Consider the following 60,948-nt stretch of genomic DNA (forward strand, 5'->3'; position numbering starts at 1 on the left):
GAAGGGGGGTAATGCCACGTATCATTGCAGTGTTTGTTCGTTCACGCTCAAGGCTGAAGGAAAGGGCTGTTATCATTTTTGTTCGTGGCGCGAGAAGCGACCAGACTAATCTCGATTGTTCGCAGCCATGAAAGGCTGCATCTAGGTTTTTCCAGATTACCCTAGATGAACTCGACCTGTTATCTCGAAGTTTCCTTGCCGGCTTTAAATTGAGCGATGCCGCGAGCGGCGGTCATTCGTAGTTCGACGACCGACGAGCACGTTTGTTGCTTACGCCGCCGCCGAGTGATTCAGTTATTTTGCGGGCGCAAGTCAGCCCAAATAAAGAGCTTCGTTTCCAAGACTGGCTGGTGTCTTCCTGACCACTGGACTGCCGTCACTACAACGTGACAATATTTATGTCGTACAAGTGTCCAGTAAAGATAGTTGAAGTCTAGCGGGTGTCGTGTGTGTGTGTGTCTTGGTGTTGTCTGTTTCTTACCGCTAAGAATATGATTCGTTCAAGCCCTTACCAACTAGCCCAACTTAATGTTTTAACGAAGTTTCTGTCTAGGTCCATGGGCCCTGTCCTGTCGCCGTTGTTGTATTCTCAGCCTCAGGTTATGTATATCAACCTCATCGCTGTTACCACCTGCAGTGCAAGGTTTATGTCGTCCGCCCTGAAGAATGGATTGGTGGCCCAGGAGGTTCAGCGGTGGTTCCTGCTCTGCCAACCTTCGGTAGGCCATGATAGAAGAATGGTCAAGATACTTCGGGCAGATTTGTGGAGACAGATTCGGTTCAACCAAGTATGCCTGCGTGTTTACGCGGCGACCCGGTCAAGCTGCCACTACACCAATGGAACCATACAGCGATCCTAGTTCCAGGAGGCAGCTGTGGGTACTGAATTCCTTTGGAAACAGTGTCTCTCGAGCCTTCTGTCCTGGAAGAAACGAGAGGGGTGTGCTGAAGAGAAGAATAAGAATGCAACCATGCTGACAAATGAAAACTTGCCAGAGGATGTTGAAAAGGTGTTGCACTGTGGTCCGAAGTTCTGTGTGGGGCCCAAAGAAAAGTCTGTAAGTCTTGTGTCTATGGTTAGGAGAAACAGCGGTGTATTTCAGAGGGCATGGACTGTGCACTAGCTAGAAAGAAGCCTGCTAAGAGCACTGTACAATTGCTTCGAAGTACAACTGAATATCTAAAGAACCAAGAGCTTGCTTTCCTAACACCTGATAAAGAAGGGGGATTTGTAGTACTTTCAAATGATAGGTTTCTGAGAAAAGCGAAAGAAGCTATATGTAAGAACTTCGATCCGTTCGAAAAGAGAATTGCGAAATTAATGAAAGAAGGCTTGGTTTTATGTGAGGAGCTAAACTTGGTTGCGCTGAAAAAACAGGTGGACAGGGCTGAGGAGAATAGTTTAAGAATCTTTTTTTTCAGTTAAAACACATAAGCAAGGACTGCCCTTTCGAGCCATTGTTTCAGAGCAGGGATCCTGGCAAGGGGTGCTGTCAGGGTTTATGCAAAAACAACTGAAGCTTCTAACAGTAGTTGATCCCTTTAGGGTCAGGAATGCGATGGAATTGGTTGATTACCTGAAAGAGCAGCACGAAACACCATGTGGTAACTTTGCATTTTCTATTGACGTAGTAGATTTGTTTGACAGCATTCTGCACACACAACTAATCGATGCTGTCCGTGACCTCATAAAAAACGGGGGCGGGGTAGACTTCAAGAACGCTTGTGGTTTGGCAGTAAACAGTTTGTTGGAATTGCTATCCTTTTATTTGGAAGCAACTGTGGTGTGTTTCAGAGATGATTATTTTATTGAGAATGATGGAATATGTATAGGGTCTTGTTTAGCTCCTATGCTTAGTGATATATTTTTAGCCCATTGTGACAAGCGCATTGCTAAGGGTTTAGATAAAAGTGTTCCGAAATGTATCACATATGTAGATGATTACCTGGTGATTGTAAAGTTGAATAGCCTCTAGGAAAGTGCCTCTTCTGTATGGTATTTTAGATGTTTTCACAGATGTGCAGATGGGCTTCGGTTCACTCATGAACTTCCAGCGAATGGCACTATCCAGTTTTCAGAAGTGTCCCTCTGCATCACGGGTGAGCGTACGTGCTGGGCATATAAGCCGAGATCCAAAAAACAGGTTTTAAATTACGCTTCGGCTCATTCGAAGGTAGTGAAGCGCGGCATTATGATGAACAGCCTGCGTGCGGCTCTGCAGACGTCGTGCCCGCATAACATGGAAGCCACTCTGCAAGAGCAGGGTGACCGTTTGGACAAGACGGACTACCCTCTAGAATCGGTGAATGCGGTGGTTGAAGCTTTACGTTCGGGCTGGACGGCCGCACTCTTGCGGTCGAGTTCACACTAAACCCGCGGCGGGTACGTGCGTTACTTGCATACACGCCAGCACGGCAGACTAGTAGTTCCGATTTTTTTGAGCGCCCCGACTCATTCCTCCTTGATCCCTACCCCACTTTTATAGTCGGTGACTTCAATTGTGTTCTTAACATCGACCGTGACGTCCGCGGACAGGGCCACGCTCGCCGTTATTCCGGTGCCCCTGCGCTCCGCGATCTCGTAACTCAGTTCCGCTTGTCTGACGCGTGGGTACAGCTTCACGGGGACGCCTTTGGAGCCACGTGGGAGAGAGCACAGTCAGCCAGCGGGATAGACAAATTCTATTTTCCACCAGAGCTCGCTTCTTTTGTCGTCAGCTGCGAGGTTCTCGTGTTCCCTGCAGGCACGCCGCTGATTTCCGGTCACTAGCATTCGTCAGTCAGGCTCGACTTTGGTGACGACACCCCACGTACTGTTACGTGGCATATGGACACGAGCCTACTGGCAGACCCAGACAGCGTGGCGTCGCTGCGTACGGCGTTGGCCGCATCGTGCAAGAGCTTCGTTGCAACTGATTCATGGGACACACTCAAGACTCGTTGGCAGGCAACTCTGGTGGCGGCCGGTCAAGACCGCAGACGCCGGGTAACTCATGCACTGAATGACACCCTCAAGCGCATCCGTATAGTGCAGAGGGTAGCCCCCTTAACCTTTACTATGAGCGATTACCTGTGCCTACTTAAAGCACGTTACCACGTGTGCTCTGGCAGTCTTCACGGGCAGCTAGTCGCGCACACCAGATCGGGCGGCCTATATCAGACCCGGCTGTGCTACGACACGTACGCGCAGGCACGGCAGAGGAGTTCGCTCCCGCTACTGTGCCTTTCGTCACACTCCCAGACGGCACACAAAGCAAAAACACGCCCGATATCTGCACCATCGTCGCAAGCCACTTCTCGGACCTGTTCTCTACCGGCAGTTGGCTACTCAACAAAAAATTAGGCAGTGGCTTAGGTCTGGTTAAGCATGGATATACAAGCGAAAAGCTGCAGTTATGCTTGGTTTGACGTCATGGCTGTTGCAGCTGTCGCACAATGCACTGGGAGTACCACGATAACGATGGAGGTTCGGCCGTCCACACACTGCCTGTGCGGAGGCGGAAGAGGAGACGGTAATCGGCGCGCTTAAAATTCAAGGGGCACTTCGGCTCTCTAAAGTGCTGCAAGGCGAAAGCGTTTCCTGGCGCACTGTTTGCTTTTAATTTTTCGTATTTCATTTTTTAAACCTTTTGTTTCTTATTACTTTTATTGGTTTTCATTGTTTTATTTCACATATTTTCTTTCTTTCTTTGATTTTTATTTTCGTTTCTTTCCTTTTTATTTTTCATATTTTATTTCTTCTATTTGTTTCTTTTCTTATTGTTATTGTTTTTTAATCTTCCTTTGATCACTTTTATTGTTTTTTCTTATTTTTGCTTTTCCATTCCTTTTGTTTTATTTATGAAACCCATGCATTCACTACATGCGCCTTTATTCATGTTCAAACCTTTGAAGTCCCTGGTTCGATTCCCAGCCTCGACGCAGTTTCTCTTTAGTGACGAGTCAGCGGCGACGGCTGCGGCCACCTGCGCCCTGCGTGGTGTCACTCGGTTTCGCCCATGCGCAGAAGTGGCAAATCTGAACTCCGGCTCACGCGAAGGGCGGTGTTCACTAGCCTAGTGAAGCTTTCGCTTCAATAGGTGATGACGGGCTTCTACGAAGGCTTTTTGGAAACTTGCCACGTGTAGCAGAAGAGCTGCATGAAAGAAGTACTCAAGAAATACTTTGATTTGGGCTAGTTGGTTCATATCTTGAAAGTAGTTCGGACGGCACGAAAACAAAGACAAAGGAGACACAAACACAACAGGACGGGCGCCAACTTGCAACTTAAGTTTATTGCACCAGACCCCTACATTTTATGCATCACCCCAGCCATATCTCGCAAGCCTATCACACAACAAAACGAAATTGTCATCAAAAGTCCGAACACCGGAAGTAGGCGCAACTATTACAGACAGATATGCGTTCTGCACTATACACATGATAACATTTTACTTATTTTATAAGTCTCAAGATTAGAAGAGCGCGCAACCCACATGAAAGCAATTCATTCTCAAAAGAAATACACACGCTTGAACAAGGCAACCAGAGCGCAAACTCCACAATCCTGATTTAACACAAATTGTGATAATGAAAGAAAGACCAACAACAAACGCGGAAAATTTTTTTCGTGGACATGAAAACTTTAACCTTCGGGGAAACCCCCCAGCGTCAAAGAACTATTTCTAGCGTCAAAAATTTAAAACCATTGAAAAAACCTCCCAGCGTCAAAGATAAAATTTGTAAACGTTAAAATCTAAAGACAGCCTTCTAGAAAAGCCACCTCAGCGTCACTAATTTAAATTGAAGGCCTACTCACGCATGCGCTTCCCGCTTTTTAATAAAAAATGCCTCCACTACTTCCCGCTCAAATCTGTCTACCGCTCTTCAAAAAAACTGTTTTGCTCAATTCCGGACTACACCCTTTCCAAGTCTTGCAGTGGTCTGCAAGGAAACTTCCATGTTGTTGGCGCACATTCTGCATGAAAGCCTTTGCGCACCCGCCACAAGCCAAGAGCTGCACGTCATCCTTCAAAGCATGAATGCAGCCTCCGCCCCCGGTCCAGACGGCATTCCAAGTTTTTACTGAACATTCCTTTACGCGATCCAAGGAGCACTGCTCATGATGGTCAACGGCTTCCTCGCGGATGGATTACGGCCAAATTCTTTCCGCGAATGCCGCATTATACTGATTCCAAAAGCGGGCGTTGACCCCTCCGACCCCCAAGCATGGCGGCCCATAAGCCTCTCAAACGCAGACTACAAAATCGTTGCATCTTTAGTCAACAGAAGAATGGGGACGGTTCTGCCTTACCCACACCAGCCTCAAACCAGCAGCATGCCTGACCGCTCTGTGTTTGCTGCGCTGGCGCTCTCAAGAGACCTGTTCACATTTGCCAGCAGGACGGGCTTCACCGGGTGTTTTGTTTCACTCGATCAGGCGAAAGCATTCGATCGGCTGGAACACTCGTATCTGTTCGCAGTCCTCAAAGCCTTCTGATTCCCACCGCAAATCGTCAACAGGCTGCGCTCACTTTACGCAGACCTGAACGCTCGTCTATCCGTAAACGCCCACCAGAGCGCTCCCGTCTCAGTCACCCGGGTCATAAGGCAACGATGCCCTCTCTCCCCAACGCTCTTCGTGTTATGTCTGGATCCACTCATCCAGTGTATTACCGATCGCACTTCCATACGCGGCTTCCCTCTGCCTGGCCAGGGCCAAATCAGTTTCGGCCTACGTCGACGACATGCCGCTTTTTCTCAAACACGAAAATAGCTACGCCTCTTTTTCGCGGCTGTTTCACGAGTACAGCGAGATATCCAGGGCCCTACTGAACAGGGGAAAAAGCAAGGCGCTAAGGTTTGGCACCTTCACACCGAACCTTGCGGGTGAGGTGGAGTGGGTGCAGGGAGTGAAAGTCCTGGGAGTAGTATTCCTCGCCACCGGAGAAGTAGCCTGCGAATCCTGGACTAACCCCCCCCCCCCCCCCCCCCACGAATGCTGAGAGTCAACTTTCCGCCTTTCAATGGCAGAGCGCAGCTATATAGTGACATCCACAGTACTAGCCGCATGTTTTTTTTGTCGCCCGCATCGCAAACCCACCGCTCACGTTTGCAAGCAGGATAACCACGGCCTGTGGCTCTTTCGTTTGGGCGGGCAAAACCGAAATCGTGTCATGGTTCTTCACTGCCCTTCCGTCGTACATGGTTGGGTTCAGTATACCTTCCATCCGCACAGTGTGTAATCTGCTCGCCTTGCGAGGAGTACGCGTGCGCAATCCAGACTATACAGGGAGAACACTCCTTGCATACTTCCTGGGCACAGCGCGTAACGTATTTTTTATTGCGAAAGCAAAACTGCACTAGGTTTTGAGCCTTCAGCGTCGCGCCGGCGGATCCACGTTTGACCTTTAGCTTGACCTCTGTTGTGACGTCATGCCAGACGGAGACAAAACTGGGACCCAACTCAGCTTGTCGCTGCTGTCCCAGCGGATCCAAGCTGCGCCGCGCACCAGCTGCGCGCCGCTGCCGCGAATAAAGAAAAAGAAATAAAAAATAGAATTACAAAGTAAACAAAAAATAGAAATTGAAAAGGGAAAAATAAAAGAAATAAAAAATAAAAAATGAAGAAAAATGCTGAGCATGGTGGCAATTGCCACCCCCCGTCTCAAAGCGGGCGCTCATATCCGTCCGTCCGTCCGTCCGTCCGTCCGTCCGTCCGTCCGTCCGTCCGTCCGTCCGTCCGTCCGTCCGTCCGTCCGTCCGTCCGTCCGTCCGTCCGTCCGTCCGTCCGTCCGTCCGTCCGTCCGTCCGTCCGTCCGTCCGTCCGTCCGTCCGTCCGTCCGTCCGTCCGTCCGTCCGTCCGTCCGTCCGTCCGTCCGTCCGTCCGTCCGTCCGTCCGTCCGTCCGTCCGTCCGTCCGTCCGTCCGTCCGTCCGTCCGTCCGTCCGTCCGTCCGTCCGTCCGTCCGTCCGTCCGTCCGTCCGTCCGTCCGTCCGTCCGTCCGTCCGTCCGTCCGTCCGTCCGTCCGTCCGTCCGTCCGTCCGTCCGTCCGTCCGTCCGTCCGTCCGTCCGTCCGTCCGTCCGTCCGTCCGTCCGTCCGTCCGTCCGTCCGTCCGTCCGTCCGTCCGTCCGTCCGTCCGTCCGTCCGTCCGTCCGTCCGTCCGTCCGTCCGTCCGTCCGTCCGTCCGTCCGTCCGTCCGTCCGTCCGTCCGTCCGTCCGTCCGTCCGTCCGTCCGTCCGTCCGTCCGTCCGTCCGTCCGTCCGTCCGTCCGTCCGTCCGTCCGTCCGTCCGTCCGTCCGTCCGTCCGTCCGTCCGTCCGTCCGTCCATCCATCCATCCATCCATCCATCCATCCATCCATCCATCCATCCATCCATCCATCCATCCATCCATCCATCCATCCATCCATCCATCCATCCATCCATCCATCCATCCATCCATCCATCCATCCATCCATCCATCCATCCATCCATCCATCCATCCATCCATCCATCCATCCATCCATCCATCCATCCATCCATCCATCCATCCATCCATCCATCCATCCATCCATCCATCCATCCATCCATCCATCCATCCATCCATCCATCCATCCATCCATCCATCCATCCATCCATCCATCCATCCATCCATCCATCCATCCATCCATCCATCCATCCATCCATCCATCCATCCATCCATCCATCCATCCATCCATCCATCCATCCATCCATCCATCCATCCATCCATCCATCCATCCATCCATCCATCCATCCATCCATCCATCCATCCATCCATCCATCCATCCATCCATCCATCCATCCATCCATCCATCCATCCATCCATCCATCCATCCATCCATCCATCCATCCATCCATCCATCCATCCATCCATCCATCCATCCATCCATCCATCCATCCATCCATCCATCCATCCATCCATCCATCCATCCATCCATCCATCCATCCATCCATCCATCCATCCATCCATCCATCCATCCATCCATCCATCCATCCATCCATCCATCCATCCATCCATCCATCCATCCATCCATCCATCCATCCATCCATCCATCCATCCATCCATCCATCCATCCATCCATCCATCCATCCATCCATCCATCCATCCATCCATCCATCCATCCATCCATCCATCCATCCATCCATCCATCCATCCATCCATCCATCCATCCATCCATCCATCCATCCATCCATCCATCCATCCATCCATCCATCCATCCATCCATCCATCCATCCATCCATCCATCCATCCATCCATCCATCCATCCATCCATCCATCCATCCATCCATCCATCCATCCATCCATCCATCCATCCATCCATCCATCCATCCATCCATCCATCCATCCAGCGGTTATCCGCAACCTGAGCTGCTGGCTTTGACCGCGTAGCTCGGAGCTTCTACACAATCATCCGTTAGCGTCAGCCGCTCGTTTTGGCGACCGAGGCACGCATAAATCTCCCAGCACGTGGGGGGTGGTGAGTGTAATGCCATGTAAAACAAATGGGCAAAATTTTGATAAACATAAGCTTTACTAAGAGCACTACCAAGACACACCACCAGCCAATTTAGGCGCAGCCAGGGCTATTGCTTTCGCAACTTAGGGCTTAACCAAGCTAAGCCTCTGCCAGTTTTTTTTTCACAACACGTGGTTGGCCCTACAGCCGAGCAGCCGCCAGAATGTGTGTTGGATGTGTAAGCGGTTTAGCAGGCGGCGACCAGGAGCCGTCTGCGAGAGCCGCGTGTATTGGTTCACGAGGTGGGCCTCCCGCAACTCCTGATAGGCGTTTACCACTCCCAACGCCTTCAGTTTGGCGTTGGAGGTAGCCACCGGGAGGTCCAGTGCTCGCTTTGTTGCCTTCCTGATGACGGCGTCAATGCGCTGGTCGTCTTTTTTAGTGGTGCGTAGGTACGGCACGGCGTAGAGTATCCGGCTGGTCACGAAGGCATGGGCCAGCCGTAGCGCGTCCGTGCCCCGCCGACCACCCCGCATGTTGGAAACGCGGTGAATCATGCGCCCTACCTGTTCAACTATGCGCTTGAGTTTCGCTATCGTAGAGTCTGGCCTAAGCCTGTTGATGATGAACAGACCGAGGATCTGAAGCTCTTCCACTTTTCTGATCGGAACGCCCGACAGAGAAATGTGTAGAGACGTGTTTTCCTTGGGATTTGTCTTGAATGTGGAAGCTCTGATTTTGAGGGAGCCCATTGAAGACCACAGTCGGCAGCATATGCATCGACTATGGAGGCGGCCTGCTGAAGGCGATCCTCCATCTCCCCAAGGCTCCCCTCGGTGGGCCAGATTGTAATATCGTCTGCGTAGAGCGCGTTTTATGCCCTCCACCTGAGCCAGTCGGCCGGGCAGGTGCATCATGGCGATGTTGAAAAGGAGCGGCGATAACACCGCTCCCCGAGGTGTCCGCCGTGTACCCATAGCGTACGGGCCGTATGCCTCTTCCTCGATCCGGAGGAGTGCCCGACGCGCAGAGAGAAAGTCTCTAACATAGGCGAAGACCTTCGCCCCGCAGTTAGTGGTGTTCAAGTTAGACAGTATGATACCATGTTTAACTGTGAAACACCCCCTTAAAATCGAGGGCGAGAATGGCCTTGTCGTTTTGTTGCATGGCTGTGGGTCGTATTATGTCCTTGTGTTGCTGGAGTAGGGCATCCTCTGCAGACATATGCGGGCGGAACCCGAACATAGTGTCTGCAAAGAGGCCCTTACATTCAATGTATGGAGAGAGGCGATCCCATACCATCGTCTCCATGAGCTTTCCCACTAAAGAGGTCAGTGAAAGGGACTCGAGTTGTCCGTAGTCACGGCTATACCTGCTTTGGGGATGAAAGTGACAAGCGAAGTTTTCCATTCGGGAGGGAGTGGACACCCATCCCAGATCTTATTTATGTATTGTAGCAAATGGAGGTAGGCCGAGTCCGAGAGGTTCGCCAACAGTTTCACTGTTATGCGATCCTAACCCGGTGCCCCACCTAGGCGCATTTTAACCAGGGCTGCCTTATGGACATGCAACTCAAAAGGGGCGTCCAAATCCTGATTTGGCTTGCCGGAGTACGTGTACTCGGGCCCAACCGGGCTATTTGTGCGGCAGAGATACCTGTCACACAAAGTGTCCGCAAGTTGCGCCGTCGTACCTTGGTACCCGTGCAGAGCCTGCCGGAGTTTTTCTCTCCCCTTCCGTTTGAGACGGGTCGATGAGGCTGCGTAAGAGACGCCAAGTTCCCTTCGAGCTCATCTGACCTGCTGCCGAGTTGCAGCGCTCTGTCCAATTGGAGTCTGTGAGCTGTGCGGCATAGGCCGAAGCCTGCTCCGTAAGTTGTGCAATGCGAGCTCTAAGCTTTCGATTCGTTTTCTGCTTCTTCCACCGTTTTGTTGTTAAGCTCCGGCACGCCTCCCACAGATGTAGGAGGTGATTGTCCACTGAGGGGATCTCGTCGGTGGTGTGAAGTGTTTGCGTGTGTTGTTTCTGCAGGTTGGTGACCTGTGTTGCTCACTCCCCATAGCCGTCGGAGAATAGTACGGGAGGGATGTAATGAGTGTGAAATTGCTGCTGCTTGGTTATTTCGGCCTATCCACATTTTTAGCGGGCTGCCTTCGCCAAAAGCGTGATGCGGAGACGGTAGTGATCGCAGCCCAGGGAATCCCCCAGGTCCTCCCAGGTGGCGTTTCTAGTGTTCCTAACCAGAGATAAGTCAGGACACGTGTCACCGGTCACCGAATTCGCCACACGCCTGGGGCAGGCCGGATCCGTGAGCAACATAAGACGAAGGGTGGAGATGAGCTCCACCAGCTTGCGTCCCCTGGCTTTCTCGAAGTGATAGCCCCAGTGAAAGCTGGGGGCGTTGAAATCCCCAACGATCACCAGGAGTTCCTTGTCAGCCAGTTTGAGTGCACGATAGAAACTCTCGCTGAAAGTAACGCGCGGCTTATGTGGGGACAATGCAGAAAGTGCAAGAAGTCGTACATTGGCCAGACAGGCAGGTGCCTGAACACCGTCGTGCTGTGCAAGCTGTAGCAACGGATGGGCACCTAGCAGAACACTGCAAGTCATGTAAAAAATGTAAAGCAAATGAGCCGCAGTTCAATGCCACACGCACGTGCGGTAAAGGGAGAAAGAGGCTTGACAGAGAAATCATAGAGGCTTATTGCATTAGAAAGAAAGCTGAAAAATGTGTCAGCACTCCTTCCCAGACCTTATCACGCAAGGAAATTGCTTACCTTGATGCCTGTTCACGCTTAACACACTTGTGATAAAGCCGATTCATTGCTTGGTTTGTAATTTGTTTTCGCCGTCTACGTATCTGTATATATGTGTTTTTTCCCGAGTAAAGAACTAGTTGATGTCAAGCGTTTGTCCTGTGTGCTTCTTCTTCTTGTCCCTTTCTTTCAATTGCGCTTTTCTAAGTTTAACAAGTATGTAGGGGGCAGTATAAGTTCAGTACATGTACTGACGGGTCGCGGCGCTTGAGAGGCAGAACCTTGACCATTGTGTATTCCTGCTCGATCTCCAGGTCAAGATCGACCTGAATCGCGGTGTATGCTTTAAGCACCAGGATGCACGCCGAGCCTCCCCCCCCCCCCCCTGAAACGAGCTTATACCCAGAGAATTTCGCATCATTACCGGGCTCTTGCAGAGCAAGAAGTGCCGGCATGTCACCGAGGCACTGCAGGTAGAGCTGGAGGTGTGACCGTATTTTCCAGGCTCTGAAGCCCTTGCCGCTCCATTGAATTATTTCGAATTGGTCTAATTTGTTAGCTTTCTGAGAAGGTTTGCTAGCCATATTGATGTTTTTAATATTACGCGGCTGGGTAGCCACTTGGTCCGGGGGCCTGCGCAGCCCCAGCCGGGGCCTGCATCAGTGAAGTGGCCATCGGGCGGGACCACTGTATTCAACTGCCTGCCGGGGAGCTGTTTTTACGTTTTAGCTGCGGGGGCTCCCAGGAGACAGTATTTTATTGCGAAAGCAATACTGCTCACAGTTTAAGCCCTTCAGTGTAGCGCGGCGGGGGACACGTTTGACCTTTAGCGTGACCTTAGACGTGACGTCATACTAGCTGCGAAAAACCAGGGCCCCAGCTCTGCTCGTCAGTGTAGAGCGGCGGTAGACACGGCGGGCGGCGAGCCTCTCGCTTCTCCCACTAGAGGTGCTGCGGTAGGAGTGACGTCACACTATCTGTGGAAGAAAAGGGCCCCGGCTCGGCTCGTCAGCGTACAGCGCCGGTAGACACGGCGGGCGGTGACCCTCTCGCTTCTCCCGCTAGGAGCGCTGCGGTCGGAGTGACGTCATACCAGTTGTATAAAAAGAGCTCCGGCTCGTGCCGTCGGCAAAAGACTGATATATCTGTTGCATGCGGTTCGCAGCCTTCGGGCTGCGGCCGTGTATCTGTATTTTTCAGCCAGCGTCCGTTCCGGCGGACGCGGTTGTTGCGACGCGCGTCTTTACTCTGTCTTTTACTCTGTCCTCTTATCTTTCACCTGCCTTCTATCTGCACGTGGCAGCGGTGGTGGCTCGGCTTGAGCCAGTTGGCAGGCCCGTGCACTTTCCTTTTCATTCTTCTCTCAGTCGCAACCAACCAACCAACCAACCGTCGGCAAGGCGGATGTAGAATGGTGGCGAAGGCTGGGCCCAAAAACGGTTTAGCGCGACTGCAGCACAGCCACTTCGGGGGGACAAAACTCTTGCATCAAGAAACTGAAAAGTGAAAATAAAACAACAAATATAAATGGATATTTTAATGCCACGTTTTATAAAAAAGGTAAATTATTTCAGTAAAACATTACGCCAACTTTTGTAATTTTTGCAAAGCTCTTGTTGCGCCCCCTGTTTGTGAGTGTGCGGGCGCTTACAAAGCGGTTTCTTATCTCCAGCTGTCTACAGTGGCGCGCCTGGAAAAGCGTGTAGATTAAGCTCGCCGTCTCGAAATGGCCCCTTTGAGAAGTTTTTGTCGTCCTTTCTCGTCGCTTTGTCACCGTTTGGTTAGATTTGCACCCCGCCTCACCGCTGCAGCAGTTTTATTGGGTCTATCGTTTCCTTCGGTGTACGGCCAGTGCGAAACCATTCCCGTCGTTGTGTCACGCTGGCACAGTGTTCGTTTGAATCCTTCAGCTCTTCATTTCAAGAGGAGCTCGCGGCATGTGAAGAAATTTTGCTCCGTGGTACATTGCGGCGGCGTCGACTGTACTGTCGGTGTCTTACTACACCGCTTCCCACTGTACCTGGCTGTATTTTCACAGGTGAGCTCTTGCCATTGTCGTCTGCTCTAGATGTGATTTTGTCGGACTTTTCGCGTCTGAAACGTTTCGTAGCTGTAACCGTTTCATGAGTACTTGGCTTCATGTTATCTGGGATATTTAAGTAAAACGCAGGGCACGCACTTGCAGTCCAAAGGTGTGCGAAAAAGGCCCACCATTTGATTATTTATAGTTAGTTTCGTGCAGCCGACTGTCACCAACGTGAACTTGATATTGGGCTCTCAAGAGCAACCACGTGCCCTCTACTGGCCGCAAGGCCAATTTAAAACCAACTGTGCTGCCTAACAGCAATGAGCCTGACATGAATAGGTTTTTCCACACCGTGAAGCCGATTTGAGTATCCCCTCGCAACTGAAAGTATCGAAACTCAACCACGTGTATGTGCGCCGCCTTGAAGGTGCCTTAACTGAATTCGGTCAGCAGAAGTTATTGCCGTTCTACATACACATGACCGTCAATGTAGCTTTAAACTCATTTCGCTGCTTCACTCTCGTCACTCTTTCAGCATAGAAAAGCAGCTATAGCCGCGTGGTATCAGGCAAGTGTAACCGCACTTTGAGGCGCGGAGGCTTAGCGCGAGCATTTACTCACAGTTAAAATATAATGTACTGCATTTAGGTGAAAAGAATCATGGCGTATTGACGTTTGGAGTATATGGTATTCATTTGGGCGCAGTTGTATGACGTGCAGGCTGCATATGTCCAGGTGCGAAACGTGGATGCAGTTCTGCCACAACCCTAGCCTGGAGAAGACGCCGTGCCAGCTGCGAGACCTGACTGAGGGTTTGTTCCAAGGACTTCGCACCGTCTGCGTATCTGCGGCCAGGATAACTGCGTCACGATGCTGTGCCTACTAGATGGACTGGCTGTATTTAATGTCCTTGTACTTCACTGTAAACTGCACTTCCTGTATGTTTTAGTTAGATTAGAATTGCTTCAAATTACTGCGGTTAGCGACAAGAAGCAGGTCTCGAGATTGTGCACAGGCCCTACGTGTGGTGTAATGCTCTAGCGTTGAGCAGGTCTGTTGATGCTAAAACTTGTTTTTAATACTGTCATGCAGGTGTAAACATAGCTGCTATATTCTTTCAGTTGAAGAAATGAAATCTGAAAAGTAGTGCCAGTGCTCTATGCCCCATGTGTATCTTGGTGCGCCCATTTGATGTCATTTTTTATCTCAATTGAAGTTGTCATAGCATTCTGACATTAGTGGAAACAGCGCAAAAGAAGCCCGAAGGCGAAACGAGGAAGTGACAGGAAAGCGCTCTTTCCTGTCACTTCCTCGTTTTGCCTTCGGGCTTCTTCTTTCGCGCTGTTTTCACTACTGTCAGAATGGACCAACTAGCCCTGCAAAAAGTTCTGCTTGTCATATCATGTTTTCTGTACATCTAAATCTTCCAACTGGCAACATTTGTCGCACCGCAGGGCTTTGTCCTGTCTGCACTGGGTCCATTGACATGATTAGCCAGCTTAAACAGTGCTAGTGTTTGTGCTGCCTGTGACATGTTTTTCATGCTGTGCTTTATCACTGTATTCGTTTGGTTGATGTAATAAACCATCAATATGAAAACAATACTTGCCGTGCACTCTGTTGTGAACTGTGGGCATGATCCAGTGCTTTGTGGATCATACCTTGCTATACTCAGAGACCAAGTACTTGTAAAGGAACTTGCACCAGCATTTGCGCTGCGAATTATGCATGCCTATCCTGTGCCTAGGGTTGCTCCCTTTCTACGCTGGCTTCTTTGCCACCAACTTTCATTGCGTTTCCAATTGCTCATAGATAAGGAAATTACTAGCAGGAACTCGAACACGTTTAGCTGGCAAAAGTTGGTGCGCGTTGAAAGGCAACAACCTCCAAGGAACGCTGTCTCAAAAATGCGGGTTCTATAAAAAACCGTTTTATAATTCGCGCCAAAAAAATACGTATGCGCGACGTCAATCGACGTCACTCATACGTAGTTGCCCCCCAAAACAGGGGCGGTGGGGTGCCCCATGAGCCGCCATTTTTTGGACCAATGGGCGTCTATGGAGCCTTCGCTACCATGGTATATCTACCTTGCCGTCGGCGCAGAGCGGCGGTAGACACGGCGGATGCGGGCTGAAGAAACGGATGAAGTTGCTTTCGCAATTTCCGGGCTTAACCAAGCTGGGCCTCTCCCAGTTTTTTTATTTGGGAGCTCACCCAGGGTTGCACCACCTTAAGGACACAGTCAGTCACCTGGGCCGCAATGTCGGGAAGCATTTCAGCAAATGCGGACCTGAACATGTCCTGAAAGTACTCGCGGACCGCAATACTGATTTGGTTCGGGACGGCTGCCACCCGCTCCTCCAACTGCTCGGCTATAAGCTCCAGGGCCTCGAAGCGGCCAGCGTCAACGAGGGCCGAATCGACCGCCATGTTGTCGCGATCGGGTGGACGCGTCCCCGAATGCTAGAGGGAAACGCTTTCGCGTGCAGGTTCGAAGAAAAAAAAACGAAGAAATCAAACAAAACAAAACGAAGCCGTGTTAATATTTTAAAGGAAAGGAGCCAATTAAAGAAACCAAAACCCCAAGGAAAACGCACACTAGAAACGCGTACAACTCTAGGGATAAAATAGGAGAGAGTTTACCGGAAACAAAGCATCCCAGGTGGAGCGGGAATGCCTTGCAGGTAGCACAGACGCGGGTTGTCGACTTGCGATGCGTCGCTGGCGTTGCGTTCAGGGAAGCGGTCGTAGAGCACCAGGAGATGAGGAAAGGAGATGGAAACGGGAGACGCTGACGAACTCCTGTCAGTCGCCCCCAAGAACTGGGCAGCTGCAGCAGGAAAACCGTAGCCAGGTCCCGTCGACGGCGTCCCGATACACCGTACGCCTATATAGCCCATCCAAGGAAGCCGTGGCAGCAAAGTGGCGATCGCAGTAGGCCTGCGTCGTTGATTCTTGGGAAGTCCACGGCAGCAAAGACGCGAAGTCTGACGGCTGTCACCTCCACGCTTGAATGAGGCTGAATAGTCTTGCGTCGATGATCCAAGGGAAGTCACTGGCAGCTCGGATCTAACGCCCGACAGCTGCCACTTCCACGCTTGAACGACCAGACTTGTGCGCGGTGTCTTCCTTAGTACCTCGGTTTGCTGACACGTCAGCTATCCGCTCCTCGTGCCTGCCTCCCGCACACCATACGCACGCGCTCCGCTGTCCCACGCACCACTGCCGACACGCCGCTTTCCAAAAACCCCTTGACAGTCAAGTGTGCACATCACATATGCCCCCCTTCGGAAAAGTTTTTTTACAGAAAAAACTGCCCTTGGTGCACACAAATCTACTGTAGATGCGGTAAACAGACAAGTTAGGTTTCGATGAAGTCCACGAAGGGAATTTACACTGACACACACGGAGGCACATGTAAACGCGCAGACAGGTATCATGGAGTCAAACACTATCCATCTGACAAACGGCAAAATGAAAACTATACAAGACATCAGAGATAAACTTTAAACACGTCTATACCATACAAGTGAATATGTACACTCTGAACAATCCATAACCGGAGAACGAATGAAGAAGGAAACAAACCACAAGCTCTACTACAAAGCATTTGCACATATTACGAACACCGGATAGTAGTACTGTGTGTACATTGGGCATCACCCTCCGGTAACTCGCAAACGATGTCTTAGAATGCGGTCTCTTGGGACACACGCTCTTCGTACCGTTTGAGCATATTGATATGGAAGAGCTTCTTAGTGTGCCCCAAGTCAATCCAATAATCCACGTCATTCTTTTTGGCGGACACTACGAATGGACCTTGCCACTCCATCAGGAGTTTATTGTGGCTACTCGGCACAAGAATGAGGGCACGATCTCCAACCCTTAAACATCGTGTCTTGCTATTCCTGTCGTAGCATTTTTTCTGAGCTTTTTGGGCATGCAACAAATTTTTATGTGCCGCACTAACAGTTTGCTCGAGGCGGTCTCTTAAATCAAGAACGTACCCATATGTCGTCTTTATCTCTTCTCCCAGCTCCTCCCTTGTCCAAAGTTCTCTGAGGACTGCGAGCGGTCCTCGCACATGGCCAAATATCAACTCAAAAGGAGAAAACCCTAGACTTGCCTGCGGCACCTCTCTGTATGCAAACAGAAACGGGGCGATATAAGGATCCCATGTTTTGCCTGCTCTTGACTGAGCTTCCGGAGCATCTGTTTGAGTGTGCCATTAAATTTTTCCACCATCCCATTGCACATTGGATGGTAAGCGATCGTGCTGAGATGTTTCAAAGCCAAGAGATCATTGAGCTCTCTCAACATTTCAGAAGTGAAACAGGAGCCCTGGTCACAGAGGATCTCTCTCAGAAAACCTATTCTGGAAAACATCTCCACCAAACCTTCTGCCCCGGTTGCTGAATCTACCTTTGGAAGAGTCACAGCGTCGGGATACCGCGTGGCGAAATCGACGAGCGTGAGAATATACCTATTCCCTTTCACCGATGTAGGCGACAGCGGGCCGATAATATCGACAGCGACCCGATTGAAAGGAGTGTCGATAAGAGGCATGCGTCCCAACGGGCCCTTCCCTACCTTGCCCTTCGGACACGTCCTTTGGGAGGTGTCACACGACCTGACATACCTTTTAATCTCCTCCTGCACTCCCGGCCAGTAGAATTCTTCCAGACTCGGTCTACAGTCATCTTAATGCCCTGATGCCCTGCCAACGGGCTATCGTGGGCAAGCCTTAATACTTGCGATCTGCAAGACTTTGGGAGAACAACGTGTCGAACCTGTGTCAGAGGCGTGATGATAGAGGCGGTACAGAAAACCCTTTTCGACAGAATACGAGTGCGAAGTGCTATGTTTACCATGGAACGCCTTTCCTATTTTCTGCCAAGACGCGTTCAGTGAACCATACTCTCTTTGCTCTTTTTCTAACTCCTCGTTGGTGATCTGCATGGGACCGACACTTAAAGCAGTATTTTCCCTACTTTTTCCAGAAACTTCCTTTCCAGCCAATACCACTTTTGGGCCCTCGCCCTCGCCATTTTCGCAGGCAACCTCGTCTTTCACTATACCGGGGCGCAATTTAGCTACGGGCCTTAACTTCTTCCAATTAATATCTGGATTTGACAACTCACAGGCCTGTGGTATATTTCCAATTATGAAATCGTACAATGGGGTCTCCATGCACTTCACCAGGGCCGTCCCAGTGAAATAAGGGGAAGCGATATAGACTTCTGCCTCGGGAACTTCCAAACTACTACCATCAATGAGGAACACCGTATAACTCGAGCTTGTGAGAGCTGAGTTAGGAACTAGGGCCCTCCGCACAACCACCGTATTGCTCCCCGTGTCCCATAAAACACGTACAGGTAGGCCACGGAGCTCTCCCTCTAAGACAGGCATGTGTTGTGCGTCTGAAAGATTTCCCCGGACAAGCCCGACCACCACCTTATCCTCAGCTGATTCAAGCATACCTGCTGTTGTGTACATCGCTTCAGGCGCAACACACACTGGCTGAACGCAACAGGACAACTGGTTTTGATTTTCTTGCTTTCTTGAGCAAGAACTTACATCATGCTGTTTTCCGGCAATAAACGCAATAAAGCTGCTTTGGCTTTGAGCGACCGTCGGCAGCCTTATGTCCTAGACGATTACCAATGAGGCACCGTACTGACTGTCTAATTGATGGAGCATCCTTCTCTTTCAAAACGCCCATCTCGAAAGAATCTTTGAACACAGACGAGTTTCTTTGCCGCTGGGCCTCTAGAAAGTTGTCTCCTGCCTCACCCATTTTGTCCAGAGTCTTGCATTCTCTTTCCCGAAGGAAAATCGCCAGACGAGTACGGCATATCCTCATGAACTGCTCGGCGACCACCAAGTCACGTAAATCATTGTACGTTGTGGCCGTTCCCGACATCTCGACCCATCGATCGAAAAGACTGAGCAAGCGTGCTGCGTATTGCTTGCCTGTATCTTTATCCAGCGGCTTACTTTCACGAAACCTTTCGCGATAACCCTCTGCTGTGAAATGAAAGTGTTGGAGCAGGGCTAGCTTTGCCTTATCGTAATCCATTGAGTCTGTTGGAGACAATCGACCGAACACACGGAGAGCCTCCCCAGTCAAAGACATCCTGAGTGCTGTTGCCCATTTTTCCTTAGGCCAGCTGTGCCCTTCTGCGATACGCTCAAAACGTTTGAGGTATGCATCTAAGTCATCCCTGCAATCGTAGAGAGGCGGGATGAACTTGTGTGGGCTAACTGCTGCCGAGGGCCCCGGTGCAGGCTCTCGATTACCCCCACCAGCTTCTGCAAGCCGTAATTGGAGCTGCAATCTCCGCTCTTCAGCCTCTGCCAGCGATTTTGCATGCACGCGTTCGGCTTGACGTGCAGCGCGTTGAGCTTCTGCTTGGGCCTTTTCGTGCTCGCGTTCGGCTGCACGTGCAGCGCGTTCCTTCTCCTGCTCAGCGGGAACCCACGAACGCAGCTCGACATCTCTCAAACCCAACTCCTTGCCTAATTCAATCAATTCCTTTAGCTTTGCCGTCGTTTCATTCCAGGGAACAACGAAAGAAAAAACACGGCTTCGTCTTGTCGTGGACGCCAAATTGTCGCAAATCGGGTGGACGCGTCCCCGACTGCCGGAGGGAAACGCTTTCGCGTGCAGGTTCGAAGAACAGGACAAAGAAATCAAACAAAACAAAACGAAGCCGTGTTTGTATTTTAAAGGAAAGGAGCCAATTAAAGAAACGAAAACACCAAGGGAAACACGCACTAGAAACGCGTACAACTCTAGGGATAAAATAGGAGAGAGTTCACCGGAAACAAAGCGTCCCAGGTGGAGAGGGAATGCCTTGCAGGTAGCACAGACGCGGGTTGTCGACTTGCGATGCGTCGCTGGCGTTGCGTTCAGGGAAGCGGTAGTAGAGCACCAGGAGATGAGGAAAGGAGATGGACACGGGAGACGCTGACGAACTCCTGTCAGTCGCCCCCAAGAACTGGGCAGCTGCAGCAGAAAAACCGTAGCCAGGCCCCGTCGACGGCGTCCCGATACACAGTAGGCCTATGCAGCCCATCCAAGGAAGCCGTGGCAGCAAAGTGGCGATCGCAGTAGGCCGGCGTCGTTGATTCTTGGGAAGTCTACGGCAGCACAGACCCGAAGTCTGACGGCTGCCACCTCCACGCTTGAATGAGGCTGGATGGTCTTGCGTCGATGATCCAAGGGAAGTCACTGGCAGCTCGGATCTAACGTCCGCCAGCTGCCACTTCCACGCTTAAACGACCAGACCTTTTGCTGACACGTCGGCTATCCGCTCCTCGTGCCTGCCTCGCGCACACCATACGCACGCGCACACGCGGAGTGGCACGCGCGGCGCTCCGCTGTCCGACGCGCCACTGCCACACGCTGTGTTCCAAAAACCCCTTGACAGTCAAGTGTGCACATCACACATGTCCGTGGTCCGCCGCAAGACGCTAGTGAGGCAAGATGATACTGAGGATCCGTCATTGCTATCGTCTGGCTCAGTGATCAGCATGGTCTGAGACGGTCCGGCCTGCACATGCATACCGGAGGGGACGGAGAACATTCCGGTGTTGTGGCGTCATAGGCTCTGGGTCGCTCTGCTCCCGCGAAACATAGACATGACTTCACATGAAGGCAGACGACAAGTGCGGGTTCGCGCGCTTGAGAGGCAATATGGATCTAAAGAGAGAGTCTACTACGGGTACATCACAGGGCTGTCGCCCACAGGGTTCTATACGGCTGCCGTAGTCCACCGGGGACTGAATGTCGATGGGCTATCTTTTCGGGCCCCAAATTCAACGCGAGCGGAGGTAGTCACAATAGCTCTCGCTGCCTTCGATCCAAAATCGAGAACGGTTATCACTGACTCGCGCCGGGCCTGTGAACACTATCTTGGGGGGGGGGGAAATATCACCTCTTGCCTGCCAAATTCTAAGACGGGCTCCCGCCGATCCAACTCGCACAACGGTAATCTGGGCTCCTGGCCAACAGGGTCTCCGAGGCAATGAGGCCGCTTATGCGGCCGCCCGAGCGCTCCCACACCGGGCTCCTCATCCTAGCTCTCCTGGCTCAGAAGCTCATAAACCGCTTCTGCGGTTCCGCCTAATCAATGCATTACTGCGATAGCCACCACCTCTACCCGGCACCTGCCAAGGGGCTGAGTAAGGTGGAGGAGCGATCTCTGCGGCGCCTGCAGACAGGAACTTTTCTCTGTCCTGCCATCGCCTAACACTTTGATCCGAACACAGACGGGCGCTGCCCACACTGTGGAGAGATCTGCGATATCTTTCTCATGGTGTAGGCATGTAATCAGAATCCTCACCTTCCCCCTTCCCCCACCCGAGAGGCATGGGAGACTGCCCTCCTCAACTGCTCCACACTGGAGTCCGAAAGGGCTGTAGTAAAGCGGGCGCCAGACGGGACCTCGTCGTGCGGTGTCCCGGACTAAAGATACCGAACATGCAGCGGGGTCTTCTGATCCCTAAAATGTCTCCGAGTATTAAAAAAGTTTTTCACCACCACCACCACCGGCGTTTTTCGTTTAAGCGCGTCGCACACTGGCGTCGTTGACTGCCAGCGTGCCCGATCTGGATGCCGATGAAACCCCGCCCTCCAGGATATGTGAGGCACTAACGGTCGCTCAGCTGACACGTGAACAACTCCAGAAAACGAGACGGGTTCGCTGGCGCCAAATGACCTTTTAGCTGCGCTTCCTACAGACATCTGCGACTTCGGCTGGTCGCGAGGCTGGCGGGTCCTGCCCACAAGGGACCGCCTTGCGGCGTGCAGAGGGGGGGGGGGGGGGCGCCCTCCGCCCGCAGTGCGGTCTCTTAGAAACATTGCGGCACTGTTCAACTGTGTAGTAGCGCGCACCTTTTGGATTCTAGTGTCACGTAGTGGTGACTGCAATACGGCGAACAGGGAGACAGCGAGAGTGGCTCCTAAACGAAACTCATTATTCGGGCTGACTTGCGCCCGCAAAGAACTGAATCACTCGGCGGCGGCGTAGCGACAAGCGTGCTCGGCAGTCGTCGAACAAAATGCCCGCCGCTCTCGGCCATGCTGTTTTTAAAGCTGATAGCGAACTTTCGAGATAAAGCCTGGAAAGTTGCTATCCTCCGTTTCGTACATCATGTGCAACGCTGTGAACAAGTGGCGATTAACAAGTGGCCGTCTGTAACTTTCGGGTCAAATTATTTTTACACACACCACCTCGATATGGCCTGTTTTCCCGTGCAGTCAGGTAAAAAGAGTTCCAAGCTGTGGGAGCGTCAAGTAAGAATGGAGAAAAAGTTGTACAACGCTAGGTAAAAATATTTCGAAAGAGCAAACAATAAATGAGACAGGACGATAAAAAATGCTGACCCCGCAGTGTTTGCGAGAAATGGTTTATTCTGGAAACAGCCAGTGGTGCTTTTTCAAGAGCCACGCTATGATATGGAGCATTGCCCATGACGACAATGCTATTGGCCGGAATGTTTGGCAAAAACTTGTCGGTGAACCACTTCTCAAAGTAGTTGCCATCCATCTCAGAGTGGTAGTCAGCGTGGTTTCCCTTTTTTGCTCTGAACAAGTCAGCAGTGTCTTCAACGAATCCTGTTGCACTGCTCCAACAATGTACAAGAATCAAACGGGCCCATTTGCCCGAAGGCGCAGCCAATCCCGTTGTTAAACCTTTAGATAATTGGTGTTCCGAATGGTTGATGGAGCTGAACATCACTAAATGCAAATTTATGCAAATTTCACGCAAGCATTCCAATATTACGTATCCTTATTCTCTTCAATCAACTATCCTTTCGCAGGTTGAATCATATAAGTACTTAGGTGTCACAATCAGCAGCAAACTGACGTGGGAAAAACACATCACTCAACTCGTTGCTGATACATCAAAAACACTGGGTTTTTTTAGGTCACTTTCACTGTCTCCGCAATCCGTAAACTAGCATACGAGACTTTCATTCGCACTAAACTTGAGTACGCATCAGCAATTTGGTCTCCTCACCAGGCTTACTTAATTAACACCATTGAATCCATTCAGAATCGTGCGGCACGCTTCATTACTTCAGATTACGATTTTCACCACAGCATTACCGCTATCAAGTCATCCATCGCTATCAGCCCACTAGCCCTTAGACGCAAAGTTTCTCGCTTATGTTTATTGCACAAATTATATCACAATTTTCCTAGCCTACGCGAGTCCCTTCTAGTCCCTCCTGTGCGCACGTCATCCCGTTTATTCAACTCCATGAGCATCCAACGTTTACACGGATCAACTAATGCCTTTAACAAATCTTTTTTGCCAGCCGCTATTCAAGACTGGAATCGGCTTCCAGAATCGGTTGTCATTGAAAGCGATCCAGAAAGGTTTAAAGAACGTCTGATGCGTTATCTTGCTGTATAAATGGTTTCATTTCCCTTTCATGACTTTATTTCTCTTTATGCTTTTGTTGTGTGTGTGTTTTCTTGTTTGTTCTTTCTTTTTTTTAAATTCTTTTTTTCCCCACTAATGTGAGTCATGATGAATGTACTACTCCCCCCCCCTTATGTAATACCCCCTCCCAGGGGCCTTTAAGGGTCAAATAAATGATGATGATGATGATGAGGAAGGCATCCTGAGATGACTTTACGGTCTTGTCCTGCCAGACGTATTCTTTTGTGTACCCTGCGTTGACCCAGGTTTCATCTAGGTAGACAATGCACCTGTAAATGCAAAACAATCGAGTACACGAGTCAATGCTTGTAAGTAAACAAACACGCTGCAGCATGTAAGTAGGCAATGCACTGCAACAAACGCACTGCTGAGTCCTGTCTCACAAACAGCCGCTCAAAGACACTCGAGAAAAAGAATTATCTCAGCTTAATTGCTCCATTGTTCGGGCTTATATTTCACGCCCAGGCGGCATTTGGTAGCCAGTTTATATTCACTGTATGTTTGCATGGGGTACTTGACTAATTCGGAAACGTTTGAAATCTCTTCACTCGCGGCGACTGCGAACAAAAATTGCCAACCTTCGCAGCAGTAGCGCCAGTAACTCGCACCAACGGAGCAACTGGCAGAGTACAGTGGGTGTCCATTCGTTGATACGGCGACGACGAGATGGCACTACCCATTGCAGTGCTACATTTTTGCAGTTTTGCTTGTTTTTGCTTGCCGCAACCATTGGGATTTAGCGATTTAATCTGACCCATGCAGACACGTGCCCCACCGAAACGTAGCGCAAAACTGGTCGTGAAACATCACCACTACGCAAAAGGTCGGCAACAGCAACGTGGTTAAGACGATTTCTTCTAAACGTGTTATCCTGAAGCAACACTCACTGTTGCGACTACGAGGTTGTAAAACTAACATCAAGCTCTATGTGAAGCCAGTCTAAACGTGCTGCGTAAGAAAATAAGCAAGGAACGACCCGTACCTGCCCTGTCCTCGGAATTCCTTGATCGCCCGCAGGTATCTGCGACGCCACGCAATGATGTCACTTCGCTCGATCAGCGCAAGGTTCCGTTTACTTTTTTCAAATGTGAACCCGATGTCCTTCATCAGCCTCCACAATGTGCTTTTCTTGAAGTTCGGCAGGTCGTTGTCCTCATTGCAAGCCTTTAGCACACTGCCCAGTGTTGGGACTTCCCTCTTCGCGTACATACTGTGCACTTTCAGACGGATGGCATGGACTGTGAAGCTGTCATTCTTGACTATTCGCGAGCTTGAAATCTTCACTTCGCGAGGTCTTTTCTTCGGAGACGCCACAGGCCGGGGGGCGCTAGCGTCGGTGACGGGAGCGGTCGCATACCGCGTCGGCTCCATGACAAATCGCAATCAATTGCGATACACCAACTTTTTCCCCTGCAAGCCTGGTATTATCGTCTCCAGGAACCTCAGCGGCACCCGTCTACACCACGTTTGTTAAGGTGGGGCCAATTTTTGACCACTTGTCGGTCATTTGAAGCTTTCGTCACGCCGCGGTGGTGCTAAGCCTAACGGCGCCGGGGCCTGCGATGGCCCCGGTCGGGGATCCCTCGGCTCTGGCGGCTCCAAATCAAGTCACCGGATACGACCCGCAGTCCTTGCAGATCGTAACAATGGATACCCATCAATCCGAGGATACGACTCAAGGCGAAGATCCTCTACCAACCGAGGACGACTACTTACAAGATATGGTCCGCGTTTGGCGCGGAAAGAAGAACGCGGCAGCGGCATCGAGGGACGCTGGTGCTGGTGCCACCCAGCAACAGGCACCGGCTAGCTCTGCGCATACGCAGGGCGGGAGTGCGCTGAACGCAGCCTCGAAGAGCTCCAAGCAACTCCGGTGGCGGCCGCAGAACACGGCGCGCATTGAAAAAGATGACATCGTTGTGGTGCTGAAACCAAGAAACACGGTCGACCTCAAGGCAACGTTTGGCCCTGGACAAGCCGGCGCTGCAGTCCGCAGCCTCCTCGGGGACGACGCAAATGCTGTACTTGCGGTGTGGCCCGTTTGGGACCAAAACGTCCTTGTATGCGCACTGAAATCAGTCGACGCCGCGGAGAAGCTACTCCGGGATATTGTGCTGCCGGTAGGGGAACGCGAGCTACCGTTCCGGGGACACCCTAAACTCTCCGGTGCGTTCTGTCGAGGCGTCGTGACTGTTTCGCCAGACGAAACGTCTGAAAAGCGTTAAAAGAAAACTCAGTGCGGAACAAAATGTGGTGTCTGTGCGCAAGCTAGGGGGAACGCCGGTTGCGGTGATCACCTTCGCGGGGACCAAGGTGCCACGGACGGTGTTGTACAGCTACGAACGGCTCCCTGTTCGCCTGTACAAGAAAACAGTGCCAGCATGCCACCGCTGTGGCACAGTGGGCCATCGGGCCGATGCGTGCCCGCGACCGCAGCCGGGACGCTGCAAACGCTGCGGAGTCCAGGTTTCCGATGCCACTCCTGACGGCCTGGCGGAACATGACTGTGTTCCGAGCTGCCTCATCTGCGGAGGCGGCCACCCTACCGGAGCTCCTGGCTGTGCTGGGCGGTTCCGGAAAGCCATCAAACCGAGCTCCCCATCCGGATCGAAACCGAAGAAAAAGACGGGGCCCAAGCAGGCTCCTCCGCCCAAGGCCAAGAAAGCGCCAGCCGATCAGGAAATCAAGGCCAAACCCGGCACATCGAAACCTGTCAAGTCCGGGACCCAGGCGGTGCCCCCGGTCCTCAACGCCAGGGACTTCCCGCCCTTGGCACCCGTCAAATCACAGGTGAGCAGTTGGAGTAGGGCAGTCTCTGGGCCCCCTACCCGTCCCTCCCCTACCGAAACCGCCCTACAGCAGCAGGTAGAGGAGCTCAGGCGCCAGAACCAAATTCTAGCGCGCAAAATTCAGGAATTAGAGGCCAAACAGGCCGGGTCATCCGAACCAATGCAAGAACCTGAGCCAGATGACGAGGATGACGGATCATCCGTAACATCTTGCCTCACTAGCGTCTCGCGGCAGAGCGGGGACACGGTAGTTGGATCAGCTGGTCGCGTCGCCGGCCTAGAGGCACTGCAGCGCCAAACCGAGCAACTGGAGGAGCAAGTGGCGGCCCTCCCGAATCAAATCATGTCAGCAGTCCGCGAGTCCTTCCAGGACATGTTCAAGGTAGCTTTAACGCAAGCACTTCCCGACCTTATGGCCCAGGTCACTGACTCGGTCCTTAAAGCCGTGCAGCCCTGGGTCAGCACCCAAATTCAGAACGCCACTAGCTTCGATTCCCCTCACCTCAAACGTAAGACAGCCTCCCGCCAGGCAGCGAAGGAACACGGTTCAGGCTCGGCAGCTGTTGGGTTGGTGCGGCCCCTCGCTGGGGTTGCACTGGCTCCCGCCCAGAGCTAGACCGCTCCCCCGTAAATAAATAGAACAAGATGGCTAGCACATCTAATAGGAATGATAAAAACCTTGAAAAATTCCAAATCATCCAATGGAACTGCAGGGGTTTCAGGGCTTGGAAAAAACGGTCACACCCCCAGCTCTACCTGCAGTCCCTAGGTGACATGCCGGCACTCGTTGCCCTGCAGGAGCCCGGCATAGACGCTAAATTATCAGGCTACAGCACCTTTCAGGGGGGCCCCTCTACGTGCATCCTGGTGAATAAGGCTTACACCGGGGTTCAGGTCGACTTAGACTTGAGTACCGAGCAAGAATATACAATGGTCCGGGTACTGCCTCTCAGACGCCGCGACCCGTCAATACATATCCTCAACATATACTGCCCTCCGCATAAGCCGCGCATAACTTTTAATGAAATCTTCCTTCGCGCGATAAAAATGGCAGCCAAAGAGCCTCTAGTGATCGTTGGAGACTTCAATGCTCCCAGCCTTCATTGGGGCTACCACTTCGAACAGGCAAGAGGACGTAAGCTGGCGGAGCTCATCTCCACCCTCAGCCTCACGTTGCTCACAGACCCGGCGTATCCCACCCGAGTGGGGAATTCGGCAACCCGCGACACGTGTCCAGACCTTTCTCTTGTTAAAAATGCTAGAGCGGCTGTTTGGGAGAACTTGGGAGATTCTCTAGGCAGCGATCACCTCCTTCTCCGGATTACACTCATGGCGAAGGCAGCGCGCAAAAAATGGGGTCAAGCCAAGCTGACCGATTGGCACAAATTCCAAAATAACACTATCCCTCCCGTCCTATTTTCCGGCGGCTACGCGGAGTGGGCTAACCACATATACAACATTCAGAAACAACACGTCACAACACTACAAACCACCGAAGAGATCCCCGCAGTGGACACCCACCTCCTGCATTTGTGGGAGGCGCGCCGGAGCTTAACTAAACGGTGGAAAAAGCAGAAAACTAATCGCAAATTACACGACCGCATAGTCAAACTCACAGAGCAAGCTGCAGCCTATGCTGCCGAACTCTCAGATTCAAATTGGATAGCACGCTGCGACGCCGCAGCTCATCAGATGAGCTCGAAGGGGACGTGGCGTCTCTTTCGCAGTCTAATCGACCCCTCTCAAACGAGAGGGGAGACGCAAAAGCAGCTCCGGCGGGCTCTGCAAGGGTATCAAGGTACGACGGCGCAACTTGCGGACACTCTGTGCGACAGATATCTTTGTCGTACGGAGGACCCGCCTGAGCCTGAGTACATGTACTCTGGCAGGCCTAATGAAACACTTGATGCCCCTTTTGAGTTGCACGACCTTAAGGCGGCCTTAGCAAAAATGCGCCGGGGTACGGCTCCGGGACGGGATCACATAACAGTGAACCTGTTGGCGAACCTACCGGACTCAGCCTACCTCCATTTATTAGAATACATCAACCAGATCTGGGACGGGCGTCCACTCCCTCCCGAGTGGAAAACGTCACTTGTGACGCTTATCCCTAACAGGTAAGGCCGTGAATACGGACAACCTGAGGCCCATATCACTGACCTCATGTGCGGGCAAGCTTATGGAGACGATGGTTCGGGATCGCCTCTCTCCATACCTGGAGAGTGAGGGCTTCTTTGCAGTCACCATGTTCGGGTTTCGCCCCCACATGTCTGCACAGGATGTCCTTCTCCAGCTGCACAGGGATGTAATACGACCCACAACTATGCAACACAATGACAAAGCCATCCTCGCCCTTGATCTGAAAGGGGCTTTCAACAATGTTAAACACGGAAGCATCCTGGCCAACTTGAGTTCTACCGATTGTGGGGCTAGGGCCTACGCGTATGTAAGAGATTTCTTGACTAATTGCCAGGCCTTTCTTCGGATTGAGGGCGAGGAATACGGCCCTTACATGATGGGAACACGGGGTACCCCTCAGGGAGCGGTGTTATCACCACTCCTGTTCAACATAGCTATGATGCGCCTCCCAAGCCAACTGGCCCGGGTGGAAGGCATTCAACACGCGTTATATGCAGACGACATTACAATTTGGACCACTGAGGGGAGCCTTGGGGACATGGAGGCCCGCCTTCAGCAGGCCGCTTCCATAGTCGATGCGTATGCTATTGACTGTGGGCTCCAATGTGCTCCAGCGAAATCAGAGCTTTTGCATGTCAGAGCGAACCCAAAGGATAGGACAGCAATTCACATCTCTCTGTCAGGAGGTCCTATTAGAGAAGTGGAGGAGCTCCGTATTCTGGGCCTTTTCATTCACCACAGACTTAGACCGGACTCCACCATTCTGAAACTCAAGAGAGTAGGCGAACAGGTAGGGCGCATGATCCGCCGCGTTTCCAACAAGCGGGGCGGTCTGCGGGGCAGGGACGCGCTTCGGCTCGTCTATGCCTTCGTGACTAGCCGGATCCTCTACGCCGTGCCATATCTCCGCACTACTAAGCAAGACGAGGTGCGAATAGACGCCGTCATCCGCAAGGCAACTAAGCGAGCCCTGGATCTCCCGGTGGCTACCTCTAATGCCAAACTCAAGGCATTGGGGGTGCTAAACTCCTACCAGGAGCTGCGGGAGGCCCACCTCGTGAACCAATACACGCGGCTCATGCAGACGGCCCCTGGGCGCCGCCTGCTAAACCGTTTACACATCCAACACGACTGCACTCCAGAGGAGGCGGAGCGTATCCCAGTACTGTGGCGCCATATGCTCTGGGTCTCCCCGCTCCCCCGTAACATGGACACCGACATGCACGTAAACAGGCGACAAGCGCGGGCTCGGGCTCTTGAGAGGCAACACGGCTCCCGACCTGGTGTATATTATGTAGACGTAGCAGGCCCATCGCCCACGGGATTTTACACGGCCGCTGTCGTTCACCAGGAAATGCACGTTGATGGACTCTCTTTTCGAGCCCCGAATTCAATGCGAGCCGAGGAAGTAGCGATAGCGCTTGCTGCCGCCCACGCCAATTCGAGAATCATCATTACGGACTCCCGAAAAGCATGTGATCATAACTTGGCAGGGGAGATCTCCCCCTTAGCTGCTTGTATTCTAAGACGGACTGCCACTGATCCAACACCCAAAAGAATCATTTGGGCTCCTGGCCACCAGGGCTTACGAGGTAATGAGGCCGCTGACGCGGCTGCCCGAGCGCTTACTCACCGGGCTCCTCATCCCAGCTCTTCTGGCTCGGAGACTAACCAGCCGCTGCTGCGATTCAAGGAAATTATAACGCATTATAGCGACAGCCACCGCCTTTTCCCGGCCCCTGCAAAGGGGCTGAGTAAGACGGAGGAGCGAACTTTAAGGCGCCTGCAGACAGGTACTCTACTCTGTCCTGCAATCTTAAAGCATTACGATCCTAACACAGTGGGCGATGCCCACACTGTGGGGAGACCTGTGATATCTTCCACATGGTGTGGGCATGTACTCAAAATCCCCACCTCCCCCCTTCCCCTACCCCTTCGAGAGAGGCATGGGAGACTGCCCTTCTCAACTGCTCCTCGCTTGAGTCCCAAAGGGCTCTGGTGAAACGGGCTAGAGACGGGGCATTGTCATGCGGTGTCCCGGACTAGGGACGCCGACCATGTAGCGGGGCCACTCTGTGGCTCCCAAACTCTATTTCAGTAATTAAATGTTTTCACCACCACAGGCCCGCACAGACGCTCCGCCTTGATTTTGGCAACGCTACGGGGAGATACTCCGGTGTCCTCGCTCACAGCACTCAGTACTTCCCGAACAGACTTCTCCGGAAAACGGATCCTGGTGCGGCAGAACACATTCGCAATTACTTGCTTGGCGTAGAAAGAGAAGTTTATTTTTTTCTAATGTCAACAAAAAATACAAAGCAAAACTGCTGAACTCAATGCTCTGATTAGTCAAGCACGAACCTTCGGGAAAATGCGTACAGGAGAGCTGGCCGCGGCCGCTCTCCTGGACGCCATTTTCTCAAAAGTGAAAGGGAGGCGGACGGAAAGAGTAAACACGGCGGCCAGCGGGGACAGCGAAAACGTGAATTGGAAAAAGACGACAAACGCAAAATACAAAATCACAGATCTCGACCGATTCGCTCGCAATAACATCGTTTTTTATCACGCTGATGACAAATGTATTATCCACAAAGCCTGTCGGCAATGCATTTATTTTTCGCTCACCACAAGCAACGCACTATTTTCTGTCACGGATGCAGGCTGCGCAAACAAGAGCGCTAGCTTTGATAGCGTTGCACTATAGTTGCACCTGATGTATGAAACGGAGTATAGAACACTCCGGAACAACGTAGAGTCGGCTCCGCCTGGATGCGATCAATGGAGATAAATCTAGGCGTGTCTTGCCTCACAAACAAAGCGATAAAGCGATGTGCCGGCAGCTTTGTAGAATGAACAAACACTACAAACATTGGCGGCATTACTCCCATCTCAAAGAAGCATCGACCCGATGCTTCAGCACATAATGCGGCCACAAACAACTAAAACGGATTGTGTAAACATAAACACCAAGGGTGTAAACAAAACATGGTTTAGCGCGAATAATAGGGCTTTAGACGGACGACACGGACAACTTCTGGTCGTACGCGGCGTCGCTGTGATGCAGTCATTTCGTCAAGGGCGACTTCATAGTTCAAAGGTAAAAATGTAGCGCAAAGAAACAAGGACACAGAAAGACAGACAACACACGGCAGCGATTCAGGCCAGCCGGAGCCCCGGAGAGCGACCAGTGGCCTTCCCAAAACTCGGCCTCCGGTGTAACGCTCTCTGGGTACATTTGGCTTCATCGAGCCGGGAAGCGCGACGGCCCGTCGCGCTCGACCCGGCGCTAATCTCACCCGCTTTCGCCGCAAGCGCACACGATATCGTTGCAGTGCTTAGACGGGATTCTGACTTAGAGGCGTTCAGTCGTAATCCCACGGAGGGTATAGCTTCGCACCACTGGTCTCTCGACCAAGCACGTGAACCAAGTGTCCGAATGTGCGGTTCCTCTCGTACTGAGCAGAATTACTGGTTGGTTGGTTTATGTGGTTTAACGTCCCAAAGCGACTAAGGCTATGAGAGACGCCGTAGTGGAGGGCTCCGGAAATTTCGACCACCTGGGGTTCTTTAACGTGCACTGACATCGCACAGTACACGGGCCTCTAGAATTTCTCCTCCAAACAAATTCCAGCCGCCGCGGCCGGGATCGAACCCGCGTCTTTTGGGTCAGCAGCCGAGCGCCATAGCCACTGAGCCACCGCGGCGGCGCTGAGCAGAATTACTATCGCAACGACCAGTCATCAGTAGGGTAAAACTAACGTGTCTCACGACGGTCTAAACCCAGCTCACGTTCCCTATTAGTGGGTGAACAATCCAACGCTTGGCGAATTCTGCTTCGCAATGATAGGAAGAGCCGACATCGAAGGATCTAAAAGCGACGTCGCTATGAACGCTTGGCCGCCACAAGCCAGTTATCCCTGCGGTAACTTTTCTGACACCTCTTGCTTAAAGCCAAAAGGATCGAGGGGCCCCGCTTTAGCGGTCTCAAATCGTACTGAAATTCAAGATCAAGCAAGCATTTGCCCTTTTGCTGTACGCGAGGTTTCTGTCCTCGCTGAGCTCGCCTTAGGACACCTGCGTTACCGTTTGACAGATGTACTGCCCCAGTCGGAGTCTCATTCCATGCTAAAATCAAAATAACGGCAAAAATAAAGTGGAATGAGAAAGAGCCTGCACCTGCGGAGCATCAACAGGCTTAAACCAATCAAAAATAAAAGAAAAGGGCCCAAATGGCCAAAAGAAGAATTTAGTGGGAAAAGCCGATTGGAAAAATAAAAATGGGCACGGTAACAATAGTGTCCGAAGGGCTCAGCGAGCACAGAGGGTGAAAATAGCCTCGGTGAGCTGTTTTATTGTGAAGAATGATGGTGAAGTTACAATGGTGGTGCCGGAAAGGGCAAAAAAAAATAGTAATAATAGGAATATGTGCATACATATAAATATATACAAAAAAAAACATGGATAATAATTTATACATATGTACAAATGTACAAAAAAACAAAAAAAAAAACAAAACAAAAAAAACCTATGTACAAATATATACATAAAAGCAAAAGAAAAAAAAGAACGAAAAGTATATAAATAAATGAATAACAAGGAGGAAACAAAAAAAAAGGAATGAAGGAAGCAAGTGATGGGGAGGAGAAAAGCAGGAGAGATGAACTGGATGATTCCCAGGCCGTGTAGGGCGGACGCTCTGACAGGTCTGAAAAGGATCGAGAGAGAAAAAAAAAAAAAGGAACAGAAGGCAGAGAAAAAAGAGAAACGATGCACGTGAAAAAGGTAAGGCTGATAGAAGAAGTGTGCAGGAGGGCTGAAAAAGGGAAACATATAATGAAAAAAAAAAAGGTGTAATGATTATGGCAGAAGTGAAACATGCATTGTACTTAAGCAGTGGTGGGGCGGACACAAGGTATCCACCTCGTTTGGCCAGAGAGGCCCCACCCACTGAATTAGTATTATGAGTGATGAGTTGATCTTGTGTAGTTTGGTAATAATGAACTGACTGTGGAGACGACACGTAGCAACAGGGCGCAATGGCGAGGGTTATCGAGCCAGTGGCGCCAGTGTGCTGTTGATGTGTGTCCCGATGGAGGTGTAGGAAGCTGTGTTGTTATGTGTTGTGTAAGTGGACAATCTGTAATGTAATGGTGGACATCTCCGTTCGAGTGGCCGCACGGACATGCTGGTGTATTTGTGAAGCCGAATCTGTGAAAGTATGCTGGGAATCGTCCGTGGGCTGTAAGTAGTGTAATGAGTGGTTTGGAAGGGGGGAAAGTGTTGGGTAAATTTAAAGTGTCGGGTACCCATGTAAATATCCCCATTCCCTCGTGATTGTTACGCCACCACGTGGCCCAGTTGACCCGAGCCACGTGGCGAAAGGATGTACGTATTGTGGTTTTGGAGATGTAAGATGCTCGTATTCGGGGTGATTTGTGTGCGCGTGAGGCAACGATGTCTGCAAGTTCGTTGCCCCAGAGGCCAGCGTGTGCAGGAACGTGGAAAAGTGAGATTTGCCTTGATGTTTTGATGGAATGTAGAAGTTGTTTGATGTTGTGTATTGTTGTGTCTGTAGTGAGGAGAGAAGAAAGAGCAGTGAGTAGTGAAAGGGAATCTGTGTATATGTGGATAGGTGTAGATCCAGGTAATTGTTGTGTGAAGTGTAGGGCCTCCCGGAAAGCAATCAGCTCTGCACCATAAGCTGATGTAGGGAGCTCCACCCTGAAGCGGCCGACGGATGATATATGGTTTGATGGAGTAATGATGACGAACGCGGCGCCTGCAGCCGTCGGTGTGTATGAGCCATCCGTGTAGACGTGGAACACCGGAGACGACGCCGCCGCCTCCGCCGCCGCCACGTCCAAACGGACGAACCCAAACGAAAGCACCTCCGACGGATGCTGGAGCGCATCATCAAACGGCCGGGCCACATCCATTGCACGGAAAGAATTTTGTCCGAATGTTGTGTCTAATCGTAGCACGAAGAGCCTGAACTCCGCATTCAACCTGTCGAGGTCGAACTGAAGCGGGGCCGCGTGCAAAAGAATTTGGAGAGCCCTTGTGCTAGTGGTGGAGTAGGCACCCGCCAACGCCATTAGCGGGGCCCGCTGCGCAGACACCAGCCGGGCTCGAAGACCCGAGTGGGGACACTCAGTCCACCAAACGGGGGAAGCATAAGAGAGGGCGGGCAAGACTACCTGCTGATAAAGTTCTCTGAGCTGGGCCGGTGCCGGTGCGCCACTCAACCGCAGGAAGGTCCCGAGGCGTGCGGCAAGCAGCTCGGCACGCTCCTTGAGGTGGTCGCCGTGTGCCAAAAACGAGAGGGTGCGGTCGAAGAAGACACCGAGTATCCGGACGGCAGGCCTGAATTTCAGAACCGTGCCGTCGAGACGAACGGTGGGAGGAGTGCGCCCCATGCCTCCCCTGGGAGGGGAAACAAGGAGGCAAACCGTCTTCTCCGCACTAATGGCAACCCTCGCCGTTCGCGCCCACGTCGCCACCCGGCCGAGTGCATCCTCCGCTAAGTCCTGTAGGACCCTCCTTGACGGTCCAGGCACAAGGACGACAACGTCGTCCGTGTACGCCTGTAGCGACACACCCTCTGGCATCGGCTGCTCGAGTAGTCCACGCACTACGATGTTCCAAAGTAGGGGCGACAGCGGAGAACCCTGTGGACTGCCTAAGGTGGGACGCGCAACCGCGTCGCCCGCTCTGCAGCGGTAGACCACCTCGCGGTCAGATAGAAAAGACCGCAGCAGCGCACAGATTTCTCGGGCAGCCCCAACGGCCTAGTGAAGCCAGGACCAGGGGGTGCCAAACACTGTCAAAAGCCCCACGGAAGTCGATTGAAACGAGTAGTGCGTGGAGACCGTCTGTCCTATACCCTCTAATTTTGGTTACGAGAGCGTGAAGAGCATTCACCGCTCCTCGCTGTTTAGTGAATCCGAATTGGTTTGTGTGAAGTAGATTCTCCCGTGCAAGAAAGTGATACAGCCGTCCGTAGAGCAAGCGCTCCAGCACTTTGCCCAGCGTCGAATTCATGACGATGGGACGATAAGATTGAGGCAAATCGGGCGGTCTGCCGGGCTTTGGAAGAAAAACTATTCTTCCGCGCCGCCAGACCGTTGGGAAATGACCCAATTTTAGGGCTTCATTAAAAATGAATGAAATGAAGTGAGGATGCATGTCCCATAGGGCCCGAACAACCCTGACCGTTAAACCATCTAGCCCGGACGCCGCGCCCTGGCGCAACCGGGCCACCGCCAGAGATACCTCTCCGACAGTGAACGGCGGATCATCGGGCCCCCCCAAGTCGGATGCCGCCGCAGCCGCACGTATGGAGGTGTGATGAGTGTCGTCTTGTGATGTGTCACCTGTTGCTGTTTGTGTATCGAGTAATAGTTGTGCTGTTTCATTTGTTGATGATGTGAGGTCACCATCGGGCCTACGGATGGGGGGCAGCACGACTGGTGAGCGTAATTTACAGAATGCTGACTGAAATGATCGACCGTAGATGGTCGATTTAAGTGAATGGCGTGCTAAGTTTCGAATGTTTGCGTCTCGTGCGGCTGCAATGTTATTTCTATATGTTCTGAGTGCAGTGTAGTATTGTGTGGTGAAATATTGTCTGAGTGTGTGATCTGTAGTGCGCTGATAATGGCGGCGCATGGCCCTGACCTTAGAGCGCTCAGTAGTCAATTCAGGTGTCCACCAATCTGTTGTGTTGGATGATGTGCGTGGAGCTGAACGTGTAGAAGAGTGTTTGTGTCTGAGGCGATCATATATCATGTAGAATTTGGTGACAATATGTTCCAATGAGGATGAAGAGGCGAGGTCTGCACCGACCACTGCTGTGAAAAATGATGATGAAGCCAATGCATTTAAAACGTGTGATGTACCGCGGTGCGTGAGGCGCCTCTCCTGACTCGACGCAACCGTGGAACCGAAGTGAACAATGATGTGTTTGTGTTCAGAAAATGTGATGGTGTCAGACACATCCCACTGGGTCACCGCCAACGCCAAAGGCGGCGACGCCAGTGTGACGTCTATCCAGCTGTTTGTGTATGGCGTGGTGTAAGTCGGAGGGGACGCAGGGTCATTTAAAATGATGAGGCCGGAAGCCATGGCGAAACGCAGGAGCTCCCCCCCCCCGCGCATCACACAGCTCCGGCCCCCCGGCGGCGTGTTTGGCATTGAAATCACCCGCCACCACTGCGGGGATCCCCTCCGTTAGTATTAGTGCGTGTCTAATGTCGTCTAATGTAGGGCTCATTGGAAAGTGTGGCGGTGCGTATGCGGTGACAAGAAGAAATGAAGCAGTGGCCGACGTGCAGACCAACGCGACAACGCGCGATGTAACTAAAATGGGGAAAAGATCGAATGCGGGGTGACGGGCAATGATGGCGCATCGTGGTTTCGAGGTGGCGTGAAAGATGGACCATTCGGGAGGTATCTCCTGCACTGTGTCCTGCCGTGTGTATGGATCGGTGACGAGTGCGAACGTGTGGTTGTTTTTGCTTAGTGATTCTACTAGTGCTGGGGTCGCGTTCCTGCTGTGGTCAAGATTGGCTTGTATAAATGAAAATTTAGGTGTAGTGGCCATGTGTGTGTAGAGAAACCAATAGTGCGAATGATAACGTAAGATTTGTATTGGTGCGAGTGGCGGAAGCGACCCCTGTGAGTGGTGACGTGTTAAAAGGTGTGGTGTGGTTTGGGCTAGGAGAGGGGAGTGCAGGGGATGACCAATGCAACATGAGGTGAATGATGCGAGATGAATGAGATATGTGTGACGCGTGTGGTATGTGTAGCGTGTGTAGGAGTTGGTGTGTTTGTGTTGGTTGTGTGGCACATGTTGAGTGCATGACGTATGAAAGGGATGAAACACATGTGACATGTGCGGCGTAAGGGGGGAGCCGGTTAGAGAAGAATAGGAGTTCGAGAGAGTTAGGTTGAAAAAGATAAAGAAGAAAAGAATAGTGGTGATTGAATGAGATGTGACGGTTGGATTTTGCGTAGAAGAAAAAAGAGGTCGAATCCTTGAAAAGAGGATGAGAAAAAATGTGTGTAACGGGACTGTACCGTGCCAACGTCGAAGAACGGGGCACAGCACAGTAAGGAAAAGAAACAGTGGAGAGGAAAAAACCGGCTCCCCCCAGGAACACCCAGAAGGTTACGGGATCAAGCTGCGCCATAATCTGTGCGGGAGCGCAACCTGTCCAGCCGCGCAATGAGGACGGGACACTGAGGTAAAAACGCCCTGTGAGGCGGTCCGTCCCTCCCCGCACGGCGGCAAGCAGCACACGCCACCGTCGAATCGTCCGGCGACACGGGGCAATCGGCCACCGTGTGCCCTCCTGCACACTTTGTACAGACGGCCCGTCCGGCGTCCCCACTCGAGCGACAATGACGGCGCGAATGACCATATGTGGCGCAGTAGGTACACATGGGGACGTGCAGGTCCTCGGCCACCATTGCCGAGGACCAGCCGATGGTAAGTCGTCCCCGCGCCAGGACTCTTTTGAAAGCCTCTCCGGGCAATGAAATAATGTGAGTTTTTGTGCCGTCCCTCGACCGAAAAGAGTAACGGCGGACGACCGTCTGTGGATCGAGGTTGAGGTCCGGATTTTTAGAAACGATGTTGCGGACCAAGTCGCCGTCCGCAACGTCAGGGTCCACACCCCAGACCCGTACGTGCGGACGACGACGCTCCGCAATCCGCACAGCAACAGCGGCGCGCGTGACCGCATTGCCCTCAACCGCCGCTCGCAGGTTTGTTATGGTGTCGCGGTCACGCGCGAGAACCGTGACCCCGGCGGCCGTGGGACGGAGCGTAACGGGCCCAATGCCCGCGTCTTCTGGAGTGATGTTCGCTTTGATTGTTTGAATGAGCTGTTGTGGTGAAGACGTGTTTGGTGTGATAGATGTCAAAAAAGCCACATGATTGGCCACTTGCCGCTCCGTTGGCGTGAGTCGCAGGCCGCCGGGGTCGGTAGCCGGTGGAATCGCCCCCATGCGCGCACCGGACGGTCCTCCAGTGCCCGCAACGACCTCCGCGAAGGTGGGTCGCGCAGGCGGTGGCGGGGCGACGTGCATGCGCGCCTCGGCGACGGAGGCCCTCTCCCGTGCGTCGGCGGACTCCTTCCGCTCGGCGGACCACATCGCACGGAGGACCTCCGCACGTCCGCGCGCATCAGACGCAAGCGCCTGGTAGCGGGCGCAACGGGAGATGACCTCCCCAAAGATGTTGGTGATGGCCACCCTGTGGGCGACCGGAATCTTGTGCTCCGCGGTGTTGAGGTACTGGACCAGTTGGTCCTGGAGAGCGGTGACCTCCCCGAAGTCGGGCATCGCCGCGAACCCCAGGTTGAGCAGGGAGGCCGCGGGAGGAGACGCCGGAGCAACGCCCTCTGCGCCATCGGTCCCCAGAGGGGGCGCGGGCGCAGGAGGTCCAGGTGGTGGTTGGACCCCTCCGGACGACTGCGGGCGCTGCGGGGACTCGGGGACGTCTGGATCTGCGACGCCCGAAACGAGAACGGCAGGCGGCGCCACATCCCCGCCGGGCTCGGGTAGGTTTGCCAAGATTGCGTCGCCGCCGTCCGAGAACGGCGACGAAGCGGCAGGCGAACGCGCCGCGGAAGCGGCCGAACCCGAAGACGGGTCAGGCGAGAGACGGTGAAGTGCCACCGTTGGAAGACCGACCCCCGACGGCGGGGTCGCGGGCGGCGATCGAGAATCGCTCATGGTTGCCGCCGCCGGCGAAAGCCAGCCAGGCAACCAGCGCGACAGGGCGGGGCCGGACCTAGGCGAACCCGTGCGCGAGGCTCAGAGAGCGCGCGCGGCCGCGAACTCGGGAACCGCCCACCGGGAACTGCGGGAACGGCAACCCGAAGCTGGCCTGCAAAAAGGGCCCGAAAAACCGCGCGGCGGCCGCAGAAGACGGTCGCGGGATGGACCGGGACCAAGGGCCGCAACCGGAAGTCGCGACCGGAACCGGCCCGGGGCAGCAGGACAGCCGAGAAGGCCGGGAGGACAGCCTCCTCTCCTTCTTCCTCGATGGCAGCCAAAGGCCGCCGCGGCTAAGTCCCGGGCCGCGGAATCGCGACGAAAATCGCGAAAAGCGGTTGAAAATCCGCTGGCGGCTCACCGCCCAGGTGAAAATTCAAAGTGGTTTGACAAGTACCATTTACAACAAAGTGGTTCCAGTTCAGAACCACTTCAATGTAAGTGGTACCACTTGGTAACCACTCCAGTGTAAGTGGTCTGCAAAGTGGTTCCACTTGATAACCACTTCAGTGTAAGTGGTCGGCAAAGTGGTTTCACTTGAAAGCCACTTTGGGGCAAGTGGTATCAGCTGGTGTGTCAAGTGGTCCCACTTGCTTCTGAAGTGGTCAGTATGAAAACCACTTGGGGCCTAGGTGGTCCCAGCAAGAAAACCACTTGAGGCTGATATGGTTCCATTTACATCAGCTAAGTGGTCAAGCTTAGGGTTTCTACAGCCAATACATCCAGGCATCACACTCATCAAGCTCAGAGATCACCTGACTGAGGTGGCTCCACTTTTGCCTGAAAAACAAGGGCGGGGGAACTGCTGGTCAAGTGGATATGTTAGTGGTCACAGCATCTCGAGCAAATGCATTGCACTGAAGGAAATCCCCACCCCTGCATATTTCATTCTGAATGAGCATTGTACCAGCTGTGTTTGTGTAATCACAAAGGGTATTGCACGTTGCACCACAGGCTATATACAGTGGCCCCACTGCACTGGCTAAATTGATAATCTATGTATAGAACAGAACAAGTACCAATCCATTCGTGCAGACCAAACATTTGAAAACGTATGGTTTGCTTTTGTGTTTCAAAAATATTACTAAAATGCCAAGTCCAGGTAAATCTTAATTTGGAATACCTCAGACAACCAATTTTGATTGCTTTTTATGAGATCAGTAAGAGGAATCTTTTCACTTGCGAATGTACCAAGATGTTGAATCACAACCAATAATGCAAACCATATTTGACATTTTAATACTAGTAAGCCAAAAAAGGTATTCCAAGAAAAAAATACTCGGCCACTCATAATGGGCATGAGATAAGGCCTTACGTGGAGCCTTTAAGAATCCATTTATATCAGTAATTTGCACTTACAGTTTTACAGGTAAATGATGGTATTTCAAATCAATAAGCTCAGAAAGAACACTCAATCAATGAGGGGAATAATTTTGATACAGCAATTTCTCGACATACTCGCAGTGGCGAAAACATTCACTTGAATGCAAATAAAACAAGCGCAGTTTTAAATCCTTTGCATGCCTTTGGAATCAGCTATAACCTTCAATAGTCAGATACAACTCAAGAACGAAGCAACAGATGCCCCTCAAAGGAGGTCCACCAACCAATAGCGTCCACTGATTCTTATGACGTCATGGTTAATCCCTCGGAGTGGCAGATGAAAGGCAAGTAACCATGGCTTCATCCGATCAGCCACAGCACCATAAAAATTGGTTGACGCCATTGGCTAGAGGGCCTCCTTTGTAGGGCATCTGCCGCTTTGTTCTTGAGTTGTCTGGCTGTAGTTAACCCGGCAATTGCTCAAAGCAAATGAATGGAGAGTTCTAATCTGATGCATTGCTTTCACATCACAGATGCAGTTTTATGTGGTACATACATCAAGGGCTTTATTCCAAACAAACAAGTTTTACTACACAAAGTACTAAAGCACAAGCAACAATGAACATTATACAATATATGGTACAAAATACTAATCCCATAATTTTTTTAACAAAATACACACAAAAACCTTTTAAAATGAAAAGTGCACACAATGAAAATCATAAGCCCAAGACTGCCACATGGAAAGAGTAAATATCGTAATGAAACCCCATAAATATATTAAAAGACAAAATGACAAGATAATTCTTGCAAAAATCTAAAGCCCATGTCCAAAATTTAAAATCTGCAATTTGCATACATCCCCTCTAAAAGTGCGGCACAGCTACATGGTCTGTTCTGAAAGTAGTAGGACTCATTTTTTTAAACAAAACTTATTCAAGAGAATAGTACAAACGATTACAATTTTTCAAGGTAGCACCCTTCCGCACCTACACAGAGAACATTAAGGAAAAGGCCTACAACCGTCCTGCGTTAGCAGCTCTCGCCAATCCATCTACATCCCAGGGAACGGGCAATTGCACAAGCTCAAGAACCTAATTCATGGCTAACACGAACCACAGCAAACAAGACATCTTAGACATATGGCAATGGAACTGCAGAGGCTATCGCAAGAAACAAGGCCTCATCAAACAATTCATTCAGACGCAGCTAACACCACCTGACGTTATCGCACTTCAAGAAACGGGCGCGACACCCACTCTCACGGGATACACATGCTACAACAGCCACATGACGGGAAAGACAGCCATCTTAGTGAGCAAGGCAGTCATAGCCATCAATCACGACAGCATACCCGACACTGACATTGAGCATGTGATTGTAGAGATCGTACCGAAAAAGAAAAGGAAAGGGGGAAGTGTATTCATCGTCAACGTGTACAGCCTCCCGAAGCAAAGAAAAGTAAAATTTTTTGAACTTTTTCACGGTGTCCACAGACTAGCGAAAAACAACACGCTAATCATCCATCTTGGGGGATTTCAACGCCATGGACAAGAGCTGGGGGTACAAAAAGGCCACCATTAAAGGCAAAACGCTAGCCGAGGTTGCAGATAACTTCAACTGCAACCTACTCACGGACCCAGCAACCCCTACCAGAATTGGAAATAGCGTCAGCATCGACACCTGCCCCGACCTCACATTCGTAAGAGGACTCGGACAAACACAATGGGAGAACCTATTGGAAAATTTAGGCAGCGACCACTACATACTCAAGACGCAAGTAACCTCAGACAGGCTGAGACGCCAGTTGGGCGCGGCAAAAATAACGGACTGGAATGCGTTCCGCGAAGCATGCGACAGCAGCCTTACCGATAATGGCATACAGTCGTTAGAGGAATGGGGAAGCAAGCTAAGGGATACGCAAGACAAGTACACCAAAACCATAAACCGAACAGCGGAAACACCCGAGCTGGACGGTCGGCTGCTCAAGCTTTCGGATGCTAGGCGCAGTCTCACCAGGAGATGGAAAAAACAAAAACATAACAGGAAACTCAAGCTTAAAATCGCCGAAATTACAGCGAAAGCAGAGGAATACGCCACACAGCTGGCAAAACAAAATTGGCAACAATTCAGCGATTCTCTTAGTGGGACGCTAAGCACGACACGGACTTGGCGTATCCTTAGAGCGCTCCTCGATCCGACTAAGACAAAAGCTGAAAACAATAAATCCATATACCGGTTCATTCACCAGTTCGAGGGCACTGACTCGGAACTCCTCGACAGATTGCGCACCAAATGCTTTGGCAGCACGAACCCGCCGACCTATACAGGGGAGTACCGGGGAGACGATAACGCTAATCTGGACAGACCCATCACACGAGAAGAGGTCTATGCGGCCATGCGAAACACCACCAGAAATACAGCCGCGGGAGCGGATAAAATAAACAACGCACTCATCCGCAACCTCAGCGATGTGCTGGTCGCTAAACTGACAGACTTCCTCAACAAACATTGGGAAGCTGAAACTGTCCCCGAGGAGTGGAAACATGCTGAAGTGGTGATGATACCCAAGCCAGGCAAGAAACTGCAGATAGAAAACCTCAGGCCGATCTCGCTTACGTCATGCCTGGGAAAACTATACGAGCGAGTGGTAACGCAGACTTCAAAACTACATGGAAGACAACGAACTGATCCCTCACAGCATGTTCGGCTTTAGAGCAAAATTATCAGCTCAAGACGTACTCCTCCAATTATATGAAGGTGTACTTCGGAACGTTCCTCGGGACGGAGAAAACGTGATAATGGCCCTAGACATCAAAGGGGCTTTTGACAATGTGAGCCACGAAGCAATCCTTACGGGCCTGGACAACCTGAACTGCGGGCGCAGGATTCACAGCTTCATCAAAGCATTTCTATCCAGCAGAACTGCAACCATCGGTATAGGAGAACTTCGGTCCGAGAAGTTTCGAACGCCTAACAAGGGAACACCTCAAGGGTGGGTCATTTCACCCACGCTATTCAACGTGGCCATGATCGGACTGGCGAAGCAACTAAAAGAAATTGACGACATCCACCATGCCATTTATGCCGACGACATCACAATATGGACTAACACTGGCTCACTCGGCGAGAAAGAGGATAGGCTACAAGAAGCGGCCACCTGCGTTGAAAACTATGTCAAAGCAAGAGGGCTAGCATGCTCGACCGAAAAATCTAAGCTCTTATGGGTTTGGAGAGGAAAACGGAACCGAACAGTCCCTACCAGTAAAGAACTTCGACTACAAGTTTACCTCGAAGGAGAACCAATACCAGAGAAGACACTCATACGGGTACTAGGGATGTGGATACAGTCAAATCAACGCTGTACTCACACCCTTGCGCTATTAAAGGCATCTACACTCCAAGTGGCCCGCATGATTACGCGCATCTCACACAGACGTCATGGCATGCGAGAAGAAGACACACTCAAGCTGGTCAGGAGCCTAGTGGTCAGCCGGGCGACATACAGTCTCCTGTACTACAATCATATCAAAAGTGAAATACAACAGGCGGACGCGATTTTACGCAAAGCGTATAAAACCGCGCTTCGACTACCCCATAACACCTCAACTGAAAAGCTCTTAGCCTTGGGACTGCACAACACGTTCGAGGAATTACGGGAAGTGCAGCATGTTGCCCAAATGCGCAGACTACAGCAGACACCCACAGGCAGAGTTCTTTTAAAGAAACTGGGCTACACCGAACAAATTCGAGAAATATTGAGAACTAAAACGATCCCCGATGAGTACCGCAGCACGCTCAGGGTGGCACCAATACCAAGAAACATGGACCCGAACCTCCACAAAGACCGAAGAGAGGCAAGGGCCGACCGCTTACAGAAAACACACGCATCCCATGATACAACAGTGTATGTCGATGCTGCCACATATGCCATGACTAGGGGACAAGGCACCAACAACGCAGTGGCAACTGTAGTCAACTCGGAATTACACGAGATTACCAGCACCTCCCTGCAAGACTGCACGATAGCTGAGGCTGAAGAAGCGGCCGTCGCTCTAGCGGCAGCGGAGGGCTATCGGACTGGGCGGTCACTGACAATTCTTACTGATTCACAAGCAGCCTGTCGCAACTATCTTTGCGGCAGAGTCGGTCACAGAGCGCTCCGCATACTCCGCTCTGTAGACTGCAAGACGCAACAAACACATGCAAAACCACACAAGCCGATCAAACATAAGATCATCTGGGTACCGGGGCACACGGGGGTGGCAGGAAACCAAGAGGCAGACAGGATAGCTCGAGGATATACTAACTACCGAGCATCCAGCGTCAACGACCTTGAGGAATCCCTGCCAGTACCTCAGGAATACTCGGCCATACTCAACAACTACAAGGGCAGCAGGATGCGGTACCCACCACCGCACAAATCTTTAAACAAAGAAGAGGCTGTCACATGGAGACAACTTCAAACGGGGTCATATCCAAATCTAAACACACTAAGTAAAATTCACCCCACACTTTACGCACACAATTGTCCGTGGTGCCATGAAAAACCTACACTGTATCACATCACATGGGCATGTCAAAAAGTCGACATCGTCCTGCAGTTATACAAAACCCAAGTGTGGAGCAATGGGAGGGTCTGCTCTCCAGCGACTGCCGCGATGACCAGATCGGTTTGATACGGCGAGCTCAGCTGACGCCAGCATCCAGCGGAGACCTAGAATAGGGGCAACCGACCGTTGCGGAGATGGATTCATCTGACCGCATAAAAAAACCTTGTGCTAGAGCTGAATAAAGTTATCCTATCTATCTATCTATCTATCTATGGGCAGCCATGCGTGTGATGTCACTGGACACACGGACGTTGACCTAATTGGCTCTGCGTGTGTTAAATGACAGAATTTCGACCTTGCTTTTGGTCATTTCAAACAAATAATGACCTAAGCAGTCACATAGTTGCAGTTTATCCAGTCAGCACGCACGATAGGTTTTGTGGCAGTATCCATATGGCATCATAGGTCTGTCTGTTGTGACGTCATCATTTACGTCTACTCGCTATTAGCAAAATGGTTTTTTGTACCAGATTTTTTGTAAGTTGCCCTTTGACATAAGTGAAACTGGTTACCTTTCCTTAAGACCATTCATACTTGTTGCACAATTCAGCGAATATAACCTCATTGTTTATCTCCAAGTACATACATGGATGCATGGGCTCACAAAGTTTGTACAGCAGCAGTGTAGGGTGCTTGTGAGCGCGTTTCAAGTGACTTGCGTCTCCAAAGTCAACAACATCATAGCTACATGACATAACATATACGCTGCAGCTTCCATCAGCTGCAGTCAAAGACACAATCCTTTCTGCCCTAAGGTAGACATCTCCCAGTTTCAGGGCTGTTGAATCCCGCTTTGACGGAGCCAGATACTGCATGCTGTGGATGATGTGACCAGAAATTCTCACTCTATCATGCTCGACAATCTGGTCAAAAGCATCAGGGGTCAGCCTTCTCACAAGCTCACAAAGATGCTCAGGTACCGCTTTAGGCTTTCTAAGGGTTTGCAAAGCACCTGGTTTTTCTTGGTTTTTTGTCAGATGCAGCTGAACTTCTTGCGAGGCCATGCTCCTCAGCTCAAAAAATGTGCTTCTGAGTAAAACACGAGAAAAAATCTGGAAAGCCACTCCATTCGATGATGATATAAGCTTCAGAAGATGGCCCATGCTAGACTCATATGGAAAGCATGACAGTGCCCATAATGGCCCATGAAGCAGCACACCTTTTGGTAGATTCAGCAGTGTATGAACATTCGATGTCATCTGTGCTCCGCCATACAGGTATTCGGTCATCACGACGAACTCCGTAAGCCTCACAGTGCTCATATTAATGTCGTCAGCGGTCACACAGGTTTTGCACAACATATATAGTGCTGAACAAAAAAGTTCAAAATGCTTATAGTATTCGTCAGGCAAGACATCCTTCAAACAAGGCAGGCAGTAGTAGAAAACCCAACACTGCCACTCAGCTGCCTTCCAATATTTGCGGAGTTTCAGGGCACGTGGTGGCCTATTGAAACACTGTGGCGGCTTAAGACCACAGAGTCGTTCACTGACTATAGACTGCCGCTTGGGATCACCAATGTAGTATGGCTCACCATTGCCTGAAAGCCACAGCTCGGTAAACTGGCGGGCAACACCAAGCATGGCACAGTGCATATAGTCTGGATTGAAGCTCCACACTATATCAAATCCTGGTACATTAACAAGTGGTGAGGGACCTTTCACACCACGAACTGTGCGCTGGGTTGTTGCAGCTTCCTGCATGTCCTTCAGCATACCCAGCTCATTGCGGTCCTCGACGACACCTGCACTGACCGGATACTTTACGCACCCTGCAAAATAAATAACGCCACTAGTTAGCCTCTTAAAAATATCACAATTAAATTTTAGTTTACCATTAATGCAAACTCCTGGGTGAAGGCACCATGAGCAGCCATAGTAACCATTGAACTGCAGGACATTCTGCATTGCAGCCCTTGCAGGGGCGTCTGCCACGCAGCTAATGCAGTACACCTAGAAGAGATGGTGAGTCAACAGTGCATCAAATATGGAAAAGAATGATAACACAGGAAAACATTTATCTAGAAGCATCTAGCTGCCGCTATCAGAGCTTATTGCATGCATTAATATTATTAGTACAATGTCAGGCAACGCAGATTTGGGCAGACCATCCAGAAATATTGAAGCTGTCATGCAGATTGCATATAAGTGTTTGAACAATAACTGAGTTGCTTTAATAAATTCGGGAATTAATTATGGAGCTTGTACATGCTCTCAAAGCTACGTGCAGCTAGGAATCACAGACAAGTGCCTTTTGCATTTCTAGAAAACAGTGCTTCCATATATCGCAATAAATATGCAGAAAACTTACCTTGGAGTTTACTGTTATATCCCTTGCTTTCCAACTGATGCCATCTTGAGCCAGTCTCTTCATTTGCAGACAGAAGGCTTCAAGAAGTAGCGTCATATTTGGATGCTTACTGCCATACCACAAAAGTGGCAGAACGATTGACCGCCATCGTAAGAAAGGTGGCAATTCATTGATGGTCAGCTGTACTGGCCAAATGGCATAGTTTGCGGATTTGAAAACAGGGCTGCCATCTGCATTCAGCGAAACAGTCAAATCGTGCTGACCACAATTTAGTTGAGCACGCTGCTTGCGATAACTTTCCCCATCAGTCAAATCTGATTTCCCTGTCTCCCTGGGTGAATTCAGGCTTTCAAGGGATTCCGCCAGCTTTTCTCGTACTGTTTCGTCCGCGAGAACCGAGGCTAGCTGAGTCTCCAGTGGCAGGCCAACGAAGTAGCTGCCCTTCGAAATTAAATCTCTTCCGGAATACTTTTCCCCACACACGGAACACGTCGGCGAGATGGCCTGTCTGGCTTGCAGGTTGCCTGGTGTAGTTTCCAAGAACGCTTCACATGCTGGGCAGTAAAAATGAAAAGTAATGTCATCAGGAAAAGCACCTGCAAATTTCCGGAAGAGGTATTTGCTATCAGGTAGACTGCTTGTTCCTAAAAGCTTGTTTTGCAATTTCAGCAATCTTTCGATACTTGTCCATGGTAGGCCTTCTTCAATCGCATAGTCCATGATTAAAACTAGAGCGTCTCCAACGGACAGCGAAGTTCCATTTCCCAGCGGGGTTAAAAATTCGACGAATTGTCTACCGCAACCTATTTGCGAAGGGCCGGATGAAAGAGAATTCCCAGCGCAGTACTCTTCATCTGTACAGTCCAGATCATTCACAGAATAGTCCGGTTCATCACAGAGATCGTACGCGGCGGCAGTACCAGAAGCCGAAGTCTGCGTGCTTGATGCTGTCGCACTGGTGTGGCTGGTGGAGTCGCCCTTCATAAGCCTATGCGCCGTCGACCTCGGAATGTCCTCATAATCCGCGGCATTTGGCTCTAGGTACCGCTTCCGAGCCCTGTGCTTTTTTGCAGTGGCCATTTTTTTTTTTTGAAGCAGCCTTCACAAACCCACGACGTAAAAAAAGAGAACAGAAGCAGCACTAAAAACAACCACAGATCAAGCCATGAGGCAATGATCAAACCACAAAAACACAAACTAGCCAAACGTTCCGAATGTAACTGGATTGGATTCGAGCGTCTCCCCCCCCTAAATACACGGTAGTGGTATGACGATCGTTACTCATGGTGAAAGCTAGGCATTTTGCTGTTTTATTTCACACACTGCTTGGTAGAAATTTTTAGGCACTAATAAATTTATAAAGCCGCTAAAGACAAGAAGAACGCGAGCAAAAACATATGCTGGGAAGCCTAATCCAACAATAGCCAAGCCAGCCGGCCAAACTAGTCGATTTCCCATGACTGCGATACCGCGCGAGTTGCACGTGTAGGCTTGTGTACGTACGTACGGTGTGACGCGAAACGTTGAAGCCACGCGTAGTTACTGAAATGTACGCTCTGCTGCGATTCCTCAATGATCATGACCGAAAGGTGCATGCTGTTCCTGTCGCGAAAATTAAAGACTTCGCGCCAGCGCATGACAAGGATTTCGATGCGAAGCAAGTGTACTCGGCATTTTGGGCTGATCCACATAATGAGAATTCCGGTCACTATTCAGCGAAGATTTTGATGATGGCAGGTAAGTTGATTTCCATCTTGAGAACCGTTCCTTTGATATCAACCTTCAACAAAATCTTGAACCTAACTACTACATCTATCTTATTTTTTATAGAGACTGAAGAAGACCTGCGCAGAAAGCGGGAGGCAAAACGGATTCGCACGGCGAAAATTCCGGCCTCAGAATATGAGGTTGATGGGAGTGATGACGATGGAGTGTCCTCCCAAGCTACCCAGTCACGGAAGGGGAAGCAGGTACCCGTTCATTCGAGATCGAGATTTTGCAGATTGTAGCAGTCATTGTGTACTTTCAGGAACATAAGAAACAGAAACAGGCTGCAAAAAACAGTGCATATGCCAGTATTCTGAAGGCACAGATCGAAAACTCGAAAAGAAAGAACGAGGAAGCCACCGACAGCGGAGGTGTAAGTTGCACGTACTGCTCCAAATTTTATGGGAATCTTCATTAATACTCAGTTTCCTTGCAGACCCGAAAGAAGCAAATTCTGTATGCAACATCTGACAGCGACACAGATGACGGCGTCGTGGCAGAATCTGATCTTGTTCTGGCGAAACAAGATGCCAGACACTGGCGCCAGCGTTACAAAGATAAATGTGCCGAAAATGCCAGGCTGCATGACATCATCAAGTCACAGATGACATTGATTGATGGGAAGCTCCTCACAAGTAGGCTTATCACGGGTTTACTCTATCTTTAGTGATTATGCTGAATTTGGCATTGCATGCTAATAGCTTTATCATGGTCTCAAATGTAAGGGAGCTTTTATAATTTCTATAAGCTGCTGGCAATGTGGAATTTCAGTCTATGTTTTCTGCAGCACAAATATTTTGTCCTTTTATGGAATAATGATTGTCTTGCCTCAATTACCTCCAACAGCAGTTTTATTGGTCATTTTGGAGAATCGCTGTTTGCATGACGGTGTGTTTACTGTGTGGTTTTATATTTAACACGGGCAATGATTCTCAAGACGCTGATACAAAGAACAAGCTGCCCTATAAACTACTTTAGTGCATCTGGCCCTTTAGGCAAAATTAATTAGTATAATCTTGGCCTTTCTTTGTGGAAGCCATTTGGCCATAGTGAAGCATCTTAAGGTCTTTGTGGTGTTGTTGAACTCCTTTTCTTGTTTTAGTGCACGACTTACTAGAGGCCCAAGTGCAGCCCATGCTGTCAGGTGAAACCAGTGTGGAAGATGCCCTCGTGCAAAAGAATGTCCGACCCTCATACAGCACCCAACCCAGTTTTGGTAAGTTGGTTCATAGATTTTAGCTGTGGCTGGTGTATCAAAATTGTGGTATGTGTTTTATTTTAAGGCTTACAGCATCCGCCGAGGGGTACCTACTATGCATGGGTTCTCTGAGTGAACGGTGATTTCCACTGATGGTGTAGTGCATGCGGACAGCCTTTCACTTAAGTAGACAGGGGATATGCAGAATTCGAACATATTCGCTTGCACCGGTAAAGAGAAGCCCGTTTGTCTTGAAGTGACGGAACAGTGCAAGGACAGGGCAGAGAGACCGAAATAATGAATGACACACATGGGCGCTGATTGTCATCTGAAAAAGAGGTAACACATTAATAGGAGGGTTTGCACAGTAACTGGAATTGAGTGTATAATCACGTAAGTGAATAAAAAAACATGAAGTTGTGGATGATGAGAGCGGTAGAGGCAAAAAAGCAAAAAAAACTGGGGCGTAGAGGGCCATTGCAAAAACAGCAAAATGAATACAAAAACATCTGATGCTTGAAAGTGGCCAGAAAGGGCTAAAAGTCTTTAAAATTGAAACGGAAAAAGTTAATTGATCAAGCACATAGGAACAGTGAAACATCTCGAGGCAAGTGACTGCTCACAATGCATGCTCAGCTGCGCTTATGAACTTCATTGTCAGATCGACGATGTGCTGACACAGTGATCCTTGGCACGATGGATTTTCATTTATCTCCCTGGACGTGTGATCTCGTCCTTTGTTTATGCGAGGGCCATCTACACCTCACGGCTTTTAGTGTATTTAAAGACTTTCTAGCTTTTTTGGCCGCTTTTAAGCATCAGATTCCGTTTTTAATATGTGTCTGTTGTTTGAACAACAGCACTCTACACCTATCAGTTTTTTTTTCCAATGTTTTCGCCTCGACTGCTTTTATCTTTCACAACTTCATGTTTTTTATTCACTTACGCGACTGTACACTGAATTTCGGTGATTATGCAAACCCTCATATTGAAGTACCACCAATTTTTTTCTTCCACTATACAGTCTGCTGTCCGAAATAAAATTCAGTTGATAGTCATAGTCCATTTGTGTCATTTATTGTTTCGGCCTTTTTGTCCTGTGCTTGCACTGTTCCGTCACCATGCAGAACCAACTAGCATGTTAACTCGCTCTTCTAAGTTCTCTTGAATTTTCAAGCTCAACAGTTTATTATATTTCAGGTCTTGCAACTACCAGTCGTGACGAGAGTGCCAGTGCCACACATTTCAATGAGGAGTTGGACGCTGCACACACGTCACCATTACCTGGTAAAATAATATTCTTTTATGTAATAGCTAGAATTCAGTTCATTTTTCTCAGTGAATCTCAGATGCGATTTATCATCACTGTGCTCTGCCCTAGGCCTGGAAAACAACCTGCCACAATCGCAGCTTTCCTGAGGTAACCATAAGGCTTTACCGGAGACTAAACTTGGTATACTGCATGTTACCTCTATCTTGTTCTTCTGTTTCTGATTCCTTTTTTTGCTATCGCAAGACAAGGTTTCTGGGTCACTGAATTTTCTCCATGCAGCATGTACGTTGTTGAGTCACGTTTGAATCTTCATGACCATGTGTACCATAGCACAGCAGGCCTTCTACCATTCAGCCATCTCATCCTTTGCCATCCCCATTTCCTTTTGCCTTCAATCTTTCCCAACATCGAGGTCTTTTTCAGCGGCTCCTCTCTTTGCATTAGGTAGCCAAAGTAATTATTTGGCTACCTAATGCAAAGAGAGGAGTCGGTCTTGGCCTTCCAATGAGCAGCCATGCCTGATTACCGCTAGTACTGACTGGTTTTCAAGTATGTAGTAAAAAGCTAATGCCCGAAATTGGGTTTTTTTCAGACTGTGATCCTGGAACGCCAATCTTCACTGACTGTGGCGATGGAAGGGTAAGCATACGTGCAGCTTGGTCAACAGCAGTAGCTGAATTTCACTCTTTGCAGTTTCACTTGAAGAGAGGAGTGACTATCAGTGAAGCACAAGCAGCAAAAATTTTCAACTCAAAAAACCAAAAGCCGAAACTAGTGGCTAAAGACACTGCACAAGCCTTGTGGGGTTCCGCGGTTTTGGCAAACAGAACATATGGCGGCAAGGTGGCCCCCAGGGACAGAAAAAAACCTGGTGTTGAGGCGCGCAAAGAATTGACTCCGGAGAAAGTCCGCCTCGTCATTGGTAAGTGAAATTCCAGGTGCTTTCAAGCATCTTATATTTATAAATTCTAATTTAGCAATTACTACTTTTCAGAAACTGTCACCCACTGGGGTATGCTCAGAAACGTTGATGTGACAGGCACGGTGCAAAACATGTCATCTGCGCTCTCTGAGAAGATTCAGGATACGCGTAGGAGCCTCAAGCGTCATCTTGAAAATGCATCCTAGTTACACTATAGGCCCTGATGATGAAATAAAATGTGGAACTGACCAACACGCATACTGTGCTTTAATTTCCATTCTTTTTTCAGCACCACTTGCAAATGGTTTTGAACAGGAACCACTTGCAAGTGGGACCACTTGCAAGTGGGACCACTTACAAGTGGTTTATGGAACAGGTACCATTTGTAACTGGTGCCACTTGCAAGTGGGACCATTTACAAGTGGTACCTGTTCCATAAACCACTTTAAAGTGGTCCCACTTTGGATTTTCACCTGGGCGGGGACTCGGTCGAACAGGCCCGGATCGTGAACAGGGCGGCCGAGGGCAGCCCCGAAGTCGCAGGGTGGTAGAGAGCCGATTCCAGGGGCCAGAGGCCAACCCCACCTCACAGCAGGTAGAGGACCGCGAGGCAGCCGCAGGAACAGGTCGCGGTGGCTCCGCGAAGGTCCGGAACCGCGGGCCGCAGGTGGAAACGGCGCCCCGAAGGACGCCAGGGCAGCGGGGCAGCCCAGGCAGGAGATAAACAAACCTCCTCTTCTTCCTTCACGACCGCGGCGATCGAATGCCGCGGTTTCGCAAAAAACCGCAAAAAAGCGGTAAAAACCTCAAAAAACGGTTAAAAACCGCTTGCGGTCGCGAAGGGAATCGAGGGAGATCGAGAAATTTCAGTGAGGCTGCAAAAAGCAGCTCACAAATAACAGTAAGGGCATATGGGCCAGATGGGTGGGGCCGGGTGGGTGGGGCAAGTTAAGCCTAGCCAGCGGGAGCTCCCAGAAACACGTCTGTTCGCTCCGAGCCGCTCGGAGCGAACCAGAAAAACAGAACAGAAAAAGGAATTTCGTGGAAAAAGCCAATTGAAAAAATAAATTGTGGGCACGGTAACTGAATGGGTGTCCTAAGGGCGCAAAGAGCACAGAGGGATGAAATATCCCCGCGTGAGCTGATTTATTGATGAATGAACAAAATTTATTAAGATATGAGGGTGCCCAAAAAATAAAAAAACACAAGAAAAAAATGAAAAATGAGCATGATGTATCTAGTCCGTCGGTCAATATAATGCTTGATAATGAACTGGGAAGGGCAAAAGGAAGCAGGCAACCTGAAATGAAAAAAGAACAGGAACAGAAACTGAATCGAAGAAAGAACAAAAGGAATGCAGGACCACCCCGCCCATTGATTACAAACAAGGAAATAAGTGTATAAAACCTTAAAGGAATGAAAAAAAGGAAAAAACTACAAAGAAATGAAAGTGAGAATGAAATAGAAAACAAATGAACCGACATTTAGAAGAAAACAGGAAAGACAGGGAAAAAGGAAAAGAAAGAGAGAAAAGAGAAAGAAAAAAAAAAACAAAACAATTCCAGGAAAACAGCAGGGAAAAACAGAAACAAAGCAATACCAGGAACAAAAAGAAATGAAATCCCTTTCGTGCACAAAATAAAATGGAATATGATATTTACAGCAAGAAATTAAAGAAGGAAGTATATAAATACAGAAAAGAAGAAAAAGAAAAACTAGAAATGAAATCAAGAAATACAAAATTAGCTAAAAACAAAGAGAAAAGAAGACGAGAGAGGGAAAAAGAAAAGAAAGAAAAAGGAAAGAGAAGGGAAAAGAAAACAAAAAAACATGAAAAAAAAACAAGAAACACACAAAGAAAAGATAACCAATCACACATACATTCACACCCAACAAACCACAGCACGCACCCGCCAGAAGGGCGGACATAGAAATGTCCACCTCGTGTGGCCAGAAAGGCCCCCCGAGCAGGCACGAAACTGTGGCAACTAAAGGCGCCGCTTTTCCCAAAACAACTAAAAACACATCACACTCTGCAGAACGCGCTCCAAAAACACCTGTCAAAGGCAAAGAAGACAGGACAGTAAACTTTGCCTGAAAAAACAAAGAACAAAACGAGGTATGGAAAAAGTAAGAACTGTATACGATAAAGGAATAACGAAAGAACGGAATAAGCCGAGACCCGAGCAAAAATAAGAATATAAAAAATATATTTTAAAGACAAGAAACTGTAAAAAGAAAAAGTAAACGGCAAGAAAAGGTAAACGGCAATGATAATCAAACAGAAATTTAAGAATCTCCTGCCCTCAAGACCTACAGCCAAGAGCATGATGGTACTTCAAACAAACAAGAGTAAAAAAGCATACAATGAACCAACTGCTTTTTCAGCAAAAAGCCAAACTCAAATGCATCCCAAAGCTCAGGAACGCGATATATCAGAAAAATAAAAACGGATTCCATGTGAGGAAGGCATGGCGATGCCTACAAGCAAAAAATCACAAAAAAGAAAAATAACAAAAAAACAAAATTTGAAGGTAAACGACGGGGATTACTAACGCTGGGTCTTGACTGAAGACTAATAAGGTCGTGCTCGAAACGCCCGCACGCGGTCTGGTAAAGCGCGACTTATTTCGGACACAATACGGATCAGGACTGCCGACGCACGGCGATCATCTAGCCACCGCCGCCAAACAGTGTGGCGACCAGCATTCTGATCTGCAAAACCCGGGAGCTGCTGCACCAAATCCCTTGTGACCGGACATGATGGAAGGTAATGGCTGACGTCCCCGACAGAGTGACCGCAAGGAGACTCCGCCGAAGGCGCCAGACCAAAACGATGAAAGTAAGCTGCAAAACGGCCATGTCCAGTAAGCAAGGTCACAAGTGGTCTAGGAGGAGGAAAGGATGCAGGCAGATGAAGGACGTCGGGCACCCATTCAAAAATACCCGTGCCCGCATTGGCTTCTCTCCACCACACCGACCACCGCAACTTAACGACGTCCCGAAAAGCATGGCGAACCGTTGCCCTTGAACGCAGCGCCAACCTCACCCGCGGCGAACGATTGGCCCGCGACGCAACAATGTCAGCAACCTCGTTGCCCAGGACTCCCGAGTGAGCCGGGACGTGAAAAATTTTGATGGGACGCCTCTGTGCAATGGTGGCCAGAGAATCCTTCAGGTCGGCCACCCGGCAATCAGTGGTGTGGGAAACCGAGAGTGCCGCAAGGAGAGACAGAGAGTCCGTGTAAACATAAACGGCAGTCTCTCCAGGCAACTCTCGCACGTGCCCAAGCGCCTCCCTGAAGGCAACCACCTCCGTGCAATAGGCACTAGAGGCACCCTCAACTCGAAACCGACCGACAGCCCGAATGCGAAGCCCGGCCGCGAAAACAGCGAACGCGGCGCCCGCGGCGATCGGCGTATAAGACCCGCCGGTGTAGACATGAACGCCCGGCAACGACGCCATCATCGCCGCAGCGCGCACATCCAACCGCACGTGCTGAAAAGCAACCACCGCCGCCGGATGCTGGAGAGAGTCATCATACGGTCTCTCGACCTCGGTCGCAATGAACTGTCTCGCACCAAGAGACATTGCGGCTAAGAGCAAAAAGCTCAAACTCCGCGTTCAGTCGATCAAGGTCGAGAGCTAGCGGCGGCGCGTGCACAAGTATCTGCAGCGCTCTCGTGCTAGTCGTGGAATAATAAGCACCTGCTAACGCCAAAAGCGGAGCTCTCTGCACCGATTAAATGCGCGCGCGAAGGCCTGAATGGGGACACTCAGTCCACCTCACCGGCGACGCGTAAGCGAGCGTGGGCAACATGACCTGGCGGTAAAGCACCCGCAAACGGGGAGGTGCCGGCATGCCGCTAAGCCGCAGAAAGGTGCTGAGGTGCGCAGAGAGCTTCTCGGCACGCTCCTTGAGCCTGTCGCCATGGGGATTGAAGGAGAGAGTGCGATGGAAGACGACGCCCAGCACCCTGACCGCAGGCCGAAAGGGCAAGCGCACACCGTCAAGGCGGACTGCGGGCATTGTGCGTCCCATACCCCTACGAGGAGGAGAAATGAGAACGCACACCGTCTTCTCCCGTGTGATGGTAATCCTCGTCTCCTTCGCCCAAGACGCGACCCGACCGAGCGCATCCTCTGCCAAAACCTGAAGCTCCCTTCTGCTGAGACCAGGCACAAGAACGACAACGTCGTCCGCATAAGCCTGGACCGACACACCCTGTGGCATCTCCACCGAAAGAAGGCCACGCACCACCACGTTCCACAGAAGAGGCGACAGCGGGGAACCCTGCGGGCTGCCTCAGGTGGGACGCGCAACCGCGTCGCCAACACAGGAGCGGTGCACCACCTCTCGATCGGAAAGAAACGATCGGAGCAGTGCGCAGAGATTCCGCGGACACCCCCAATCGCTGAGCGAACTCAGCACCAGAGGATGCCACACGCTATCAAATGCCCCCTTGAAGTCTATGGCAACGAGCAGCACGTGCAGGCCGCTGTTCCTCAACGAACGCAATTTTGAAACCAGGGCGTAGAGCGCGTGAACCGCCCCACGACCCCTGGTGAAACCGAATTGCGCCTCGTGATGCAGCCCACGACTAGCCAGAAAATGATAAAGCCGCCTGTACAGCAGACGCTCCAGCACCTTACCGAGCGTCGAATTCATCACGACCGGACGATAGGATGACGTTGCATCAGGCGGCCGGCCCGGTTTGGGCAAAAAAATAATGCGTCCGCGACGCCAAGACAAAGGGAAATAACCCAATTTCAGAGCAGAATTAAAAATAAACAGAAAGAAATTTGGATGGCTTGTCCAAAGCTCACGGACCACACGCGGCGTGATCCCGTCCAGTCCCGACGCCGTACCAATCTTCCCCCGCGCCACCGCCAGCGCCGTCTCTCCATACGTGAAGGGTACGTCGTCAGGACCTCCAAAATTGGGTCTCAAAACCGCCGCGCGCATCGCCGCATGCTCAGGAGAGTCCTGAGCAACATCATCGGATGGGACCTGAGCATTCAAAAGAAGCTCCGCTGTCTCTAGCAAAGATTTAGTAAACGTGCCATCCTGTCTCACAAGAGGGGGCAAAATCACCGGTCCCCTCACTCGACCAAATGCCCGCTTAAATGGACGGCTGTATAAATTCTCAAGCGTCGCCTGCCGCGCCAACTCACGCGCGGCAGCAACCCGGTTCCGGAAACTGGTTAAAGCCTTATTAAAGGCTGTCCGGTAAAACGGACGGGGCGGCTCTGCCCTACAACGCTGAAACCTTCGCCGAAGTGCGCGAACACGCCGGCGCTCAGCCTGCAACTCCGCAGTCCACCACTCCGCCCGCCTGACCGACGCCCCGCCCGAACCAGCACGACGAACCGAAGACTGTCTATGACGCTCCTTGTCAAAAATAGAGTAGAATTTCTCCATAACTCGATCGAGTGCCGCTCCCGAAGCTAAGCGCGCACCCTGAATCACCCTGAAAAAATCACTGCTGACTAATTTCCTAATTAGCCGCGTCGTTCCGGCGTACGTCAGCCTACGTTCCCTGGCCCCCGTGCCAACACCAATGTGTACATGTATGTGTTTATGTTCAGAGAGTGTTTCAACGTCTGAAACTCATGCACCATCGCACCCCCGCCAGCACTAAACTCGGCGTGGCAAGAGTGACGTCGATCCAGCTGTCAGCGTACTTTGTTGTGTATGTTGGAGGGGACGCAGGATCATTAAGGACTACTAGACCCGAACTCATCGCAAAACTAAGAAGCTCCCCCCCCCCCCCCCCCCCCCCCCCCCCCCCCCGCGCATCACGAACACCCGGACCCCAAACCTCATGCTTCGCATTGAAATCCCCCGCCACCACCGCGGGCAGTCCGGGCGCGAGCATCAAAGCATGCTCCACCACTCCCAGGACGGGCGACATAGGTGAATGAGGGGGCGCATAGACGGCAATCAAAAGAAATGAATGCATTGATGTGGTGCACCTTATTGCAACCACGCACTCTGTGGCCAAAATCGGAAAACAATCTGACCGCGTCCGACATACCACCAGCGCGGTCCTCGGGGCACGGTCATCCGCAAAACACGGCCAGTTCTGTGGTAATTCAGGAATTTTGCCAGCTCGCACGTAAGGATCCGATACAACCGCGAAATCAAAATCACCAGCCATCATCTCTGCCACCAGCACTCCGGTTGCTCTGAGACAGTGGTCCAAATTAGCCTGAATAAAATTTACCGAAATATTTTCTGCCATTTCATCAATTTATAAAATGAAATATAAAACAACAAAAGATAAGCGCGACCTAAACAAGCTATGTGAAATGACCAATGGAGAGTGTGACAAGAAAGCCAGGTTAATTGCTAAGTGAGCCTGTGAAAAAGACCGGAGTGCCGGCACATCATGCAAGATGTTCTCTAAAGTCCTCAAACAATAATCAAACAGAACCAAAAACCTACCACGAAGAAATCCTAAATCTAACCAGGCAAGTAAAACGAGAGGTCGAGAGAGCCGCGAATGAAAAAAAAAACATGAAAAAGAAGCAGCGGAATTAAAAACCGTACATAAAACAAAGAAACAAGAAGAAAAAGAAGAAGAACCAACAATCCCCAGAGCTCCAAAAAGGCACGGCCAAAGAAACAAGAAAAGAAGACGAAGACCGAATGCAAAAAACCCGCCACTATCAGAATGACAAACCCAGAAAGAAGGAAGAAGTGCTAAAGCTTCACGATACCCAAAAACAAATCTTGAAACAAACCAGTCAAGCAAAGCGACAAGTCTGGGGAGCCATGAACAAAAATGACTAAGAAAATGGGCAGCGGTTTTAAAAATCGTAAATAAAACAAAGAAACAAGAAGAAAAGGAAAAAGAAAAGATAATCGCCAGCGCTCCGAAGAGGCACAGCGCAAAAGTCAAAAGAAAAGACTAAGACCAGATGGAAAAAACCCGCCATCAAAATGACAAGTCCCGAAAGAAAGAAGTGCCAAAGCCTCACAGTACCTAAAACGAAATTCTGAATTTAGCCAATCAAGCAAAACAAAAAGACTGGCAAATCGTGATCGAAAAAGACTAAGAGAATTAGCAGCAGATTTAAAAACCGTAAACAAAATAAAGAAACAAGAAGAAAAACAACAAATAATCGCCAGCGTTCCAAAGAGGCACAGCGCAAGAATCAAAAGAAAAAGACGAAGAAAGAATAGAAAAACCCACCACCATCAGAATGACAAACCCAGAAAAAAAGAAGTTTCAATGCATCACAGTACCCGAAAAGAAACCCTGAAGTTAACCAATCGAACAAAACAAGAGAATCGGGAAGCCGCGAACGAAAAAGGCTAAGAAAATTGGCGGCGAATTTAAAAACCGGAAACAAAACAAAGATACAAGAAGAAGAAGAAAAAGAACAAACAAACGCCAGCACTCCTAAGAGGCACGGCACGAGAATCAAAAGAAGAAGACGAAAAGCGAATGGAAGAAACCCGCCACCATCAGAAAAACAAACCCAGAAAGAAAGAAGAAGTGCTAATACTTCACGGCCTAAACGCCAGCGCCCGGAGGCGAGACGCCAGCCCCAACTTAAAAGAAAAAGAAATTTCACGGCTCCCCGCCCTCTCGACACCAAGAGTCCCTTTTCACCTCTCGCCATAATCAGTTCTGGAACGCAGCCTTGCCATCCGCTCTGTAGAGATTGCCGAGATGGCAGGGTTGCAGAGTTGGGCCGGCTACTAGGCCTAGCCTGGACCCATGCTAGCGGACGGAGCCGCAGCAGTGAACGCTCTCAAGACCGGAAGCCAAAGACCCTTTATTCTTGCCAGCGTCTCTATTTATAGAGCCGAACCAGCGCCCTCTACATCTCCCCTTCCCGACACATTGACCCCCATCACGCACACGACACAGCTCACTGTCACACAGTCTGCGAGGTTCAGTCACACAGGTTCACAGGTTCAGTCTGCGAGGTGTCCTCACACGTCGGCCGGATCTTGTAGTGCACCCAGGTGGTGACGAAGAGGGGAGAGCGTCCAGGACTTCTTCTGGCGAAGACTGAAGCATCTCACGATGAGGTGAGGGACCGTGCAACCCTCGAGGTGGTGTAGAAACAGGGCTGCTGTCAAGTGCATTTGTCGGAGACGACAGCGTGCTTGAACCCTGAGGTTCAGTGCTTGCGCCCGA

At 50.6% G+C, this 60,948-nt stretch overlaps 2 protein-coding genes across 3 annotated transcripts; one reads left to right on the forward strand and one right to left on the reverse strand.

The window, feature by feature from the left end:
- Positions 1-40,925: 40,925 nt before the first annotated feature.
- On the reverse strand, positions 40,926-51,499 carry LOC149367428 (uncharacterized). 2 transcript variants are annotated; one of them, XM_089555526.1, is made up of 4 exons: positions 47,632-51,499; positions 47,156-47,273; positions 46,856-47,092; positions 40,926-45,425 (listed from the first exon to the last, which is right to left on the reverse strand). In XM_089555526.1, the coding sequence occupies exons 1-4, from the start codon at positions 48,709-48,711 to the stop codon at positions 45,313-45,315; spliced, it is 1,548 nt and encodes a 515-aa protein (XP_089411652.1). In that variant the 5' UTR covers positions 48,712-51,499; the 3' UTR covers positions 40,926-45,312. The 2 variants fall into 2 exon arrangements, with proteins under 2 accessions (XP_089411652.1, XP_089411644.1); XM_089555518.1 differs by having other exon boundaries at positions 40,926-47,092.
- Positions 49,088-53,043, forward strand: LOC149367429 (uncharacterized). The gene is made up of 9 exons (XM_089574128.1): positions 49,088-49,368; positions 49,462-49,601; positions 49,661-49,801; positions 49,832-50,033; positions 50,501-50,614; positions 51,797-51,883; positions 52,462-52,508; positions 52,563-52,791; positions 52,864-53,043. Exons 1-9 carry the CDS (start codon positions 49,179-49,181, stop codon positions 52,995-52,997), a joined length of 1,284 nt encoding a protein of 427 aa, XP_089430254.1. The 5' UTR covers positions 49,088-49,178; the 3' UTR covers positions 52,998-53,043.
- The last annotated feature ends 7,905 nt before the right edge of the window (positions 53,044-60,948 follow it).

The sequence above is a fragment of the Amblyomma mixtum genome, chromosome 1 (genome assembly GCF_055824585.1).
Source record: "Amblyomma mixtum isolate Tamu chromosome 1, ASM5582458v1, whole genome shotgun sequence".
Lineage (NCBI taxonomy): Eukaryota > Metazoa > Arthropoda > Arachnida > Ixodida > Ixodidae > Amblyomma > Amblyomma mixtum.

What these genes read in the sequence shown, in the direction of transcription:
- LOC149367428 (XM_089555518.1), bottom strand. Translation starts at nt 48,711, where the DNA reads ATGGCCACTGCAAAAAAGCACAGGGCTCGGAAGCGGTACCTAGAGCCA. An exon ending in ATATAACAGTAAACTCCAAG is followed by an intron (nt 47,274 to 47,631) that starts GTAAGTTTTCTG and finishes CATCTCTTCTAG; the next exon opens with GTGTACTGCATTAGCTGCGT. An exon ending in CCCAGGAGTTTGCATTAATG is followed by an intron (nt 47,093 to 47,155) that starts GTAAACTAAAAT and finishes TTTATTTTGCAG; the next exon opens with GGTGCGTAAAGTATCCGGTC.
- LOC149367429 (XM_089574128.1), top strand. Translation starts at nt 49,179, where the DNA reads ATGTACGCTCTGCTGCGATTCCTCAATGATCATGACCGAAAGGTGCAT. An exon ending in GAAGATTTTGATGATGGCAG is followed by an intron (nt 49,369 to 49,461) that starts GTAAGTTGATTT and finishes TATTTTTTATAG; the next exon opens with AGACTGAAGAAGACCTGCGC. An exon ending in TGATGGGAAGCTCCTCACAA is followed by an intron (nt 50,034 to 50,500) that starts GTAGGCTTATCA and finishes TTCTTGTTTTAG; the next exon opens with TGCACGACTTACTAGAGGCC.